Source organism: Magnolia sinica, chromosome 12 (genome assembly GCF_029962835.1).
Source record: "Magnolia sinica isolate HGM2019 chromosome 12, MsV1, whole genome shotgun sequence".
NCBI lineage: Eukaryota > Viridiplantae > Streptophyta > Magnoliopsida > Magnoliales > Magnoliaceae > Magnolia > Magnolia sinica.
Window position 1 is genome coordinate 69,644,551 of NC_080584.1, and position 72,089 is coordinate 69,716,639.

General features: G+C 39.7%; 2 protein-coding genes and 1 non-coding gene across 7 annotated transcripts; 1 reads left to right on the forward strand and 2 right to left on the reverse strand.

Moving 5' to 3' along the window:
- The first annotated feature begins 5,578 nt into the window (after positions 1-5,578).
- On the forward strand, positions 5,579-5,685 carry LOC131222129 (small nucleolar RNA R71). The gene has a single exon (XR_009159837.1). It is a non-coding gene; the product is annotated as a small nucleolar RNA R71 (small nucleolar RNA).
- A 13,128-nt stretch (positions 5,686-18,813) lies between these two features.
- Positions 18,814-31,883, reverse strand: LOC131221610 (cysteine-rich receptor-like protein kinase 34). 5 transcript variants are annotated; one of them, XM_058216894.1, is made up of 7 exons: positions 30,825-31,879; positions 22,946-23,068; positions 22,577-22,698; positions 21,593-21,803; positions 20,140-20,377; positions 19,611-19,761; positions 18,814-19,364 (listed from the first exon to the last, which is right to left on the reverse strand). In XM_058216894.1, the coding sequence occupies exons 1-7, from the start codon at positions 31,630-31,632 to the stop codon at positions 19,014-19,016; spliced, it is 2,004 nt and encodes a 667-aa protein (XP_058072877.1). In that variant the 5' UTR covers positions 31,633-31,879; the 3' UTR covers positions 18,814-19,013. The 5 variants fall into 5 exon arrangements, with proteins under 5 accessions (XP_058072877.1, XP_058072881.1, XP_058072878.1 ...); XM_058216898.1 differs by lacking the exon at positions 30,825-31,879 and adding an exon at positions 30,608-30,695; XM_058216895.1 differs by lacking the exon at positions 20,140-20,377 and having other exon boundaries at positions 21,631-21,803; positions 30,825-31,882.
- Positions 31,884-44,150: 12,267 nt separating this feature from the next.
- LOC131221612 (putative F-box/LRR-repeat protein At1g56400) lies at positions 44,151-56,492 on the reverse strand. Its single transcript, XM_058216899.1, has 3 exons — positions 55,338-56,492; positions 45,460-45,636; positions 44,151-44,536 (listed from the first exon to the last, which is right to left on the reverse strand). The coding sequence occupies exons 1-3, from the start codon at positions 56,223-56,225 to the stop codon at positions 44,234-44,236; spliced, it is 1,368 nt and encodes a 455-aa protein (XP_058072882.1). The 5' UTR covers positions 56,226-56,492; the 3' UTR covers positions 44,151-44,233.
- Between the last annotated feature and the right edge of the window lie 15,597 nt (positions 56,493-72,089).

A 72,089-nucleotide genomic window follows, 5' to 3' on the forward strand; every position in this document is an offset into this window, starting at 1 on the left:
TGGGCAGTAGGAATCTCTGGTGGCGGAGCAGGGGTCGTAGGTGGTAATGCGGGAGCCGCAGGTGGTGGAGCTGAAGTATCTGGTGGTGGTGCGGGAGTCGATCGGGCCACTCTCCTTCGTGCCATGTCCTACAGGAAAGAGTGAAGGTGCCTATCAACTTAAAGGCTCGCGAAGGCACACACGTTAAGGGTCTGTAATGAAAGATCGCTAGGCTATCCGAACTTAGGACTTAAATCATTCATAGCAGACATGTAATGTTGTTCTTGGTTATTCCCGAGTTATGCTCTGATACCAACTTCTGTCACGCCCCGAACTTGGAAACCCGGCTCACAAAATTCCCGATCGCCGAATCCGGCGCCGACAGCCTCCGTAGAACCCCATTTTCGGATCCCGGCACCCATTCACCAGGTTCCGATCCTGGGATACTACAAGGAGGATTTCAAGTCATCAGTCTGATTCATAATGAGCATAACAAAAGCATAACCCACAAACAATAACCACAAGAACACCACCACAAAATCCACTATGATCAAAAACTTTTGAGTACAATGCGGCAAAAGGGGAAATACAATGCAACAAAAGAAACAAAACTCCAGAAGCTCTGCTGCACGCTCCAACTACAGCGAGACTAGGGCTGCGACTGCGTCCTGGCGTCACCTGCACGCATCAATCGTGCATAAGCTTATGGAAAGCTTAGAGGGTGGTGTAAGTGTGTGCGTAATATAAACGTGCTCAAAATGCAAGGTCAGAGTGATGCGGAATCATGGTGATGAGCACAAGAATGCAATCAGCCGTACCAAGGCTATGCGGTGCAAGATATGAATGCTATCGGCCATAACACGGCCATGCGATGCAAGATGCAACTCAAGCATGCCAATCCTCATCATGTATCAGTACAGTTCTCATTCTGGATAATCACCGGGGTTCAATACACTCCAAATGGCACTGTCGCTCTCCTAGCCGCACAGTCCAAGTGAGCGTAACAAACCTCACTATCCGCCTGACCAATAGTCTGCCAATACCTATCCGGCACGTCGATAGCGGACCCATTCGCGAGCTGGTCAAACTCAGCCTAGTATTGCCCCTTACCCTCGGGCGAGTAAGGCCACACTCCTTTCCAACTGACCACGACACAGTGGGAGACGCGGCCTCCTGGTATTCGGCCCTCGTGCGCTCATATATCCACTCGGTCTCGACATTGGAGTCATCCTCTGGTACCATCGGGTTTAGGGATTTTCACCCAGGGACGTCTATGGCGCCCGTATGCTAGAACCAAATATTTTCGGTTTCCAATCCTGCCATCCACGATGTGTCTGTGGAGGCTATGACCCTGATGTGGCTAGGGCATACAGTAACTACAATCACACAAATGCAAGTGCATGAATCACACTATCAGTCATGCAACAGCTCTGTTTATACCATGCACTTTATGAGGCAACTCCGCCTATCAGGGAGCCCATAAAACAGTCTATCCAAGGGTATATGCTATGATCAGTCACTCCTCACATCAGGCATACATATGGTGCGAATGATCATGAATCATGGATCTATACTAAACATGTATAAAGAGATGGGCTCTAGGTATAATGGAGATGGGCCTAGACGGCCTACTTACCACAAGTTTGGGCCTAACAGTGGGCCTTAGGGAGAGCTATAATGTGGACATTTAACCAACATTATTAATGTGGATGTCAAACCAGCATTGCTCCCAAGGCGTGGCCCGTTATAAGTGTCAATACATATGCTATGGTGGAGTCACACTATAAGGGACATTATGTTCATCCTATTGGGCCTTGACCCATGGGCCTCCAATACATCAAATGGGCCTCATAATACGGGCCTAATACAAATCAAGGTGGGCCTCAACAAGGACCCCTTAATACATGAAGATGGGCCTCCACAATGGGCCTTAATTATCTCCAACACAGTTGGACAATTGGATGAAACACATACATCATGATGGAGCCCTACTCTAATGGAGGGTATGGTGTATAATACATACATAAGTGGGGCCCACCATAATGCTTATTTTCCACCCAGCCTAAGGCCCAATTTCCACCTAACTGTTAAGCTACCTGAACCAAGGTAGGGCCCACTGGAATGTTTATTTTCCACCCAAACTATTCATAAGGTCACTCGGACCGTGGGTGGGGCCCACCGTTTATTTTTGCATCCCTCAGTACACAGTCAGGGAGCCCACCGTGTTGATTTTATTTTATTTTATTTTATTTTATTTTATTTAACGTGGATAGGGAGCCCACCGTGATGTGGTCCACAAATCCAGCCCACTCATTATGTGTGTCCCACTTGGCTGAGGGTACAGTCCAAGTTTCAGCCGCATCCAGATTTCAGGTAGGCCCCACCAAGTGCTTTTTTTTTGTTTAATATGTCTTCACACGATTTTAGATGGTGTGGCCCACCTGAGTTCCGTTTATGGTTGATTTTTGGAGTGGACGGCCGGTCCGTGGGGACCCAGCAAATGCACGGTGTTGATGGTCGAAACGGCTCAAAGTGGGGCCCACAGTGGGTGACCCCGACTGCCCGTCAGCCGTCGGCAAGTCGGCCCAGAGTGCGCTGCTCCTTCGCGCGCTGCTACTGCTGCTTCGCTCCTTCTTCTTCTTCTTCTTTTTTAAATCTTTTTTTACTGTTTTCCACAGGTGGGGTCCACATCGAGTAAATTTGTTCCGTTCATTGCACTCCCCCGCTCGATACAGTCAAACAGAGTCCAATATATGGCCTGTTTCTGGCGAATAAAAAGATCCAGGTGATTTTCAAGGGTGATACTGCTTTTTCCTATGGTATGGCCCGCTTGAGAACTGGATTGGTTCCAGAATTTGGTTCAACATCTAAAATAATCCAAGGAAGAGGATAGACGGATTGGATCAAATACTTGAATCAAGGTGGGGCCTATATGAAGGGTCCACCTTAAAAGTAACTTCTTTCCCCCTTTTTTTTTTGCTAGTACACCTCCACGTCAGTGCACACACTTCACTTTCCAACGTCCAGCGTCCCCTGGACGCTGGACGACACTCCTAAATACATTACTATGGTGGGTCCCACGTAGATGTGGCCCACCATCATATATGTATATAATATATATTATATTATATATATGATTATATTATATATATTATATAAAATATAACATATATGTATATATAAGTATATATATACAAAAAAAAATGCATTGGGCCCATCCAAACAGTGGATGGTGTGGATCATCACCTGTAATAGAGTGGACCACACCGTCTGAAGTAGATGGACGGGGTAGATGTAACACATTTGTGGGATCCACACCATTACAAAGAAAGAAAGGGAGAGAGATAGAGAGAAAGATATACGGTGAGGTAGAGGAACCCCGCCACTATGGGCCCTCTAGATTAAATCACATACATCCAAATGGGTCCCACCAACAAGTGGGCCCTAAAATTTAAAATAATGACAAAGCACCCACCTTATCTTCCTTTTCCTTGCTCCCTTGGACTCCTTAGCTCCTTACCTTCACTTTTAATGGAGGTTGATGAAAGATGAATGGTTGAGATTGGAGATGAGAGGGTATAGATGGAAGATGGAAGGTGGACCACACTTGAGAGGGAGAGAAAGCTTGGACGTGTGGGGGGTTGAGTTGCTTGGGAGAGATATGAGAAATGAGAGAGAGAAAGAAGATATGGATGGGTGAGGTGAGGTGATGGAGTGATGGGTTGGGTTGAAAAATTGTAAAGGTGTATGGTTGTTGTTGAAATTTGGAAAAGAGGAGTGGTGAGGTGGAAAGAATGGTGGACTTTTGGAAAAAGAGGGAATAGGTGTAGTACTTGATGTATGGGATGCATTTAATGGTTGGTTGATGGGACTAATTGTAGAGATTCCCTCGAAATCCGCAACGCGCGGTGTTTCTTCGGGATAAACGCAGATCGACATCTTCTTGCCTGGGTATCGGTTCGGTGCGCAAGTCACGGCGTTGGAACCGCGGCGATGACGCGATCGCCAAGACATAAGTTTCAGCTCGAGCCGACGTCGGTGTGCGGAACCTGGCTTCGGATTGCGCGTAAATGTCGGATATGGTGCGAAGGTTACCAGAATTTGACCGGAAGGACCGTGGAAGCCAACGGAATGGTACGGACTAGGACACGGGTCTTACAATGGGCGACCAAGAATGATGGAAATCTGAGTGCTAATGTTATTGATGGGTTCGGTGTCTAGGATGATAAAATCTACAGGGCAGTAAAATCTATCAACTTGGACCAACACATCCTCAATTATCTCTCTTGGTACACGAACAGAGCAATCAGCAAGTTGTAGTGTGGTTAAGGTGGGTTTTAATTCACCCAAACCTAACTGTTTGTATACCGAGTAGGGAATCAGATTGACGCTTGCTCCTAAGTCAAGCAGTGCGTAATCAATTTGATGGTCCCCGATTACACATGATATGGTTGGGCTACTGGGATCTTTGAATTTTTGTGGCACGTCTTGCTTTAGGATGACACTCACTTTCTCGGTCAAGGAGATCTTCTTTTGAATACTCTGCCTCGTTTGGTCGTGCATAAGTCTTTTAGGAATTTAGCATATGAATGTATCTATTTTACGATATTAAGTAGAGGAATGCTGACTTTCACTTGTTTCAACACCTCTAGGATATCTTGAGAGTTAGAGAGAGGTTTTGGTGTGACCAACCGTTGGGGAAATAGAGCAACTGGCTTTTCTAGAAGTTCTGGTTCTAATTTTTATGAGGCGTCACTAGATCCATCATTGTTGTCCTCTTCTGGTTCTTGAGGCTTTTTAGGCCTAACAGGAGGGGTTTTATCAATGATCTTCCCACTCCTAAGAGTGGTGATGGATTTAGCGTGCTCCATTTGATTTGAAGAGCTGGGATTACTTATCTCGTATTACGGTTTAGGATTAAGGAGCGGTTGTGCAGGAAGCATCCCCTTTTCTATAACCGTCATACGTGAATCCATCTTTTGCATAAAATCTCGCATTGCCTGGGTCAACTCTTGCATGGAATTTTTGAATCGGTTCTTCTTGAGGTTTCCCTTGATTTGGATTTTGATTGAAGAAACTTTGACGAGTAGCAGTTTGTCCATTTCTCCAACTAAAGTTTGGATGATTTTTCCAACCAGAATTGTACGTATTAGAGGTCGGTCCATTGAAAGGTCTTTGATAATTATTTATGGCATTGGATTGTTCATTCAACACTTCTCGAAAGACGGGTATCGTAGGACAATTTTCAGTTGTATAAATGTTGCAATCACAGATGCTCCAAATACTTTCCTTAGCCTTATCCTTCTTTCCTTCCATGGCCTCAACTTTTCTTATGAACGTAGTCACTTTATACTTGAGATCATCCTCTTCTTTCAAGAGATACAATCCACTTTTCTCCTTAGATTGAGTCGGTGTAGAGATGGTGTTCGATTTTGGGTAATAATCCCATGTTTGTGTTTTTTCAGCAAGACTATCGAGGTAATCTCATACCTCGTCGATATTTTTATTAATAAATTCTCTATTACACATTGTCTCGACCATTTGGCATATGGAAGATGTCAGTCTATCGTTGAAAAAATTTGTGATGCGCCACGTTTCAAAGCCGTGTTGTGGGCATGAACTGACCAAATCCTTGAACCTTTCCCAACATTGGTAAAATGTCTCATCCTCCTTTTAGGTGAAGTTCATGATTGCTTTTCTAAGGGTAATCGTGTTATGATGTGGAAAAAATTTCTTTATAAATTCCCTTTGCATATCATTCTATGTGCCAATGGATCTAGGACGCAGTGAATGTAACCACGTCTTAGCTTTCTCCTTTAAGGCAAAAGGAAAGAGTCTCAGCCTGACTGTGTCCTCAGATACATTTTGAAAATATAAAGTGGCTATGATCTCATCAAACTCTTTCAAACGTAGATATGGTTCTTCAGATTCAAGCCCATGGAACTTAGGAAGGAGTTGGATAACCCCTAGCTTGATATCCATATGTCCTGTATTTTTAGGAAAAATCATGCATGAGGGCGTACTCACCCCTGCTGGTTGTAAATAATCTCGTAAAGTACGAAGTGGGGGTGCTTGATGCACCTCATTCTCATCCTGAATGTCTTCCACCCTAGGTTGGGGTAGAAGAGGTTGGTTTTCAACCATCACTTCAATTAACTCAGGGGATTTCCAGTGGTGTCTAGTTCTGCAATGGATAGTTAACCCTTCAACCAATCCTCCTTCAGTTAAGAGACGTCGAGTGTTGTCACGGGCCCACTTGGGCATGAAACACTCGTAGCCCTCAATCAAATTCGAAACCTAATCCTAAGAAAGGAAAGGAAAATCTAAAAAGAAAGAGAGGGTTGGAAAGAAGTTACCAAATTGGAGTCTCTAAGTTAAAAACCTGCAAAAGAAAACAAGTCAGTTTCTAAAGAGAAGGTCTAGAATTAGAAAATCCTTTAAAAAAAAGTCTACAAGTAGAAAATTTCTAAAAATAAAATTAGGAAACAAAGTTAGATTCTAAAAGAGTTAGAATTAGAAAGTTACTAAAAATAAAAAATAGAAAGTTAGTTTCTAAAATTAGATAGAATTTCTAAAAAGGGAAATAACTAACCTAGTTTCTAAAAATAAAAAAAAAAGGAAAGTTTAAACTATTTCCTAAAAATAGAAAACTGCCAGAATTAGAAAATTTCTAAAACTCAAGCCCTAATTCTAAAAATAGAAAAGTTAGAGGAATTAGAAAAGGATTACCAATTTAGAAGTTTTAAGTCAGGATCCAACAAAATAGGAAATAAGTTAGTTCCAAAAATTAAATAGAAATAAAAATCTAAAAGTAAAGTTAGTAAAATCGTAATCTCAAACTAATTCTAAAACTAATTAATTTCAAAGAATCATAACCGTCAATCCCCGGCAACGGCGCCAAAAACTTGTTCACTCCCCAAGTATAGGGTTGTGATGTAGTAATAAACTCGGTGAGACCGAGGTCGAATCCCAAGGGACTGAAACCTGTACGTTATTTGAAACTAAGTAAAACTAGAACTAGACTAAAATGTAATCTAAATTAAATAGAATTGAAGGGATAATAGTGAAATATTAATTTAAAACTTAAGAAATTCAGGAAAAGGAAACTAGGGATTCAGAGGATCCACTTGTAGAGATTAAGGAGATCTTATGCTTGTTTCAAGAACTCAACTGAACTTAGAGTCCATCTTCATCCAATTGAAGGGTGTAACTATGAAAATTAACTGAACTTCCTTTGATATAGTTTTCAAAAGATGAAAGGTATATGAATTAGAATGGATTCCATCACCAAACCATGCCCAAGAGACAAAGTAAATAATAGAATTAAACTAATTACCAACCAATCAATAATGTATAAAGGTTAGGAAGGGTACCGTTATCCGACCATGCCCAGGAGACGATGGTGAACAATAGGGCTTCCTGACGTCATAAACATAAAAGGAAAGGAACATGCTCAAAGATATCGAAGACCCATTGTAATTTTAGTAACAACAGACCATTAAAAACTAAAAACATTCCCATTATAACTAAAATTCACATCAGTTCAGCATAAACAAAAAGGCACAAGCACAGAGTCTCCCATCATGCTACAAGCTTCACTTTGTAGCCCTAGCTAAGAGGTTTAGCCTGACATGATGAGGCTAGAACACATGAGAAAAAATTAAAAAAAAAACAAAATTAAAAAAAAAACTCTAAAAGAACCACTCTCCCTGTCTCTGACTTCTAGCTCTGGCTCTCGTTCCCCTCTTCCACGTCTCAAAACCTCCTCTTATAGCTACAAGAAGGCTGGAGACGATGGCAGAGTCGCAGCAAGAAACGGAGTGCAACTTTTTGCAACAAACTTCGGTGCCTCAAAACTCGCCACTTCCCTTGTTCAATTACCAAAGAAACACCGTCCCTTAGAACTTTTTTGAGTTCTCTACATGATGGACGGTTCAGATCTGCCATATGATGAAATATGGTGGGCCACAACCGCCTGGAAATTCGATTTTCGCGGACATGCATAAGCTTTTGCACGTTGAACGCTGGGTAGCTCGGTGGGCCCTACAGAGGTATTTTTCGGGAAATCCACCTCGTCCATTGGATTCAGGACGAACTTTTAGTTAAGAATGGATAGTTTTGAACGTCTATTGACGCGGCCCAGAGGAGAAATCACAATAAAATCACTTTTGAATGTTACAGGATAGTCCTTTTATCGCCCCTGTATCGCACACGTGTGCACGTATGGGTGTGAAATTTCAGCAATATTTTGAAGTGTTTGAGACACTCTACACGATGTACGGATCGGATTCGTCGTACAGGTGATGTGTGGGTCCCACAGTCATCTGCAAAAACGGCCAGCGGCCGTTCGTTGCGCAGCTGAAAACGGAAACTTCCGTTTCTGTGAAGGTTGCCGCTGGCACTGGCGGGCTCTGGTCCGGTGCGGCTCGCGTACATGTACACACCTAACATACGGGCCCCACTGTGATATGTTTCAAAAATCTGATCCATCCATTCATTATCTCATCTTATTTAAACCGTCGAGACCAAAGTTGAGACAGTTCCAGATATCAGGTGGGCCCCAAATTAAAGATTAATGGGATGATCTGTCTGTTAGGCTACTTTCTGAGATCTTCAATGGTTGAAATTTAATATGTACGGTTAATTTATGGCCCCCGTCACATGTATGAAGTTTCGTGTCAATCGGATGGCGAGAACCCTGTGATCTTGCATTCTGGACCATTTTCGGACCTTTTTAATGTGAACGACTTAATTTCCTCGAATCCCTAGCATGTAAATCAGTTGATCTCAGTCCTCTAGAGTCTGTTCCTTGCTCTGGTGACTTCGGAGCGTTAAATCCATGCTTTTAATACTCTTTTTCAATCAAAGCTCCTTATTACATCTTGCAACAAAAACACGATTAAATTATAATATTAGGCATTATCGTGTACATAAAATCAGGCAGTAATCAGGGTCTGATATGCAATATTTGACCCTTAACATCATTTTTTACCTATTGTTCATGCCTGGATTATGTGAACTGTGTGATCTTTTGAAATGTAGGCCAGCAATTGTAATACCATGGCACCCACCGAACAGACCTGATTTTGTACAAGGCTCCAATATGTGAGGCTTTTGTATTTAGGTAAATAACTATTTCTGTGATGGACTCATGGACATGATGTTTTCCCTCTTAGAATTGGAAGTTCTCATCAGAAGCATTTTACAGTGGATTCATGGCAAGATTCCAATTGTTCATCATCAGGCGGATTTGCTCATCAATGCGCCACATCTATGAAGAAAATGGATGCTTATAAATACTTGATCACTGGTCCACATTTGATGTGCCGCCACATGTTGATCTACTAATTAGCCTTAGTCATCCCATGAATAATTGCTAACTAATCCCATTTCAAATCAATCATAAAACTAAAAACTATTAGCAATATTTCTATCAATCTGATGTGTACATGCTTTTGTTATTTATGTTGTTAGAAATATTGACTGTTGAGTTAATTACAGATCCGTCTTTTACAGTTTGACCACCAGTCTTCAGGTAGCTTAGATTTGCAGCATGGGAGTTCTGAAAGTTCAAATATGAGATATGTTAGACAAGGTTCAAGCTCAGGTTCAAAAGTCACTAGGAGAGTATGTGTAGCATGTACTTCCATAATTTTGTTCATTTGTTTCTGTGGTGATATTCTTTAGCCCTCAATGTAGGCAAATTGCTGTGTAGCTAAATTTTCATATCAAATCCAAGGATCGTCAGTATTTTCTTTACTTTTAGTTGACCCTTTATTTCATTTGTTTGATGTAAATGTGAAAGGCTATTTCTAAGTCGATATCTCCAAGTCTATACTCTACTCATGTTAGTTCTGCAGATTTTTTTGGGCATTTGAAGCAGGAAATAGTCACAAAATCCGCCACTCAGAGTGTGCAAGAACAACATGGAAAGTGAGTTTCCTTGCTTCAATTTTTGTGGCTATTCTCAGCAGCTGTCATTGCATGTTCTTCTATTTCATTCTGATTATTTTGTGAAAGAAGTTGCCTACATTGAATGGAAAATGTAATCTTCTGTGACTTTGTATCTCTTTTTTGGAATTCCCTTTTGCTACTTAAAAGTAAACAGATTCATCCATAGCCGTCAATGTACAGTCTTCTATGCTGGTTTTTCTACCCGTCTACTCCCTTTAATGTTGACGAACCCTTTACTTTGGGTAAGGTTTGGGCACGAATTCTTGGTCCATTTTGTAAATGGGTCAGCCTTGTGCTAACCCCTACCCAGTCTAAACCCCACCCATTGCCACCCCTACTTAAAACCATTGGGATCATAATACACCACCACACTCCTTAGCCGATGTCCATGGCGGCTCACCATGACAAAAGTCACTCTAGATTATTTTCAGGTAGCCCTTCCACCTTGTTGTGGCTCTCGCTTTTCCAAAGCATTAATTATCATGGACCTAAGGGTTTCCTTGCTTGCATTCCTTTATTTTGGTTCATTAGTATTATGCAATTTTTTACTAACGGGTAAGTTCCAGGTTTTTATACAAGACATGATATTGAGCTGAAAACAAATAGAGTGGCAGGAACTAAAAAATAGCCATTTTCTTTTTAGTTATAGTATATCTTATTTATTAGTCTTCATTGTTCAGCTACTAGTGCTATTATTCCCTACATGCTGCATATATTATTAATGGGAAAAGTATAAACGGCTGTTTGGATGTACCCTAGAATTTGGATGGAGGGATTTTCCTGGGGGTGGCAATGGGTCGAGTTTGAGTCAGGTCAAGGGCCATACAAAGCTCAATCCATTTAGTAAATTGGCCCAAAATCCAGACCTGAGCTTGACCTGTAGCCCCCAAATGTCACAGACAGGCACATCTCAACCCAAATTGCTCATTGGGGGCGATCCAAACTGGCCTAGCTACCACACTTGCAAAAACTAGCTTTCAATCTCATAGGTACTGGCCCTTTTCTAGATTAAAAGAAAGACATTTGGTGGATGCCTTGCCTGAAGTCTAGCCATGGCCAGATTCCATTTAGATGGGCACAAAGGACAGAACTTTGTTGTACTAAACAAGTAACTGATTGCATTTTCAAGACTATCCTTTTAATCTCTATGGGCCATTTTGAGAAATTTCGTTTTCATTGTTGGACCAACTGAGAGATTGCATTAGGATGGGCACTACTTAGGATAAGATGGAAGGAAATGTACTTGAAGAACCTGGCAAGTCCTAGTGGATGATTGGATTGGTGGAAAATGGGATTCAATGGAGGAAAGGACTGATTTCCTCTTATTTGACAGCTCCCCTTTTTTGGGAAAGCCAAGAGTGAGGAAATTGGTTTTCATTTTGAAATGGCCTAGCTATACGTCCTAGAGGGGGGGGGGGGTGAATAGGACAATGTCAAAATATAACTTTAACAGCGGAATAAAGAAAGATATATAGCCAAATAAACTAAATTAAATCACAATGTTGAAATAAAAGCAACCTCACTAAACAAGAATTGAGAGGTTGATACGAATTCAGTTCTAAGGACAACCTCACACCATAAAAACCAAGGGTTTATGGCAGGACAACCTTATTTCTAGAACGTCCTTTGTATCAATAACTCAAACCGGAGAGGAATAAATAAATAGAGTGGCATTGAAATAAATTGCAGGAATTTAAAACTAAATTATTACAACATTTCCACTGTGCTTGAAATGTAAATATTACAACATTCTCATTCACACATACATTACACAAATTTGAATGAAAAGAGATATAAAACTTAAGCAAGCATTTAAATCACAAGACAAAGAGTTATAGTGGTTTGCCTGTGTGTACACCAACTATTCAACAACAGCCACACAGCGCTACTCCACTCCTAATATCCTCACACAGGGGATATCAGCATTCACTATCAAAGATAGGTTTTCTAGATTCACCCAAAACCTTCACAATTGTATTTTTCTCTGTGGGCTTACACAATTAAAAAAAACCCATCTTCTGAGTTTTCCTGGCTCTCCTTAGATAACCAATACAATGAAATTTTTCTGGTAAATCCCAAAAGAAAACCAAATGAAAGTAAATTACACAAACATAAAATACTTTACTTTCTCCTTCATTGTAGCAGCCCAGAAGAACCAAGTTGGAGTAGAGAATTGAATATCAAAATTCAATGTCCAATACTCACTTTATAATGGTTCTAGATTCTAATAAATTTTAAATTAAACCAAATTGGGCGTAGTTTTATTTGATTTTGATTCCAAGAAGACGGAATACAATAATTCCTCCTTTTAAATAAGCTTAGAATATAGAAATAAAATCAAATAAGAAAAGCTAAAGAAAGAGAATATTAAATATGCACACTTAGCTTAAAATGGAGTATAGACTTATCTCTCAGAAGGCCGAATTAAATTAGCTTGAAATTCATTGTTTAATTCTGATATTCGTGCTCTATTTATAGGTGAAGAAATCACATCTTCGACTGGTCTAAAGACCTCTACGACTGGTCGTAGAACCAACAGATATTTGAAAATTCGGGCGAGATAAGATCTGGCGGTTTCACGACTGGTTGTAGGTGGTTTACGACTGGTCGTAAGTCTCCTTCGACTGGTCATAGGTTGCACACGACTAGTCGAAGCTAGCCGAATTTCAACGCTGTACATTGAGTCGTAGGTCTACGACTGATCGAAGCAACAGTCGACACTGTTCATATGACTAGTCAAACAGTCCCTAAGACTAGTCGAAGCCTAACAGAAAATTTTTAAATTTTACAACGAACTTACGACTGATCTAGGAATTTCTTAGACAAGTCGAAGTAGTGCTAGGACTAGTCGAACAAGGTCCAGGACTAGTCTTAGAACAGCCTAAACTCACTTATATAAAACATATGAATTATGTATCCAGAATGACCTACTCTAAAGGTCAACCTAAGATCAGTCATACCTCAATAGTGAAGTAAGGACATTGAACATAGGAGACAAGTGACCTTTGAAAGTAATAAAGCTTGAAGTCTTAATGTAGCTCAACCTTGAAAGCTTCTTGAGATCTTGCATTATCCTTTTCTTGAATTAAGTCGAACAATCTCACTTTCTCGAGTCTTGACTTGTGAACAGTGCTTGTTAATCAAAGCTGAGCTTAAGTAGAGCATTGTTCTTCACATATGCACGCTTCATAACGGTGTCTTTGGCACCACAAATTTGACAACAAAAAGGGGCGATAAACTATAACACTTACACGTTTCCTCATAAAAGTAAATAATTTTTGTAATTGTTTCTCTTGTAGATATTCATTGCAGCAATCTGCTACTGGTGCAATTCCATATGTTCTTAGCCTTCTTAGGCCATTTTAATGTTTTGGACACGTCTGTCCGCCCCCAAAAATAGGTAAAAATCCCAAACAAGCAGGAACACTGAAATATCCTTCTAAAGATCCATTACAGGATGTCTCTTACAAATCTTTAAAATAGGACTTATTTTAGAAGGATGAATGATGGGGTACTTTTGCATGTTTCAAACAGGTCTGGCTCGGGGGAACGCCTAACCAAACCTCACTAGAAAAATGTTTCATGAATAAGGTGAATATTAATGATCTAGAAAAGGTTTTAGAGCCATTGTTCTACAATTGGAGGTGCAAACACCAACAGGGAGAATTTTTCAGCGATTTCACGACCCGCGTGGTGAGTACCCAAGTTTGTATTTGGGTCATGTTATTTACAACATCTGAATTTCTTCTAGCCATGCATACTTGCAACTTAAATTATTTCATGGGTTTTGGGATCTGAAATTTAGCAAATGTCTAATCATTTTTAAAAGAACACTACCACAGGTTTTACCCCATTTTCATCTACATAGAAAATCCGAACGGTTCTATACCGACAAAGTAAGCATGCATTAAGTTTCTTTCTATCCTATGCAGGGCTTTGACAAACTGAAAGAGACAGTCGAGAAGTGGGAGGGCTTATAGCAAAGGCACCGACACGATTTAATCTAAAGCTTTTTGCTGACAAAGACACATATGAAGCCATGGATGAACTTGCAAAGCTGCAGAATAAGACTGCTCACTAATTGGCGATGGAAGTCATCCGTAACTTTGTTGCCGCCCAGCAAAATGGCAAAAATGAATGATCAGCCCCTTTTTTCAGCAGTTGCTATTTATTGAATAAATACCAGTTCAGATGAACTTATCTTTTTTGTTTTTTCTAAATCATGAATGAGTGAGACTTAGTTGAAAAGAACTTGAGATATATAACCATCTACCAGGCTGTTGTATCGTTTTCCCCTGTACAAACAGTTCTGATTTTGATTTTTTTCATAGGTATCCCCAACACCAGAATCTTGCATTTCCTTTTCTAGAATCTTTCGAGTCAAATCCATCAAATGAGACCATGTGATTGTAATTGAATGAATAAATGATTGTAATTGAATGAATTAATGATTATGCAGGTGGTAATTGAATGAATGAATTATGATTATAATTTTTTTTTAATGTAGGAAATAGCTACGGATATTAACTGTAGCTGTTATAAAATTCGGCATATTGCTACAGATCCAACATTACTTTTAACTGCCAATAATATCCGTAGATGTAGGTGCTTTTGACTACAGAAATATTTGCTATGAATTATATCCGTAGCTATTTTAAGTTATGGCTACGGATTAAATCCGTAGCTATAGGTTTTAGACTGTTGACACCGCACCTACGACTACGGTCGTACTACGAATTTAATTCGTAGCCATATGTCTATGGCTACGGATTAAATCCGTAGCCTTTGCCCTCTTTCTGGTAGTGATAGAGAATGACAAAAATAACTAAGTAACAGATCTGATTCTTATACCTACAAGCATCACAAGTCCAAAACCCGCACATGCAAACACATGCATGTTCTTAAAACAAAAATAATTAGCAAAAAGTTTCTTTCATTTTGTTTTCATTTCATAGAAGTTAGACAGTTTAGAGGTACAAAATTCAAAATACAAGAGCTACAAAACGATACATGCCTTAAAAAACAAAAACTCAATAAAATGCACAAAAATATCAAGTTCTTTGGCTCTTGTTTGCAATAACAAAGTACACTGAAGGTAAGCTTTTCTCCCTCTATTCTGATCATTTGTCCACTCTCCTGCCAAGGCACTTTCTCTCCTCTTGTCAGTACCGGAGCTTGACCCTCGATGGAGACACCTCTCGAAGTTGCTACTTTAAAGCTGTGATATGCCCTGCCTGACACCTGGGACAATAGATAGCCATCTGTCAATATAAAAACTTAGGATCAATGTACCAACTCCACTTTCATTCAACACTTTTTCCAGTAGTGTGTTCCACTTGAGATTGAGATATACCTCATTTTTAGTCTATTATCATAGAATGATCTAGAAAAATAGATGGATGGCATGGATGAAACACATACATCGTGGTAGGCCCACAAAGCACCGACCGTTAGCCATTGGCTGATGGCAGGGGAGTAGCCAACCCGTATCCCCGAAGAAGCACCAAAGTCAGGACGCTGCGAAAGCCTTTCGCAGGAAGTTCCCGCGCTGGGAACTTAGGTGGGGCCTGAGGTGATGTTTTTGAGAAATCCATTCCATTCATCCGTTTTTTGAGCTCATTTTAAGAAATAAGAACAAAAAAGATCCGCATCCAATACTCAGGTGGGCCAAAAATGTAATTAAACGTTAACAATTAAAATATTCGTGTGGCCACGGAAGCCTTGATTTAGGATAATATTTGTGTTTTCATTTATCCCAATATAAATGACGTTATAAACGGTATAGATGGCATATAAACATCACTGTCGACTCCAAAAACGTTTCAACAGCAGGAATTTCCCAACACACATTTTTCTTTAGCGCGGCCCACTTGAGTCCTGGATTCTGCTCAAAATTAGTCCCAAGTCCTAAAATGAGCTCCCAAAACAGATAGACGGGGTGGATTTTCACAAACATCACCGTAGGCCCACCTAAGTTTCCACCGCAAGAACTTCGCAGGAAATCCGCGTCCCCAAAGTCACTGTTATATGTGCTATCATCTCAAATGGGAAGCGGATTGGCAGGCGTACCACACACCAGCGATAGAGCTGATGTGAGCACGTGTCGTGCGAAGACGAGCGCTGACGCTCTCGAGCTCGACTTGTACGAAGGAAGCGGATTGGATGGTGTATATAGGGACGCGGATTGCGTCCTAAAGTCTCTGTGGGGCCCACCGTGATGTAATTTCTTTATCCACGCCGTTCATCATTTTTCTCAAATCATTTTAAGGAACAAAACAAAAGCCGAGGCAGGTATAGGGCTTAACTGGACTATAAAGTGGGGATTTAACGTCCAACATTAAAAACCTCTTGGGAGCTTGAGAAGTTTCTGATCAAGCTCATATTTGTGTTTTCACTTCATCCACATCTACATGACCTTATAAATAGGTTGGATGGTAAAAATAAATCATCGGTGGCCTTTAGAAACGTCTCAACTGTGGGTGACATTATCACTGCAGCTTCCTTTGGTGCGGTCCATTGGAGCAGTAGACCTGCTTCATTTTTAGAATCATAACTTAAAATGACACGAGAAAATTGATGAACAGTGTAGATAAAACACTTACATTACGGTGGGCCCCACAGAGCCCTACCTGAACGGATTAGTAGAATGCAATCCCCGTCCCTACATAGCATGTCGAGATCATTTTCACAATGTCCATTCATTTTTCGAGATCATTTTACACCGTGGACCCAAAAAATGAATTATATCTAAAGCTCAACTGGACCACACCAAAAATAGCATTGAGGAGACTGATTTTCACTATTAAAACATTCGTAGGCTAACCATAACGTTTATTTACCATCCAATTTGTTCATAAGGTCACAAAGACTAGGATGAAGAGAAATATATAAATCCAAAACTTCTGTGACCGTTAAAAGGGTTTCAATGGTAGACGTTCAATCCCCCACTGCTTTTTGCAATGTGGTCCACTTGATCTTTAGATCTATATTATTTTTGGGCTCAAGCCTTGTGACTATCTAACCAAATGTATGGAAGGTTCCTATATAACACATACCTCTTGATGGGAGCCACAGAACTCGCTGATGTCAATACATCAGCTATATAGCCGGTGTGTGGTACACCAGCCAATCCGCTTCCCTCAGTTGCCATCCTAGAAGCTTGGCATAGGGGCCCGAGCAGCAACCCAGTAATGATACACCTCTGTCATCGAAAGCGTCCCTGTCACCTCTAACCCTACTATCATGTGCACCCTCACTCGAAATCCATGAGTACGCTGGGGAAGTCCATAACTGACCGTGCACCAAACATATCTCAATATTCGATGAACCACTTTGTCATGGGGCTTCCTCGGATTCTACATAAACTGGCTCTCAACACCCACTGCGAATAAGATGCCTGGCCTAGTAATGGTGAGGTCTATCAGTCTACTCACCAACTGACGATACCTACACATATGCCCTTATTCGGCATCCCAAACTTGCTTAACAAGTCCCAACTATATCTTATTTGACACAAGAAGATCCTTTTTACATTTTTTCACTTCCAAGCCAAGGAAGTGCTTGAGCTCATTGATCTCCTTCATCTCGAATTGAACATAGAAATGTTCATGAATTCTTTGCATCTCCTCTAAATCATTTCCCATGATAAAGAGGTCATCCCCGTACAATGGAATGACCGATAATTTCTCATTAATCTGTTTAACAAACATACTAGAATCAGCTGCACATACACTACAGCCACAAAACATCGCTCCACTCCGCTCACTCCCTTTTGCTCCACTATAACTTGCTTGCCTTGCGAAGCGTTGCACTTGGTCTTCTCTCTCCAAGAAGCCCTATGCTCCGCTTTCCTAGTTTTTCATCTGTCCAACTAAAGTCGGTAGCGTCACACATGCATTCATACGTGCATGCGTCTTTTAGATCGTTCCTTTTAAAATTCAAAGGTGCATTTCAAGTCCTATCTTAATTTTTCAATCGGGCGAAGTCTAAAGCATCATCTTAGATTATATGGTCGGAGCCCCTCCGGGCTAAGGGCTACTGCCTGCTCTAATTCACCTCTGGGGACAGTAGAGCATTTATTTTTAATATGCATTTGCAAGTTGCTTGAATTTCCTTTGGTTTCATACCTTGGTTTCATACTCTTACAAGGAGTCTTAGTCTGCAAGCATGAAGGTAATTAGGGAGTTTTTGTCTTTATAGGTCCATCAGACCTTTGGGGTTTCTTGCCTTTAGGGCTCAGGCCCCTGACTCCATAACCCCTTTGGGGGTTTCTTACAAACAGTTCTTCATGTTTAATTGTTGATTTTTTTTTTTTCAAGATTATGTCCATCCCGTTGAAGTCCCGTCCTTGGCTTCAGGGCCTGTCCCTAAGTGTGGTCAGTACTCCATACTGTCAAGACACAAATGTATCTCCCCATGAATTTCAATTGCATGTATACTCATCACCGTAAGAATTGAATTCATCAAGCTTTCCCCAGCCCTTTCATCAATGGATTCCTGATGTATATGAAAGGAAAAATTCTTACATCTGCACCTGAGAATGCAAAGGACAAGACAACCTATTGATACCCATAATGTCCAAGGAGCCGGATGGGATAATATGGAAAGTACTCCTAGAGGTCGACCATGAGAAGACTAGTGCAATCCAAAGCATAGATCACGGGTATCCTTTGGAGAACCAAAACGCCTCCACTGCCTCCACCATCAGTCCAAGAAAACTAATGAGCAGGTGCATAATGTCGATCCATGAAAATATGGCCATGCAAAAACGAGTTTAATAAACTATATATACGCTTTTTATGAAAAAAATAAAAATAAAAATAAAAAATAAAATAAAATAAAATTTAAAAATAACAGAAATAACTTCCAAAAAATCTCCACTGAGTAACCACATGCCGAATCATTATTTTTATAAATCCTAATTCTCCACCCATGTGTGTCTGTTCGACTATCTTTATACCATGCATCCGATCCAACAACGGCCCAAAAGTGACTCTACCACACATACAAGTGTACGAATAACTACTACAATTACTAATACATACCTCAGGACTGGTTTTGAGTTATGCTAAGCGATTCCTTTACCTAGCTTCAAGCTCAGAAAGAGTCACCTCATTTATAGAGCAATGTGGGCACTCGATGGTTGATCGATCTGATTCACTACCATGGGCATCCAGCCCTTTTGCGGGAAAATCTAATCCGCCATAGCTCTTCCCACCTAAGAAAGCCGGTGGCGCCGGAGTGTAGAGAGTCGTGGAGTAGCTATTGAGCATGAGAACAATTGCCGACATGGTGGGACGATCTGCTGCATTTTCTTGAACACATAGTAATCCAATATGAATGCATCTTAACATATCACTTCTCGTGCATGATTCACCCAATGATGGATCCATCAGTGCTACTGCATTGCCTTCTCTCCAGAGTCTCCATGTCTACACAAAGTCATAACCCAGTCATAGGTTAATGTAAGGAGAAATGATCATCTCCCTATATGAAAATGAGGCTGATCCACTCAGTAGGTATGCCATATTTTGACAGTTATCGTCCATTTATGTTGACAATGCCTCCCACTGGATAGGTGGGCCAGCCTGGTTTTTGCCTCAGGTGATCATCAATTTCAATCACCGATGATGGAATTTACTTGTATGGATCGAAGATCCGAGGGTTTTCTTACTCACGTAGCCAAGAAGATCTTGAGCAGAGTCCAATTGATAAAACGAACTGTTCCTTCGACCACTCACAATTTCTAATAACAGAACACCAAAACTAAAGACATCAGATTTAACAGAGAAGTGCCCGCGCATCGCATACTCTGGCGACATATATCCGCTGAAAATTACAAGCAAATGTTAGTTTGATATGGGTTTGTTTGGATGCTTTATTAAATCAAAATGCAATTCCTTCTATTCAGTTTAGAGGAAATGACCAATGTGGGTGGCACCATTTTAATTCCTAAGGAGGGGGATTCCTAACTGCAATACCATGAATTGCAATTTGGATTTGAAATAATAGTAAATGCAATTTGCAGGCTATTTCCTAGCTACGAATTAAGTGCAGGTAGCTCCACTTTGGTCATTTATACTTTCGTCTATCTGATTTATTACAATTCAGTTCAAGTGAGCACCCAAATGAACGTTTAGTATCCATATGTATGTGTTTCGTATATGTAATAAGATCAGTTAGAATTCATTAGCACATTTTACTTACTATGTTCCTACGATTTTTCTAGTTTTGCCTCGAGTTTGGTCCACTCCGAAAAGCCGTGCCATGCCGAAGTCTGAGATTTTAGGGCTCATCTCCCTGTCTAATAAGATATTGCTAGCTTTTATGTCACGGTGGATGATTCGGAACCGCGAATCCTCGTGAAGATAGAGAATTCCTCGTGCAATTCCTGAAATTATCTTGCGACGGGTCTCCCAAACTAGTTGTGCACGTTTGGTTGGATCTGTGTCCAAGTCAAATCACATGTATTAATATCTCAAGAAATGGTACAGAAATTAGTGGTGTTTTAAGCTACTCAATTATGGGTGTCCCTATCGAACTGAATTGCGATTTTCACTCTGATAAATTGGAAAACCTAGCATTCATGTAGTGCACTTGGACCCAAAGTCGCAATTACCTTACGTACAAAGTTGACTTGAAAAGATTTGAGGGCCACCTCCACATTTTGATTACTTGTTAACTGAACTTTTGCAGGGTCCTTACTCTTGCTCGGGTGGTAGACTCTCAGGAGTTTCAATACCCGGTCAAGGGTTCGAGTACCCATAGGTGGTGAAATTCCACCAGCGTGAGTGTGTAGGGATGTTAAAAATTTAAATAAATTTTTTTTAAAAAAAAAACCCTAAACTTTTGCATTTGGGTCCTTACTCTTGCTCCGGTGGTAGACTCTTAGGAGTTTCAACACCTGGTCAAGGGTTTGAGTACCCATAGGTGGTGAAATTCCACTACGGGGTGAGTGTGTGGGGGTATGTGTGTGTGTAAAATAAAAAAATAAAAAATAAAAACTGAACTTTTGCAATTCATTTCACTTGTGCATCCAAACATTGTGCATCCAAACATTACTTACAGAAGACATGACCAAAGTGGGGCGGGCACCATTTTTTGGCAACATCTGAATGCATAATGTCAATTCTCGCCATTTTAAGGTGGACTTGGCAGAATAGCAATTGCAATCTGGTAAATTACTGTATATTGCAATGGAGGACGGATCCAGTACAAACGTTTCTAGGATAAGTTTAACATACAAATCGACATGTGGGGCCGCCATGATGTTTTAATGAAATCTATTCCGCTCAGGTCTGACCCTCATATTTTCCTTGGATCACAAAATCAGGCCGATCCAATACCTATATATGGGCGCAACCATTTGGAATCATGTCTAAAAACACAATCACGTGTTGCCATCCCAACTGTATGCTGTGGTGTGGATCAGCTAAGCCTGAATCAGCCAGATTTTTGTGCTTAGAAGATAACACTAGCAAACACACTTGATGGATGGATTGGATGTCAGTAAAACATCAAGGTGGGCCCCACACATTGATTTGTATGTTAAGCTTATCCTAGAAAACGTTTGCATTGGATCCGGCCTCATTGCGATTTCATTCAATTGAACATCCAAACGCAACCTCCTACTGAATCATATTAGTGTAATTGGACTCACCAAACAGAAATGTGTCAAGGCTCCTGTTAGGAACATACTCATACACTAGCAGCTTCTCGTCTCCTTCCAAGCAGCAACCCACGAGCCTAACAAGATTCCTGTGTTGAAGTTTGGCAATCAGTACAATCTCATTCTTCAACTCATCCATTCCTTGTCCTGAATTCCTCGAAAGCCTTTTCACCGCTATTTCTCGCCCATCCAGCAGTTCACCCTACAAGCACATCAAGAACAATTACTAAAATCATGAAAGTTCCATGGGGCTTGATCCGGGCCCTGAGCCATTTATCTACCAGTGATTCAGGTAACCAGTTCAGTTCCAATTAAGAAGTAGGCCTGGACTAGCCCAAGTATAAAAGATTTTAACCTGATTCATGGACCAAGCTCAGGCCCACTTCTAATTATTATGACTATTAGTGGTATGAGTCAGGTTAGATCAGCGCAAGCATGACCTGTTTACTAAATGGGCTGAGAATTACATTTAGTTGTAATCAGGTCTTGATGGAACGAACCAACCCAACCATGAAATGAGCAGCCCGAATGTCTGTTGTCCCCGCCCCGCCCCCCCGTGTTACTGGAAAAAAAAAAAAAAACCAACCAACCCAACCAGACCCATTTTACAGTAATCGGGCCTGGCTCACCAGAACTGACCCAATCTAGCATTGCCATGCTTGGGTTTAAGAATGGAATATGGAGGTAAAGGTATGCCAGCCCAAGCCCAACTCATTACCCATTAGCTTGGACCAAACCCACCTCAGAAATGGATCAGGTCAGTTGACCCATAGGATGATCAAACACCCTACAGAGGAAGCAGGAAATTTCTTCCCTACCCACAAACTGATAGGACCTGGCCTGACCTTCAGGCCAAATGAATAAATGGACCAAATGTGGTATTGCTAGAACCAGGCTAGTTACCTTTCCTAACAAGGTGCAGCTAGCGAGGATACAAGATAAACAGTATTAGGACATAAAGAAAGCAAGTCTTACCTTGTAAACAGGACCAAATCCACCTTCCCCAAGCTTATTTGCATTAGAGAAGTTACCAGTTGCGGCCTTAACCGTATCCAAGTCAAATAATAGCGATTCAACATTGCTAATCTCCTCTTGAACTACATAAATGAAGAGCGTGATTTAATAATAATAATAATAATAATAATAATATGGCGAATTAATTTCTAACAATCAGCATATTTGTGAATGATTAATGAAAGGACCTTAATTTAAAGGTTTTTTTTTTTTTTTTGTGTGTGTGTGGGGCCAACCTGATACATGGCTCTGATGTCCTGCAGACATGCCAGCTTAGAACGTTTTAGATGCCCATGCTATTTATTCATGCCTATGCTGTTTGTTTCTTACCTTCTGGCGTTTCCTTTGTCTTTCTCTTTAAAAGATAAGCACAAAGAGCAAAGAAGATCACTAAAGAAACAGATATGGGGATGGCAATTGCAAGAGCTTTTTCCAACGATTTCTTCCTTTTCCCTGCTCCATCAACATAGAATAAATGCTCATATTAGCCTTCTCAATTAGCTAAGAATCTATATTGACGTAGACAAATTATAATTAAAGTGGTGATTAGCGACACACTTTCTAGTGTGGCACATATGGGGGATCCATCTCTGAATGTTCTCTGATGCCTCACCTACTCATCAGGTGGGCCACACGTGGTTTAGAAAAATGGAGGGTTAAGAGTAAAACCACCAACATTTTGAACTTAAAGGTACGCTTCTGGCTAATTCTCGTCAGGCAAGAAATTCATGGTAGACCACACTAAATGAACCTGGCCTTGGGGTGGCAAGGGGTCCAGTTGGCCCATGGATCAGCTGGCCTGGCCTGCTTCTGGTGGGTTCGAGTCTAGCTAAGTGGGTAGTGGGTTGGGCATGAGATGGTAATGTGGTCCATTTACGGAAAATGAGTTGTACTTGGGTTGAACCCCGTCTGACTCGACCAATCCATAAAGGTATTAATGGGCTTGGGGAGATGACCTCACCATACACGACCCATCCACTATGTGTAAGGACTCTGATCTTTGTAACTCATTTGAGACCTTGATTAAATAAATTAACAATTTGGTAGTTCTTTTATTAACAAAATCAAGCACTTAGCCCAATTAGAAGGAGCATTTTTGGTAGAGGGATAAGTTAGTGGATTGATTCGTCACACCACAATTATTATATTTTTAGCAAAATTCACAAAACTCGAGAAGTCTCTATCGGCAATTTTCAATCAAATTCTTTATTTTACTTCTTAAATTTTATCTAAACAATGAACGAAACAGATCAATCTTATGATCATTGTTTCGATCTGTGAGTAAGTTTTGATGATAGCGATCGATTTTTGAATGAGATTCTGCAATAAGGATTATCAACAGTGAGAAATCCATTGCCTTAGTCTAAGGAAATTTGAATCTATGGATCTTAAGGCTGAATCGTATTAAGGCTTCAAATTTTATGTTGATCTGACGAATAGATTTTCCGTAGTGATATGCAAATCATATGGTTATTTCAAACTATCAATTTTAGATTCCAGATATTTCAAATTTGAATTCAACTATGAAAAAAAAATCATTGGATGGATTCTACCCAACTCTATGATTAATGGGAATCATTAAAACTAAGGAAGAAGAAGAAATACCCATAATTTTTAGAAAAATCAGATTGTGTAACCGACATAATCCATTCGACTTTGATCGATCAATCAAAGAGGACACTTTTTGTCCATATACCAAAAAACCTTAATTCATAACCCAAAGATTGATCGAATTCGAGGTTCGATTGATTGAGGTGATCCTTGAGCTGTCTCAATTAATCGAACTCATTGACTGAAGATGACCAGATTCGTCCAGCAAGCAAGTTGATTTTAATCAGACCAAGTTCGATCGATCGACGAGTAGGGTTCAATCGATCGAAGGTGACCGAAAAATGTCCAAAGACCTTAGATGTTTTATTTGAATTTCGTCAATCGATTGGAAGATTGATGTGGGGCCCTTGAGTTGGCTCGATCAATCGACATCATAGATTACCAATTTCCTGTTTTAGCTTTCAATCTTTAAAGAATTTATGTTGGGTCACCTAACTTTGATAAAAGGTGGACCTCACTTGGTGAGATAGTTTAATTAAATCTTGAATCATTCTTTTAGGAATTCAGATTCTAGATTTAAAAGCGTATTACTATATATTCAAACGGATTTAACCACGAATAGGTAAGTGAATCCCAACGTATCTTATACTTCTACAGTTATGATAGGAGATATGTTTGTAATGATTGTTATGATTGATTTCTTATTGTATTGGTACAATAACATGCCAAGATGATTCTTCTGTATTAGTTCATGATCTTCATGATCTATGACTATAAATGTAAATTGAATAAATGAATATGTAAACCATTATAATTATTAAACAATTGATTCCTCTTGAAATAAGACATATATATATCAACTAATTATGTCGATTCATAGACATTGAGTATACATTAAATGCATCAATTATGAATGCATGCACACCTGGTACCTGGGTTTTTGGGAGATTTTCCTGGATGGTTACGCCTAATAGATTCGTTACTAAATGTTTACAATAGTGTAAGCCTACTCAAGGAATATATGTATGATTACTCATGCCTACGTAGGTGGATGTCTGACGGGTACTGATTACCCATACCTACCTACGATGGATGTTTAGATTATAGTTTACAGGTTGACGAATATCCAACCTAAGAAAGTAGACGATCATCTCACTTGACATGCATCTTATTACATAGATACATCGATGCCCATATTGCATACACACTATTTCAGTTGATTGTGCTAGCATATGTTTTGTTACTATGAACCATGCTGGGTTCACTCATTAGCTTGACCAACTAACATCGTGGATTAACAACCGTGTAGAGACAAGCGATGCGAAATGATATAATCTGGTACCGAAAAATGAGGCCAGGTTGATAGATGAAACTCAATAGCAATGGCCGTATTTGGCAGAAGATGAGCTCCTAGCATTAGATGACTGAGTTGATTATGACATTGCTTATAGGAGATTTAGTTTCCGCTCATTTCAATTATTACAGATTTGATTAAATTTGAAACATGTTTATAGCCATGACCTCGTTACAGGAAGATTGATTATTTTGGTTGAATAAAGTCTCAGATGGGTGGACTTAGACTAGTTTTAATAATTATTTTATAAATGAAGAATGTTATGGATTGAGTGTTAATAAATGTAATGTAAACGGTTAGATATATGAATGTTAATGTGGTGATGATCTAGAATACATGTAAATTGTGTCTCTTAATAATTATATGATGGTTGAATTTACATACACTTAGTGTACAAGTCATATACCATATCTAAAGTTTAAGGGTGCATACTCTTTATCTGAAGTGAGGGGTGTGATAAATTGAATCTTGAATTTTGATGAGACTCAAGAATACGAATTATTTGGTTGGTTATGATCGGGGTAGGCTCTGCGAATCAAAAGTGGCTTCTATCCAACCAAACAGTTCTTAGCCTTCTTAACGAATGGATTGAACTTGGACCTTGACCTGACCTATTGCCACCCTTATCCGGACGTGGATTGGCTAGTGACCTGCCACTAGCCAATGGTTAGTGGTCGGTGATCTATGGGCCCAAACCATGATGTATGTATTTCATCCACACCATGCATCCATTTTTCCTGATCATTTTATGCCATGAACCGAAAAATGAGGCCAATCAAAATGTCAAGTGGACCACATAACAGGAAACAATGTTCATTGAACAACAATATAAAAAAGTTCTTGGGTCCACGAAAGTTTTGAATCAACTTGATATTTGTTTTTTTCCTTTCATCCAGGTCTGCATGATCTAATCAATGGGTTGGATGTCAAGTAAACATTACAGTGGAGCCTAGGAGATTTTTAATGATGAACATTCAATCAGAACTGTTTTCTTATAGCGTGGTCCACCTGAGATTTATATCTATCTCATTTTTGGGCTCAAGCAATAAAATGATTTGGAAAAATGGATAGATGATGTGGATAGAACACATACATCTTGGTGAGGCCCACAGAACACCGACCACTAGCCACCTGGCTAGTGGCAGCGTCACTCACCAAACCCGTCCCCCTTATGCATGCCTAGGGCTGCTAATCGGTAGGGTCCTATAGTTCACAGACCTGAACCGAACAGGTTCTCCCTTTTCAGGCCTTGGACTCGGATCCAATCAGTTTGGGTACCTGCTGTCTGGCTATCCATTAAGGTCTTTCAACCTTGGTTTCGAGTCAGGGTTTGGGTTGGACCTTTAGGACATCAAACAAGAGCATTTACATGGTCAAGCTTGCCTAAATAGACGGTGATGAGTGTCGAATGTTGCATCTCAGACCCCAGTAATTGCCTGATTTTACGTACATGATAAGGTTTAATGCCATATTTTAATCGTGTTTTTATTACAGGATGAAATCAGGAGTGTGTACTGAAAGATAATGTTAAGAACATGGATTTGGCACTCCAAAATTACCAGAGTACGGGATGGACTCTAGAAAACCAATAGTGAAGATTTTACACGCCTGGGATTGAGGAAAGCAAGGCAAAGGGGCTCGAAAAGGGTCCAGAACGCAAGATCACATGTTTCCCGCCATCCGATCAACTCGAAACTTCATACACGTGATGGGGACCATAAATTAACCGTACATATTAAATTTCAGCCATTGACGATCTCGGGAAGTGGTCTAACGGCCAGATCAGCCCCTTAATTCATTAAGTGGGGCCCGCTGGATATCTGGATATACATCAATTTTGGTCCTGACGGTGGAAATAATATGAGAAAAAGGATGGACGGTGCAGATTTCTCAAAAACATTACAGTGGGCCCTGTGTATGCAGAGTGTGCATCGTGCACACTTGCACCAGCTGTGCACCGTACCCGTATCTCGGTCAGCGCCAGTGCTGACTCGCAGTTTCTTCGTCGAAAACGGCAGAGCCGTCCAGCGTCTCCGCAAGCCGACCGAGGTCGTCGGTTGTGGGGCCCACCTAGTGTCCAAATGGACAATCCAAACCGTCCATCCGCTTCCTGGGGCAGTTATAACCATCGCCTAGATGTCCGTTTGGTTCCATGCATGTGTATGGATGTTGATCGCTGAAAAACGCAAAACGGACGGTGAGTTCAAAACTCTGTGGGCCACCGCAACTCTAACTCGAAATTGGGCATTCCTAGCCATTTTTTCATCCTCCATGCAATGGACGGAGTGGATTATTGAAATAATTATCAAAATGGGTCCCACCATTGCCACAGAAGTTGTTTTCGCGTCCGCGTAAAGGACGACCGCTGGCCGTTTTTGCGAAGGATTGTGGGCCCCGTACGTCACCTGTACGGAAGATCTGAGCCGTTCATCGTGTAGAGGGCCATGAATACTACAAAATCATGCTGATATTTCACTCCCATGCGTACACACGTGCGCGGTACAGTGGCCACAAATGGACTGCTCTGTAATGTTTAAAACTGATCTTTTCGTGATTTCTTCTGTGGGCCGCGTCAATGGACGTTCAAAACCACCCATTTTTTACTGAAATTTCGTCCTGAATCCAATGGACGGGATAGATTTTTCAGAAAATGCCTCTGTGGGGCCCACCGATCACAGCTGCGAAAATTTGTACTCCGAGTCCTTCTACGACTCGGCCACCGATCCCAGCCATCCAGCAGCTATAAAAGGGGAGTTTTGGACGTGAGAAAGGCATTCAGAACCAGGGGATCCCAGATCTGGACCAAGGGAGAGAAGAAAGAGAAGAAAGAGAAGAAAGAAGAGAGAGAGAGAGAGAGATTGTTTGGTTTGACGTTTTTTTATGAATTTTATTTAATATTTTTTTATGGATTTTATGGGTCACTAATCTCTCACCTAGGGCTGAGATGAAGTCCCTAATTTGATTAGCTCTTGTATTGGTTGATTTACTTTGAATTTCAATTAATTTGTTTCTTTCTTTAAATGGGCTTTATGGGTTTAAATTCTATACTTCTCCATCTATGCACTTGACCAAAGTATATATATGGATGTTGTTTGGATGCTTATTATAGGTGCTTGTGTCTGATCAAGAACAGGTTTCCTATAGAGGAAGAAACAGGATGCTTTAATGAATTGTACATCCCTTATGCCCGACCAAGGATATGGGATATGTCATTCATGGCATTGCTTAAAGGAATTAGACAGTCTGTATGCCCGATTAAGGACACAGATTGTGCTTTCTCTATTTAAGTGGTATCAATCTAGATCAAGGTGAATCAACAGACAAAACAAGGGTTAGGATAATTAGGGGTGGATTCGAAAGTTCTAGTGCTCTCTTTCTGATTGAATTTTCTTCCCTATTCTTAATTTATTTTTTTTTCCCTAAAATTGTGCTTAGTAGTTCATTCCATTATCTGTTGGATTAGTTAAGGAGAGTCATAGATTTGAATTGTGACAACCAGTCCTCGTGGGAACGATCTCGTAATACGTACCATATCTGCATCTGATTCGTATACTTGCGAGTTTAAATATCATTTAAATCGTGTTGGTTTAAATAAAACATCAGACGGATTAGAGACGAGCCAAGTGAAAACTCATTAAAGACTCATCTGAGTCTTCGAGTCCACCTGACTGGGGGTCCTTACACTTAATCCGGTGGTAGACTCTTAAGAGTTTCAACACCTGGTTGAGGGTTCGAGTACCCATAGGTGGTGAAATCCCACCATGGCGTGAGTGTGTGGTGGTGTGGGTGCGTGTGTAACAAAAATAAAAAAAATAATAATAATAATAATAAGAAAGAGTCCACCTGACTGGCTCGACATTGAGTCAAGCCCTGTGTGAAACCCATGTGTGAAATGAATTCCCCATAGGCATTAGAAACCCTAGATCAGACCATATGGCCTTGAAAGAAAGCAAAGTCAGACTCCATCTTGCCGAAAATAGAAGTTTGTTAAAAAGATAGAATGAAATGACAAAAAATGGGACGACGGTAGCATTTATTTTGGGTTACATCCCAAATGTCTTTATTGACTTACACAAAATTCACTTTTCTTAGTGTAGGTAAGGTGTATATGAGAGCTGCCTGCTCTCCCTTGAATGGGCACAACCCAAATATCACACTTATCTAACAATCCTAACCATTCAATTGGAAGATCCTCACAAAGATTCTTAAAATTATACTTATCAAAATGAAGGGTTATGATTGTAGAATCAGTGTACATTTTTTTACTATGGCCGATCCATGGTAGGACCCAAATAAATGAATGGTTGGGATTTGTACACACCTGCTTCATGTACGAGAACCAAGTCTCTAAATTTTCATTGACTTCAAGTAAATAAGCAAACAAGAAAGTCCATGTATTGTAAATTCAAGGAGTTGCAGCTGGACTCAGCTGGCGGTAGGCTGGCCCAACACAACTAGAGCTGATTGAGTCGAGCCGGACCGAGTTAGGGCAGACCCAACTCGATCCGGTTTTGAAATAGAACTAACCCAAACTCCACCTGACTCGGTAACGAGTCCAGCATGCCTGACCCGATCCGAGTCCAGGTATTGCCCGGACTAATCTGGACTAAGTCCGAGTCGGTCACAAGTACCAAGTCGGCTCCAGTCGGCACCAAGTCAGGTTGGGTACAGCAGATATCCACGGGGTTAATATCACAACTCAAAACCCATGTGCGCGTGTCATAATTGCAGCCTCTTCATGAAACATTAAATATGAGTGTGTGTGTGTGTGTGTGTGTGTGTGTGTGTGTGTGTGTAGAGTTTCGAATCGAGTCGAGTCAGTATCCAGTGGGATTTTGAGTCAAGTTACTGGGTAACCCAAAGTTGACTCAGTTTGAGTTCGGACTGGATGAAGTCTACTCGATTTGGATCGACTCACCAACTAAGTTCGGATCAAGTCGGGTGTGAATGAGTCGGACAAGTTATGTTTGATGTCCCGTGCCCAGCTCTAGGCCCAATCCATGAGATAAGCACATGACCATGTTCACTAGCTCCTAGCTTATGCTCATACCCCAACCACCCCACCCTGGGTCAGACCGAGCATTTACATGATGTGGACTCAAAGAAATCTGGGCCTCGGCCTGGCACTGACTTGTGACTCGGTGACTCAGACCTACTCATTCAGTCCTGAATTGAGTAGAGATTTGGCCTAGTCGGGGGCGACTCAACAGACTCAGGCCGAGTCACCTTCTATTCTCAATCCCAACTCCGTCTAGTCATCTATCCTTAGGGTCCTGGGCCTTTGCCTATGCTACTGATACGAACCTTTGGTTGAAGCTGTAGATGTAGAATTCACCAAGCCATCCACAGGTGGTGGAGATGTTGCAGCCGTGGAAGAAGCTCCATGGAAGAAGGGATATATCTCATACCTCAATATACAATTGAATCCAAGAACCCGCCCACCTTGCTTCCCACTACAGCATGATGGAATGTCCCCAACAGCACTTTGTAGACATGCATCACAATCCTCTCTAGAAATGTCCTTCGTGCACTGCACTAGCCCATATATATTTTGGTAGCTCGTCAATCTCTCCTCACCCGTCACAAACATTCGGTCATCGAACGCAGCCCGCTTCGATAGATTATTCATCATCTTCCCCAATAACACATTAAAACGATCTGGGTCTGTCACATTCATTGTATTCCACAAGTGAACCTTCTTATCCAGTGTTAGCGACGAAAAGAAGTACACATTCGAATACCGTAACAAGCACTCATCGTACCATATGATGCCTTGTTTCTTCCCCACACAACGTTGCTCAATATCATCGCTGGCGGTGTTGATGCAGCTGCGGCACTCGGCGTGTGTGGTGTCACCTCTGCAGAGAACGAGACCGTAGACTTTGTTTGGGGTACCGCCGGCGGTCGTGTTGTAGAAGCCGGTAATTGGGCCATTTGTGGTTAATGAAGGGAGGAGATAATTGAGGTTGTTGTGGTATGTGCTGTTTTTGGGGTAGTTAGATGAGTTTGAACATATGTGGTATATGTAGTCGGCTGTGATGGGAGTGTATAGAGAGAGTAAGGAAGAGAAGAGAAGAAGAAAATCAAAGGTTTTTGAGGAGGGAACCTTCATGTTTGTAGCTAACAGTGGAGAGCAGTAGATGGGAGACTTTAAAAAGAGTAACCATTTCTTTTTCTAAAGCCGGATCCGCTGCAAAGTTTTGTATATTAAGCTTAATCTACAACATGGTGTGTGGGGCCCACTGTGATGTATGCATGACATCCAATCCGTCGATCATGTACCTCCCCTTATGTTCTATTAATGTCCCAAAATCACACGGATTCAAAATTCAGGTGGGTCACTCCATGAAAAATATTACTTAAAAAAAATAAAATTGTGTGGTGCAGCTCTGTGAGCTTTGGAATGTTATGGTTTTGGGGTGTCCATTCATTATGTTGGGGCACATCTTCTGAATGGATTAGATGGAATATATAAGACACCATGGATCCCACACACCATCTGCAAGACTTTTAAAAGGGGGTGTTCCAATGAGACTTTTTTCCTGTTGTGACGTCCACCTGAATTTTAAATCAACCTACTTTTGGGAACTAAGGAGAAGATGTGGGGCACACATGTTGGACGGATTGGATATCATGCAATCGTCATGATGCTTGTGATTCAAGGAAAAGCTTAGGAACTATCTTCCTTTTATTGCACATGTTGCATGTAATTATGTCAATCTAAGCCGTTGTTTTAAAACCTGGACCGTACCTGATTCGAATCCTTTGGTGGGGTTCGAACCAAACAGTCCAACTGGATTTTATGCTGACAGCTTCTTTAGAGCGTACCACATCCAATTCCTGCAAAAGGTCGTCCCCACTGTTTTGATTGGAAAGGATCAGGCCTATACACTTATTATGTGTGTACCTATATGATTAATGGACCGTCCTGATTTTTGTGCCTGATTGTTCTTCATGGTGGACCAACCTTTTGGACGGGTTAGATGTCATGTATGGTACCTCAAACGAAACAAAAACTCTATACTGATGTCCGGGTCGGTTAGGGTCTGAACCCAGGGACCGTCCTTTTGATCACCATCTATTGGATTTATAGAATCATACGATCAGCATGCTTTAAGAGATCGAATATATCCATGATGTGGCCCGCAATTTGGATGATCTGGATTGGCTCACGTGTCACCAGCTTAGAAATGATGAAAAAACGCACTAGTTTTTGAGCCTCTAATGGAAAGTTGTGACAGTCCAAGATAATAAATATTCCTGATCGTATCCAGACAACAGATGAGGCGGCCCGCATGGAGTAATTGTTTCAACTCCCAAGCGGACCTTTGTGTTGTCTCAAACGCAATTAATTGGAGATGAAAATACGTGTAACTAACTGCGTGTGGATTCAACTGTGGTGTATGTATGACATCTAAACCTTCCAATTGGATCGGCCTGATTCAACTGTGGTGTATGTATGACATCTAAACCGTCAAATCGGATCGCCCCCTTGTGAAAATAAGATAGTCCCAAAATTATGACAACACCAATGATTATGTACGCCACATGATAGAAAACAATCTGCAACCACCCAAAAATCTTAAAATTCATGTAGTGGCATACTTAATGGTTGGATCAAAAAGATTTTTTGTGCATTACATTTTTATTATGGTAAATACTGTTAGGCCCTTTGGATGCTATAAATAGAACAAGGCAGGCCCCACACCTCAATTGGTTGTATTTACAGCTTCTAACAACTGTCTAATTTTTATTTTTATTTTTAAATAGCTTTTCACACAAGTACACTAGAAATATCACCACCTTTTATATATTATTTTTTTACACCTAAAGCATGGCTACCTTCTTTCTTAAATTAAAATGTTTCTAGATACTTTTTTCAATTTCCTATGCATCCTTAAACTTTCTTTTATCATTAGTCTTTGGCAACCTCTTCCTCTGTACCACTACACTCGGCGATCTTTAGTACTTTTCGACTACTCTTTGGTAGAAACGCCTACCTTGGAAAAATATGTTCTTCTTCTTCCCTCTACCTATTATGTTGAATTCGGTTGGTTTGGAAAAAAAAAAAAAAAACCTTTGATGAAATTTGATTAAAATATTATAAATATTCCACTTTAACATATAAGTTTTTCTTTCTTTAAAAATTCGGCTTCGTTATGTCTTTTGTTAAGAAATTAATATAAGGAAAGAAAAGAGATACAAAACTCAACTTTTAGAAGATGAGTTCTTCTTTTTTATAAAGCTTATGCTTAAATGGGTAGAGGAGAGAAATATGAAATGCCATGTTTCGAAAATTGATTCTTCTTCTTTCTACAAAAGATTAGGGTTAGATTAGGCTTTTGCCAAGAGTTGGACTTTGGGCCCGCTTTTGAAAGGCTAAATGGTGTTTAAATGAAATGATTCTAATGTCATTTGAAATTTTGTTAAATTATCTTTCGAACAAGCACAAGATCGCCCCAATCCAACCTATAATAAAATAGTTATCACTAGTTTTTGAGAATCATGTGATGTTGAAAATGAGAGCAAAACCTAATAGGACCTTAGATCTAACTTTAAATAGTTAAATAATATCCAAATGAAATAATTCTAAAGTCATCTAAAAGTTCGTTAAATTATATTTCCAATAAGTGTAAGATTGCCTAGTTCGAATCTGTAATAAGAAACGTATGACCGTTTTCATTGTTGCAACACATGCATGATGTATTATCTAAATAGTGATCGTTATTTAAGGCCCATTTTTTGAAGCTCAAACAATTTTAACATGAGAAGATTCTAAATCCATTTGTGGGGTCCTGATGCAAGGAGGGATGTGATGAGGTCGATTCCCGTCTCCCTCGGTCAATAATTAACTTGAATCCACAAGCCGTTCTTGAATATACACGAAGTTTTTCAAATTCACGAGACAAAATAAGAAATTTATAAGAAGTTTATTAATTGAATTATCCTCATAAAAATGAGTTTAATCCTTTGAAATAACCTTAAACAAATCCTAAAAACATAATTCAAGAGTTCTAAATAAACTAGGAAGCAAATTTAAAAAATCAACCTATCATCGATAGGTTGAAATAGAAAAAAAGTGTCCCCATAGATTTAAATAAGAAATTATGTTATTTTCAACTTGTCGACCCAATCTGTCAACACGATCTGTCAACCTATCTAAACTAGCAGAAATCCGCCAGCAGTGATATGGAATTTTAATCAAAATTTCAACCTATCAAATAGACTTGTCAACCAATTAAACTATGCTAAGTGTGTTCGATCCTTCTTGGCTTCTTTTCTTCGGTCCATCTTAGCCATGAACGAGTTTGCAACCCATTCTACATCAGTCCCCTCCACTTCAAAAGAACTCATCCTCGAGTTATTTGTCAGATTCGATTTATGATACTCGTACACGTTCGCCGCATTGAAAGTGCATGAAATCTCCATATCTTCAGGAAGATCAACAACATAATCATTGTCATTGATATTTCGGAGGATCGATACTGGTCCAATTTTTCTTCACTTATTGGCTTGCTCTTTGTACTTGTTGTTCAAAGCTTGCAACTTGGCTTGCATATCTAAATGAATACTCACGATCCGGTCTGTCATATATTCTGTTATAATTCTCATGCCATGGAGCTTGTGCAAAGGGAATAAGTTTAATGTGTAGCGGGGCACTTGACCATAAACAATTTGGAACGGGACTTCCCTGTCAAGCGGTTCACCATATTATTGAATGAAAACTTCACTTGAGACGAGACCAAATCCTACTACTTCGGCTTAGAACATAAAATACACTGAATGAGGTTTCCTAATGTGCGATTCACAACTTCGGTTTGTCCATCAGTTTACGGGTGGTAAGCACTACTGAACTTAAGTCACGTACCATACCGATTCCACAAAGTCTTTCAAAAGTGGCTAATGAACTTCATATCATGGTCAGAAGTAATAGTCTTCAGAACCCTATGTAGGTTTATGACCTATTTGAATAATAGATTCAGTTCTTATGTTGCATCAATGGTCTTCTTACATGGGATAAAGTACTTCATCTTTGATAAACGATCTACTACCATGAACAATAAATCCAGGTCATGCTGAGACCAAGTACAAAGTTCATAGATAAGTCATTCTAAGGACCGTTAGGCATAGGTAACGGGGTGTAGAGGCCCGTATCCTAAAACTGCCCCTTGGATGTCTGACAAACGTGACAATGTTACACACCACTTTACCCACGTCTCATATCAATTGCAGCCAATAATATTGTTCATCAATAAGATCCCACGTCTTGTCTCGCCCAATGTATCCACCAAGGTCACCTCCATGTAGCTCTTGGATAATCTGCTCCCTTAGAAAATATTGGGGAATGCAAAATTGATTCCCTTTGAAAAGGAAATCTTCTTACACATGTGGTCATTGGGATGACCCTCTTAGCACATCATCTATGCGTCCTTGAAGTTTTCATCCTCGGTATACATCTTCTTGAGATAATCGAAGCCAACTAACACATTGCTCATCGTAACCAATAGTAATGCATGATATCTAAGTGCATCAGCCACCTTATCTTGCTACCTTAACTTGTGTTTCAGAACGAACATGAATTTCTGCAAAAAATGTCACCCATCTGGCATACACACGGTTCAAGTTACGCTAACTATTAATAAACTGTAAGGCTTGATGTTCAGTGTAAAGAACAAACTCTCTCTGAATTAGATAATATCACTAAGGTCGCAGCGCTTGAACCACCGTGTATATCTCAAGCTCATATGTCGACCATTTATTTCGGGCTTCACTGAACTTCACATTGTAGAAGGTTACCGAACTACCTTCCTCTGATAAGACTCATCCAATCTCGACATATGAGGTATCACACTCAACCTCAAACAGCTTATCGAAACTAAGAAGAACCAATATGGGTATTGTGGAAAATCGATACTTGATTTCATCAAAACTCTTATCAGACTCATCGGTCCATTGAAACTGTCACTTTTCATGCAATCTGAAATAGGTGCGACTACAGTGTTGAAATTTCACACGAATCGACGATAGAATGTCGCCAACCCATAAAAACTCCTTACTTCATGAATGTTTGTTGGAATCGACCATTCACTGATAGCTCGCACATTTTCACCGTCCACACAGATGCCCGTTGATGTCACAACAAATCCTAAAAACAACCAGCTATCCGTTAAAAAACTGCACTTCTTCAAGTTGAGGTACAACTTGTTAACTACCAGAACCGTAGTACTTGCCTAAGATGTTCCGTGTGCTCTGTCTCACCCTGACTATATATCAGGATATCATCAAAATATACTACCATAAATCTCCTAATAAACGACTTCAGCACTTGATTCATTAGACGCATAAAAGTGCTCGACAAGTTCGATAAACCGAATGGCATGACCAACCACCGACACAACCATTCCTTGATGTTGAATATCATTTTCCACTCATCACCAAGTTAAATATGAATCTGATGGTACCCGCACCCCAGATCTAGTTTAAAGAATACCTTGGCACCTTCTAAAATATCAAGCGTGTCATCCAACCACAGTATCAGGAAGCTATATTTAATGGTGATCTTGTTAATTGTCCGGCTGTTGTGACATGTATATGCACCAATTCCCATCATTCTTCGGCGTTAATAAACCTGGCATCGTGCATGGGCTCATACTCTCTCTTAAAAGACCCTCAGAGATCAATTTCTCCACTTGCCCCTTAAGTACTATGTGATGTTAGATATCCCGTATGGGGGCAATCCATCAGGTAACTCTTCAAGCTAAATTTCTTTGAATTCGTTCAACAACAACCTTAAACTTAGAGGAATATTTAAGGGCTCTCGATTTCTCACCATTTACCAGCACGGCGTACACATCATCGATTTTCTTGGATTCTTCCATGAAATTTTGAATGGTTATGAGGAAGCTCCCCTCTACTTTAAAAGCTTTGGGGTGGTTCTCTAATGCCATGTGAGAAAGGATTATCTTGCGACCGTCCTTGACGAAGACGTTGCCATTGTCTCACCCTCTGTGGGTCATATCACGGTCCGATTGCCATGGTCAACCGAACAACCTATGTCATTCTTTCATGTTAGCTACACTACAAGGTATTTAATCTTTATAATTTCCACCCATTGAAAATTAGATAGTACATTGTTCAGTTACCTTGGTGTCATTCACCTTTTTTATCTAGTCAATCGAGAAGGGGATGGATGCTTTATTGTGGGTATCTTCAACTTGTCCACCATCACCTTCGAGACGATGTTCTCCTTATTGGCACTGTCCATGATTACATCACAAAACTTGTCATTGATGGTACACCACGTACAGAATATATTATGCCAATATTGGTGCACCTCCTTCCTTAGAGTGTAGAATAACTACCTCTTGACCAAGGATTCGTCATGACCCTTGGCCCAACCATTCTTCGTCACTTGCTCTTTCTTCAGCGGCTTATTCATTCTTATCAAATCCAGGACCTTCTTCCGTTACCTCACCTCCAGTACTCCCTTCGTTAATGGCTAAGTGGGCTGTGAAGCATTGAGGATAGGTGTTTGATGTTCACACCCCAAGTATAGGGTTGTGATGTAGTAATAAACTCGGTAAGACCGAGGTCGAATCCACAGGGACCGAAACCTGTACGTAATCTGAAATTAAGTAGAACTAGAACTAGACTAAGATGAAATCTAAACTGAATGAAATTGAGGGAATAATTGTGAATAGATTAATTAAAAACTAATAAAAATAAAGGTGGGAGCTAGGGTGCCAAGGATCCACTTGTAGCAATTGGGAAGCTACCTTGCATTAATTCAAGGACACAACTGGAATCAGAGTCCTATCTTATCCAATTGGTAAGAAGAGATTTGTCAGATCTCTGAACTTCTCATAAATCTAATCATCAATAGATACGATTGTGTAAATTTGGAAGTGATTCCGTCACCTAACCATGCCCAAGAGGCTATGGTAAACAACAGTAATTTACCAAACTCACAGCCAATCATGAGAGAATTGTGAAAGTTAGGAAGGGTTTCGTCACCCAACCATGCCTAGGAGACAATGGTGAACAATAGGGTTCCTAAGTTCACAATCTCAATACATAAAAGGAGAATATCTCAAGCTATTGTAATTTGAGTCACAACAAACCATTAAAAACTAAAAATATTTCTTATAATCAAACTATAATCCAGACAAAGTTCACTAAACATGAATCAAAGCAAAATAATCATCCTAATCACACTACAAGCTTCACCTTTTAGCCCTAGCTAAGAGGCTTAGCCGATCATAGACATGAGTGACTAAAATCTCTTAATAAAATAACTAAATAAAAGGAAAGAAGAAAAACTCGTTTCACCGGCCCATGCTCCACGCGTCGCCTCCACGGCTGCCCACTGATCTCCCGATGCCCCGCTGTCTATCTCTTCTCTTCTTTTATAAGCTGATGAAGGTCGGCTACAAGCATAGTCGGTGGAACAGCTGCTGCGAAATCTGTTTACGTGGCCAAGAAGCATGCAAGTCACGCCATGCGTAAGAAAAGGACCCATCTTGCGTTGATGCTTGGTGGGGCCCAGCTTTTATGGTTACTGAAGAATCAGGTCTGTTCACTAGTTTCTTGGTATTAATTTAGGCTACTCTTCCAAGATTGAAGTGAATTCGAGCTTTGGGTGGACCACACCATTGCTCAACGTGGCAGCTTGTTCCTTGCTCCGCGTTTTTGAATGACTGAACGGGTGCATGAAAATGACTGGGTTTTGGTTGAAGCCCTCCTCTGAACATGATGGACGTCTCGGATCATTCATTTGGTGATCGTGGTGGGCCACCTCAACTCCCAGCGGACGGACAACGTTCAGTCTACGCAAATTGCTTACGCTGGTTCTTGGTGGGGTCCACTTCATTTGTCCTTTACAAAATCCATGCCGTCCACCGGATTCTTCTCGAAATCCCATTTGAGAAGGGACAGTTTTGGATCCAAAATGTAGTGGCCCATGAGATCTTTGCTTCCACCATTCATTCTGCGTTTAATCACTTCCTTCTTGTGTGTGCATGCATGGTCGCAGATAATCACCATGGCCACGGTAAAACTTCTTCTCTGGACGCAATGGGCGGTCAGGATCAAGCTTTTGGAGCATAATGGTGCCCCACCGAATCTCGTCCGCAGTCTCTATATCACACCAGAAGCAGAGTTTCTGGTTTGAAGAGGAGACGGTCAAGAGATGGGTTGACCATCTCTGTGTTGTCGTGCTCGGCTAGTGCACTCATGCACTATGCACACCCAACTCAGGTGGGGTCCATGATGATGGCTACGAGAAATCTGCTCCATCCATCCTCTCTGGTACTTCATTTAACATGTTGCGACAACAATTGAAGCATATCCAGATATCAGGCGGGCCCCAATTCACAGATCTATGCACTAATCTGTCCGTTGGGCCACTTTCAGAAAGATCCAATGGATAAAATTTGTTGTGTACGGTTAACTTATGGTCTTCAGGCCATATATGAAGTCTCAAGGCAAACAGATGATGGGAACCCTGCAATCTTGCATTCTGGATGTCTTTCAGGCCCGTTTAACGTGAATGGCGTGATTTTCTCGGATCTCTAATGTGTAAATTCTTCAATCTTGGTCCCCTGGGGTCCGTCCCTTACCTTGGTGCCTTCAGAGTGTTAAATCTATGCTTGTAGCACCCTTTTGCAGTCCGAGCTCCTAAATACATCTTGCACAAAAACACGAATACAGCAGGGCGTTAAACAGTACCATGTTCGTAAATCTAGGCAATAACTAGGGTCTAATATGCAATATTTAACCCTCAACATTTGATAAGTGATCTGATTGGCCATAACAGAAATAATGGTCCAACCTTGGCCTTTGCTGTTGTAGGAGGTTAAGGACGCCCTCCTACTAGCTCCTTTCCTTTGGCCAATGCCAAATCTTATGTGGGACCCATCATGAGGGGCCGAGTCAAAGGATAAGGTCGAGTAGGTACTCTTGCAAACTGTGTTTCTACTCTACCCACCATCTGAATCGCTTCATCCACGTTGTCAACTGGTTACATCTGAACTCGATCCTGAATTATCGGTCGTAAACCACCTATAAACCACACTACCTTCTGAATTCAATCTCTAACAATTATCATTCCGTATTGCCAACCACTGGAATTGTTTGGTATAATTTATGATAGTCTGATTCCATCGTCGGCAATTTTAAAATTGCTAGAACAACACCTGTTCGTAATCACTGGAGAAGAATCATGATCAAAGAAGGCGTCTCATCTTCTACCATGATCAGATAAGTGCCTTGTTATATCGGGCACGTGAGAGTTGCAATTTCTCTCACCATACAGAAGCGCCGAATTTTAATTTTAATGTAACCAACTTCACTTTCGTTTCTTTTGACACATCCATGTAATTAAAATACCGTTCTATTTCAGCTAATCAATTGATGAAGTCTTCTATATGTTATAAGCCATTAAAACTTGGAAGTTCCACCTTACCGCGATAACCTCTTTCAGCATAGTCTAATAGATCATCTCTATGGACAAGACATCAAGTAACGACGCCACCGACATCCTCGTCGCTGCAACTCGACTCATCTAGGATAGCCCTGTGATTTGCCTCCGAAAGCACTCTACGGAAGACCCGGTCGTTTCATATAATGATCACAAGCGGATGAGCGCCACCTTGGGCTCAAGATGGAATCAGCACATCCGCAATATAGTCGAGGGTTGCATGCAGCCCTTGTATGTTCAACTGACTCTCCCGATGGAAAGCTTCCATTCTTTCCAATAGATAAGGAATCCCTGAAGCACCATCCATAGGATTTTCTTTAGTCTATTCCGTCATTAGTTACCATCGGCTTGAGGGGAGTCCTCGATTTGATACCAATTGATGCGGGAAGGGACATGATGGGTTCATCACCGTCTTCCTCGATCGAAAATTATCTTGAATTCACAAGGCGCTCTTGAATCCACAAGAGGTTTCTCAAATCTACGAGAGAAAAATTTTAAAAAAAAAAAAAAAATTCTAAGAAGTTTATTGATTGAATGATCCTCATAAAAACGAGTTTAACCCCTTTAAATAACCCTAAAAAAAAAAATCCTAAAACTGTAATCAAATGGTTCTAATAAAAAAATGAAACAAATTTAGAACATTGCACAAATTTCCCGCATCCGTTGACCTGTCGTCAATTGGTCGAGTCAACAGGTTGAAACAGCAAAAAAGTGTCCAAAGATGTAACCAGGAATTTTGTGATTTTTGACCTATCAACCCCATCTGTTGACCTGTCGAACTGGATTTCGAACTGTTGACCTGTATAAACTGGTAGAAATAAGCTAGCACGTAATCTAAAATTTCAGGTGGAATTTTAACCTGTCAACTAGACCTATCGATCGGTCAAACTATGCTGAGTATGTTCGATCCTTCTTAACTTCTTTTCTTCGTTCCATCTTAGCTATGAATGAGTCCGCAACCCGTTCTACATCAGGTCCACTGTAATGTCATTCTGACATCAAATCCATGTATCAATTCTTCTAAAGCATTTTAGGATATGATCTCAAAAATTAGGCTAATAAAAAATTCAATGGACCATATCACAAGAAATAATGAGGATTAAACGCCCACCACTGACAGGAGCCCACAGAAATTTTGGAGTAGGCTTTATAGTTTTGTTTTCCCTTCAACCTGGTGAGATTCATCTCATTGATGATTTGCATTGGAAATAAAAAGGCCATGGCCCTGGGAAGGTGGGCATTTACCTTCCCACTGTTTAGACTGGTATGGCCCACTTGGGTGTCTTGGATCTACCTCACGTATAACCCTTTACAGGGTTGTATGATACCCAGGCTACATATGACACTTGATACCCAAGTACTCAGAAATTGCATATGTGGCATTTAATAAAATAAAATCGACAAGATTCTATATCAATTGTTCCCAATTCACTAGCCAAGATCAAACAATCCTAACCATCAGTTGTGGACACTTAGAAATAGGAACATAAGATTTATTCACTTCTAAGCATCAAATAAATATCCACCAATCCAACAGTGAGATAATCAAATTAGTTTCATTTCTTTATGATAAATCCACACTAGTTACAATAATTTCGATGGTTTAATTTGGCTACTTATATGCCACGCGAAATTTCTTAGTAATACGTAGGTTCTTATGTGAATTTATTTTTATTTTTGAAAAAGCAATGGTATAAAGTGTTCATAAATTTAAATTTATTTAACTAAACCTAATGAATCCTCATTTGATCATCTTAACCATCTAAACCACAAAAACCCCATCAATAGATAGGATTTACCTGATTGAAAACAAGCAAGATGTGATCTCGATCCTGTCCCTTTTATCTTTCAAAACTAGGAGAAGTCTCCCTAATCTATCCCAGTTGAACCCTGGCATAGGGTCAGGCCCAACGCATCGTTAACACGCAAGTGAATCCCACATATAGTATACATGTGATGAGAGATGGGAAGAAGAGATAGAAATATCTCTCTACTCTTTTATCTCTCTTTTCTTTTTCGTGATGATCAAAGGAGGTAGATCCAAGGCCCTTTGTGCTTTTAGGGCTCTCTCCTTTGTAGGATAGGATCTGTTTATAAGGAGGATATTAGGTTCCAGTGAAACTATAGTTTCACAAACCTTTAACCCCTCCCACCTGATATCCATGCTCTTAAAAATAAAAAACAAAAACGTGCCTAAAACATACACAGCCTCAAGAATCACCAAACCCACACTATTTCGAATTCTTCTCATTAAGTATGTTCCCATATAGTTTCTTTCCAAGATCAGGGCAACTCATTAGGCCCTGCCTATTATGCACTGTGGCTCAAAAATCAGGCTAGTTAACTCATGGGGTGGGCCCGACCTTTTGTGGAGCCCGCCTGAATTCCTGTACGGCATTTTGTTATATTAACAAAGCCACCCACCCGATGGTGTGCTCCCACCTTTCTCTAAAATCTAAAAACTAAAATATATAAATAAATAAAAACTCATTGGGTGGGCTAAACATGCACAACAAATGTGACTGTTAATCAATCTACCTAACGGCCTCTTAACTTTTAGAAAAGAGATGACTACTCTTGCTGATTGGACAGTCTGTGGTTGCTCTCGTGACATCTCAATCCATGTCATTTTTCTTCTAATGAAAAATCGGCACAAACATATATAACCTACCTTATGGGATTGTCTAGATCGATGATTGAACTGTCCCAGTTATCATTTATGAGATCTGGGCATAATGCTAACATGCCCATGAAGGTGGGCAAGTTCGAATTCCACCTTCTAAGTGAGAAACCAAAAGGGAAGCATTTTTCTTCTGTCCATAAAAATACATAATTTTCGAGAAAGCGCATCATATAAGGAGATATACCTTTCTAAGGATATTTGATGTAAATTAAATAGCACATTTCATATAATAACCATTGACCGAAATCAGGCAAGATTTCGTTCAGTTGCAACTTTGAACCAGTTTAACAGAAAAGAGGTTAGAAGCATGGGGTTATCCAGGTCGACCATCATGCTTACCAAATGGTGTGGCTTTCATTGATTCCATCTCTGATGGGTAGCAAATGTAAAATTGTATTTTGGACTTGCACCCAAAATTCTCCTAAATCCAAGAACATAATCAAAACTTCTTAACTACAAAGCTAAAGAGTTTCATTTCTTCAAAGATAAAATAAGTATTTAAGTAGTGCTAATATCATCGTCCACAACAGAAAATCATAAAGTGGTACAATTTTAACTGATGGAAAATTGAATAGTTGATGAAGCTGTCTTGCAAGATAGTTTTCGGAAAAATAATCCACGAGCCTCCAAATTCCATCCAGCCCAAGGTGTAAGCTTTGAAGTAGCAAATATCAAATTTTGCAAGTGCCTTGCTCTCTCCAGCAAAAACTTCACAAAATCCAATACATTATCACTCATTGTGAAGTTATCGATCCTGATTGTCTTTAAATACCCCTGGAAACAATGGAAAGGAAGCATCTGCGATGCCCAAAATCTCTGACTACTCATGACGGGTCCGTATGGATATTCGTAGTGCTTAAACATCAAACACAAATCACGAAACGTGTGTTAGACATTCCTAGTATACACAAATCTGTACTGCATTCTGAACTGATATCCATGTCATTTGCTTTTTGATAAACACACTTTTCTTTTCTACTTTCATTATTAGGTTTCACAACACTTCTAGCACTCGAACAAAGCTTTTTAAAAAATGGGGAATATTTATGAAAAGGTCGGGATTATTTATAATTCCCCAACATAAATTTCTCTAGGTTTGCTAATTTTACATGCGCATATAAAGCCCTGCCCATTGAAACACAGTCACACATGATAATATGGAAAATGCTAGTGAGATGCTTTCCATCAGCTTGGAAATAATGTTCAGATCTTCTGCCTAAAAAATCAGGCACTTCCACTCCTTAGGTGGGCCACAATATACAAAAGTAAACCGACATTTAGATGTGAAATGGCGTGATCTTTTTTATTTTTTTATTTTTCCAAAAAACAAGAGATGTGTTCAATAAAACTCGTGCGGAACTGTACAAACGGCATATAATTCGGGCTAGCCCTCCTAGACAAAAGGGAGGGGGCAGCCTATAATAAAGTATGAAATGGCCTGATTTTACGTAAACAGTGCAGCGATCCTGATGGAAAACTCAGATCTTGTACGTATATTCTATACTAGCCTGTGTGGGGTATATGATAGGCGAGGCCCAATTCCTTTTTTGTTGGGGCCCGCCTGAAGGAGTGTACTTCGTTTTTTTTTGGAATAAAATTTTGGTGGCTCCGTCCCACCTCTTTTGGAAAAAAACAAAAAAAAAATAAAAAATAAAAATACTAGCCTGTGTGGCCGCATGTGGACGACAGCACTCCCACTTGTACATGGAATTATTAAACCTCTTAACTATCTCCTAGTTGCAAAAACTCAACCATAGAAAATGTTTTTGGGCACTTACATTAAGGAATAATGTCGCTCCCATTTCTAATGTGAGTGTCTCCAAACACGGACAGCTCCTCAGCAAGCATGCTATACCTGGTAGTTCATACACATGCATGCCTGTCTTGAATATCAAATGCTTCATATTTACCAATGGATCTGGTATGTAAAACGGTTCCACTCCACTAGATAATATCTGAGCACAAAAAAAAAGTCAGAGAAGGAACTATAAACGAGGATTCTATATTTTCTCACAGGCCAGTGAAATGAGAATACGAGCATGGATAGGAAGATCAGTTGAATATTCATATGGTTTTAATAGGAACAATCGTTTTAAGATTTAAGTTTTTCACTGGGGTGCTCTTTTTCTTTTCTTTTTTTATGAAATTACCATCTGAGGAAAAAAAAAATTACTCAAGATTGACTATTTCTAGTGTCACGTTTTCCTCAAACTAGATTGGAAACCTTGAAGTGGAAATCTTTGTTACTTTCTTGAAATTACCAAAGCAATACCGTCATAGCTTTGAAGAACCACTCTTGAAGTTTTTGTAGGATTTCTTTAAAGGTGTATCTAGTTGAAAATTAAATTGTTTATTGTAGGGAAATGTTCCTTCACGTCTTTGATTGTTGGATAGTTCCCCTTGCATATGGCTAAAGCACAAATGTGATTGAAACAGTGAAGAATTATCTGATTGAGATGGTATGAAACATACGCTAGAGTAATTTTTAATGATCAAGTTGAAGTTGTGTTAGCCTTTGTTAGTGCAACTGGTACCATTCATGCCACTGATGCTGAATTCGAAATTGATTTCTGACTATTAAATCTGAGTTGGACTCTCTCTCTCTCTCTCTCTCTCTCTCTCTCTCTCTCTCTCTCTCTCTCTCTCTCTCTCTCTCATGTAGGAGCACACCACCTGTTATTGTATTGATGAAAGGAGGGTTACATTTACTTGAGGGGGAGACACATTCAGCATATCCCGAAGAAGAAACACTGTTGAAACCCAACAAGGCCCATCAACAGAAAAATACATATGTCATCACTCGATGCTCTCAAACTATCAAGATAGACCTTATTACCAAACAATGACTTCCTTCCGCTAGGATATTCTTTACTGAATTCATCCCATTTATACCAAATGTTCCAAAGGGGATGGGAATTCCTTAGGATGGTTACGAATACCTTTGAGTTGCTTTCACCCATCACATTAGAGATACCAATTTTCCCAGTTTTCATACAGATATTGTATGTAGATTGTCCTTGGGAATCTAAAGAAAGGGGCATAGACGAACTGTGGGAAGCAAGAGAGAAACCCCACCTTCCAACAGCCAAAAGCTCTGGAATGTCAATTTCATAGTTCAAAAATATACACATACATTTTCCAGCAATATTTCTCAAGTCTTTTATCTCATCTTTCTCTCCTCTTCCTTAACATATTTAGTGTTAGAGCCAAGTTCAAGATACATCTATGGCAGTAAGTTTCAGCAACACAATCTTCAATTATTCACAAAATATGATGCCCCATATTTGAAGGAGAAAGTTATGACTGTGAGAGTATTCAAATGACAACTCTTTATCTCACAAGATTTATGAGAGTTTGTGAAAGATGGCTATGAAGCAACATAAAAATGCAGTAGCATTAGCAATATGGACAGATGCAAGACAAGAAGCATTTAAGGAGAACAAAAAGAATCATGCCAAGGCGCTATTTTTCATCCAACAAGGGGTGAGCAAAAGTATCTTTCCTAGAGATTCCTGCATGCAACAACTTCAAAAGAAGCATGGGAGATTCTGAAGAAAGAATTTCAAATATTAGAAAAAGTGATCACTATCAAACTTCAATCTCTTTAGAGAGATTTTGATAATTTGCATATGAAGGTAGGTGACTCAATTCGAACTTCAGTATCATTAATCAAATTAGACGTTACAAAGATATATTCTAAGACAATAAAATTGTGGAAAAGATTTTAAGAACTCTCCCAGTTAAATTTGATCATATAGTAGCTACCATAGAAGAATCTAAAGACTCATCTAAGTTAAGTTTGTATGAGTTGTTGGGTTCTTTTCAAGCATATGAACAAAGAATGAGCAGGTTCATGGAGCAAAGCGTAGAACAATTTTGTCAGTTCAAACTAAATATATCAGAAAATAAGAACGTAAAAGAAAACAATAAAAGTCAAGAAGCACATCCAAATCAAAGATGGCAATCCAAAAGAGATCGCAGGAGGACAAGCTTTAACCGTTGTCGTGAAAGAGGCAGAGGAAGGTCTGATCTCAGGTACCAAAGAAATTCAAGAGGTAACAAGAAAATTGATTTTCAATGCTCTATTTGCAAACTCTAATAATGTCGATAAGGATTGTTGATACTACAAATGCAACATATGTAAATAAATAAATAAATAAAAATGGCTGCCAAGATAAAAATTGTTGGTATAAGATAAAGAGTGAAACATTTTTTCCTAAAGAAAAATCGAAAAAATTATTTTATTCATGTTTGAATACTCGAGAGAAATAAAATGATATTTGGTATTTAGATAAAGTTTGCAGTAACCACATGTTAGGAAATCAGAGTTTTTGTTGATTCGAATGAGTGTATTCTCAAGTAAAGCTTGGAGATGAAAAGCTTCAGAAGATTAAAAGAAAATGAGTCGCAGCCGTATAAATAAAGGGGGAGATAATTCTAAACTTGATCTTGGATAAGAATAATAATCAAATTGTGGCAAAAGTGAAAACAACATTAATTAACCAAGGTTTTTCCTCTTAACATGCCACTTAAAAAAAAAAATTTACACTAAATCTAAAGATGTTAATGAAACTTATCTTAGCATTTGAGATATGGCCAATTAAATTTAAGAGGCATAAAATTGTTGAAGCAAAGAATCTGGTGATTAGTCTACCTTTTATTAACAAAGAAAATAAAGTTTGTGAAGAGTAAAAGCTCCTCTTAAACTTATGTATGTTGATATTTGTAACCATACGCAAACACCATCTCTTAATTAGAAGAGATATATTTTCTATGGAAAATAGGTTGCATCTATGGAAAATTTCACAAGCTTCCGTTTGCAAGTTCATCAAGGAGAGCAAAAGCTCCTCTTAAACTTGTGCATATTGATATTTGTGGCCCTACGCAAACACCGTCTCTTAATAAGAATAGATATTTTCTACTCTTCATTAATAATTATAGAAGGATAATGTGGATATATTTTCTTGAATAAAAGTTAGAATCTTTCACTATTTTTTCTAGTTCAAAGAATTTTTAGAAAAACAAAGTAAAAAATTCTTAAAGGTTTTAAGGATAGATTGTGGTGGAGAATTCACATCAAAAGAGTTCTGAAATTTTTATAAGTCAAATGGCATCAAAAGAAAGTTAACAACCATATTCACTCCACAGAAAAATGGTGTGGGGAAAAGAAAGAACCAAGCAATCATAAAAATGGCTTAGAGAATTCTAAAAAGGCAAAGTACTTATAAGTGATCACTAAATGGAAGCAATTCACACGGTGATCTATATCCTCAATAGATCTCCAACATTTTATTTTTTTTACACACGCACACAACCCACACACTCACGCTAGTGGAATTTCACCACCTATGGGCACTCGAACCCTTGACCAGGAGTTGAAACTCATGAGAGTCTACCACCTGAGCAAGAGTAAGGACCATGACTCCATATAAAGCATGGCATCAAAAAAAGTCATCAGTAAAATATTTCGATGTCTGTAGATGTATTGTATATGCTTACATTCTATCACAAAAGGGAAAAAAAAAATCGATGAAAAATGAGAAAAATGCATATTCATTAGCTATAGTGAAGACTATAAAGCGTACTACCTTTATAATCCCACTTCTAGTAAATTGGTGATTTCTAAGATTCTAGTTCACGTACTTTTCCAACAAGCGCTACTGCAACAAATTCAAGCTCATCAAGTGACCCTTTCATCATATTTTGATTCACCTCCAAGAAAGATACTTTCTTTAAGAAAAATTTATGACGCATGCGATGTTACTTTCTTTGGGTGTGAGCCACATAAATTTGAAGAAGCAGCGAAACAAGAATTAAGGCGATGAATGAAGAAATTGCAGTTATTGAGAATAATCACATATGCTAGCTCATTGATCGGCCTAAAGGAAAAGATATCATTGGCTTGAAATGGATTTACAGGACTAAGAGTACAATGAAGATGACTCGATCTAACGGCACAATACTCGATTAGTGGTGAAAGGCTGTTTCCAATAGCAAGGTATAGATTTCAATGAAATTTTTTCTCATTTTGCTCGTATGGGAAACATAAAGATTGTTTTAGCGCTTGCAAGTCAATTAAAATTACCAGTCTTTTAATTTGATGTTAAATCGGCATTTCTCAATTGAGAATTATACAAGAAATATATGTTGAGCAACCACAAGGTTATATGATGAAAAGAAAAGGAAAAAAAAAAAAAAACATACTAACTCAAGAAGGCTTTATATGGGCTAAAACAAGTACCGAGAGCATATAATAGTAAGATTAATAAGTACTTTCATCAAAACGGCTTCAAATGGAGTCTAAGTGAGCCATCATTGTATGTGAAGAAAGAATGTATGCATGATTTTATTATTATGTTGATGACTTTTTTTGTTAAAGGATCACTTATATTCATTAATCTTAAAGTCAACTGTACAAACGACTTACATTTTGGGCTGGACCTCCAAGACATAAGGATGAGGAGGCAGCCTATCATATCCTATAATGAAACAGTGCAGAACCTTGCTACGAATTCCTAAGCATACCTAGGCCTGCTCGGTCGAGAAGGAGCTCCCCTTTAGTTAGGAGCGGAAGTACCAAAAGCTCCCCTCTATGTTGATGACTTGATCTATATACTAGTACCATTACAAAGATGATAGAATAATTTAAAATGGCGATGATGAAGGAATATGAGATGACTAATCTGGGCCTTACAAGATACTTTCTTAATATCCAAATAAGGTAAGGTCATGGAGAAATATTTCCAAAGATGATAGAAGAATTTAAAAGGGCGTTGATGAAGGAATATGAGATGACTAATCTCGGTCTTATAAGATACTACTTTCTTAGTATCCAAGTAAGGCAAAGTCATGGAGAAATAAAACTTTGTTGGTTTGTTAATCTATCGTTCAAATACGAGGCAAGACATTGCACATGCATTTAGCCTGATCTCAAGGTTCATGAGTGAGCTTAACAAAAATCATTTTGAAGCTATGAAAGGAATTTTAAGGTACATCAAAGTGACCAAAAGTTATGGGCATCAAATACTTAATGAAGATAACAGACTTATTGGATTCACATATAGCAATTGGGGATGATCAATTTATGATAGAAAAAGTACTTATATGTATTCTACATAGAATCAAATGTTTATCAAAGAAGTGTGTATATATATATATAGTTGCATTATCATCAGCTGAAAAAAAGCATATTTTAGCCACTGGAGAAGTCGTGCAAAGCTATATGAAATAAAAGGATTTTGGGTGATTTACAAAATGGACAAAAATTGCTAACTTCCATTTTATACGACAACAATATGTTAGCAATTGCTATGACATAGAATCTAGTTTCAACAGTCAATCAAAGCATGTTGAGTTATAGAAAAGTTCATCAAGTTTAGAAAAAATGATGGGAGTACAAGAATTAAGGGGGATTATCAAAAATATAATTTGAATATATATATATATATATTTGAGAATGTAAAAGAAGATATCTAGAAAGTGTCTCCTAGTCTAGTCTAGAAAGTGTCTTTTAGACTTCCTATGTCATTAATGCTCTCCATAGGAAATTGTTGTGCATTTACTATTGTATATAGATTGTTCGTGAGGGTATATAAAAAGAGAGATAGATGAACCATGGGAAGCAAGAGAGAAACCCCACCTTCCAGCAATATACACATACATTTTCTAGTAATATTTCTTAGTCTTTTATTCTCTTCCTCTCCTCTTCCCCAACATTTTAATTCCATCAATAAGGCCTGCCCTACCGCTCTGTACTCTTTGCCAAATATATAGTTAGAGGACCTGCCAGCATTAAGTTTCACTTTCGGCCTCTCCCATTTTGTGATGCTGGCCATCTGTACAGGTTCATTGGCAATGGAAACCCGAACCTAGACAACATGAGTTTCTCTTATTCTGAGTTGGCTTCTAATGATGGCAAAGTTCTTGTTAACTTCCTCAACCAACTGTTAATTTTACTACCAGACTCCACTAGCTAGCCGATAAATCTCTTGCTTCAAATATCATATCACTCCTACCTTTCCATGTTTTCCAGACTGATGTTCGGAACCAAACACCTCATCATTTCTAGCATCAATGTTTCCCATGTCAATTGGAACAACTGGTGCATTCTTCTTCTTCTTCTTCTTCTTCTTTTTTCTTTTTAAGGCAACCATAGTGCATTCATTAAAAAATGTACTAGCTTCCAACAAATAGAACATCCAAGTCCCTGCTACTTGATCTTAGTAATACAACGATTAGAAATGAAGTTAGAAAAGGAGTCTTATCTTCCATAACGGTGTGGTCATCCTATTTGAGGGCACTAACATGGGTCAGGATGCACAGTCTCCACCACCAGGGACTGACTTAGTGTCGACCTTACCCCGCATATGAGTGTGACTATGCTATGGATACAGGATCTTGTTGGACATTTGCCAACTGCAACATAGCGAGAAGAAACCTTTTCCATCATGATATCCAACATGATGTTCTGCCCTAAATTCATCAGGATACGTGTTTTGTCGATGGCTCCACTTCAAACCTCCTTGTTTAAAAGGAAAAGAAACGATCAGTTTCCACAAGTACCATAGCAAATGTAACTTAAAATTTTCCATTTCTCTTTGTTGGTAATCTAAACTAGCATAGCAAGTTCTAGACGTATCACTAACACCTTATAAAGATAATGGATTGCATCCAACATGATGTTAAAATGACAACTAATTATTTCTCTTGAGTACCATAAATTGTCTTTTTTAAAAAAATAAAAATAATAATAAATAATAATAATAATAATAATAATAATAATAAGATTAGGACCTATGAGAAATGTTAAAGACGGTTCCATGAAGAAGCATGCGAAGAGAATGATTGCGCTTAACCAAACTACTACTGGAGCAGAAAGGACTTTCTTGTTTTCTAATGTGGCAGCACAACACCTGAATTACTAGATAGAGAAAAACCTTGTGTGCCAATAAGAGAGGGGTGGACTCGCACCTCACTTGGGCTGTACAAAAAAAAAAAAAAAACGTCCGCCTGCCCAAAAGACCAACCTTGAAGAAACCTATAGGACGCTTCCTTTACCCCCACCCAGTCAATCTCAACTAATCCTCTTTAAGATGGAGTTCCAATGGGAAAATCAATAATTATTCTTTTTTTTCTTTTTTTTTTTTTCAGAAAGGTGGGGGAAGCACACCACCTGTAACTCGGTTGATAGAAAATAAAGAATGTACAAACAGGATCATTCGGGTGGGTTCCACAAAAACAAAGGGCCTCATCTATTGTACAACTCTGAATTAGCATTCCAAAAAGAAACAAAACCAACAAAAATTAAAACAGCTCCAAGCATGGAAAACTGAACCACCCCTCATATTACTCATTAGTTAACAAATTAAGGAATTTCTTTTAATAACAGTCTCTAGTGACCTTGAAAATGTCAAATTTCTTAACAAAGTGGGGCCCACCATACAATAACCTAAGATGATCATTTGATGTTCCATCTGTCGCTAAAGTTTTCAATTTGCAAAATGAGAGGGGAAAAAAAAAAAGAATACCAACAGCGACATAATCTTTGGTATTTTGAAGATAACAGTCATATTCTTCCAGTGTTTTTATTAGGAAAAAAAAATCAGTAGTATCACAATATTTCACAATATTTGACAATTTGCTACAGCTTGATAGTATCATTGTGCGCTATTGTGATCTTATCCCCATAACATACCTTTTGTAATTTCATTTAGAACAATCAAACGTACTTTTAAACCTCCGTTCTCATTATATCCCTTCAACATTTACCATTAGTTTTTATTATTCCTTTTACATTTTTAGTTATTTTCTGTGTCCCCGGATATGAACCTACACTTTTGAAGTATCTTCAAATTTTTATTTCGAAAGTTCTCCAAGAAGCAAGCCCACAAACATTATATTTTCTTCAATATTGTTGCTCAACTGCTTAGCTAATGGTGATGCCTATTCTACAATAATCTCACTCCCAAAAGATTGTAAGATATCAGATGTTTTGACATGAATCCATCAGCTTATTGAACTTCTAAACAGCATCTATCACGGAATTTGCTTGTCAACAACCCTCTTTTCTGTTGAACTGGTAAATATTAGAAAAACTGATCCTAGATTCTGACTATAGAGAATTATAGTCCATTGTATATTTTAATTCTTTTCTTTCTTTCTTCTAATACAGGCCAGGGCTAGTCAAACCCTAAGTTACTTGCAGAATGCAAGTCAGGTTACAACTTTGAATGATTAGTTGGCTTTTTCTAATTAGTTCTTCCTATCCCTTTTTTTTTTTTTTTTTTTTCTGGAAGGTGGGAGCACACCACCTGTAATTTCTCCCTCTATAATTTGTCAAAACTTGAAAATGATTAATTTTTTGTTGCGAGCGTCCACATGGAACATGTTGCTAGCATATTATATGAGTTATTTTGGCCGGTTTTGTCACTCAGTGCGACCAGGGTGTATCATCCCATCAGGGCCCACACGTAGAAAGATGATCCTGTTATTGGAACCATCCATGTTCTGGCAACTACCTTAGACTGGCCACGGAAAGAAACATATGCTAAACTGGTTATCATTCACCATCCATATGTACACTGAAAGTGTACAATTGGAAAGAAATATTGTTCAGTGACTCCCACTCAACTCCATAAATCAATGGTCAGATCGGTTCAACAAGATTATATCTTATCGACCAATGGTCATGTAGGTGTGCTCGTATATGATAGGTGGGGCTCCTTATCTTTTTGTGGGACCCCGCCCGAAGAGGTGTTTTGTCTGTATCTTGCTTCTTTTAATAAAATTAGGTGGCAAGCTTCCACCTTTTAAATTTTAAATTTTTTTTTTTTTTAAAAAAAAAAAAAAAAAAAAGAAGGTAGAAGGTCCCAATCATGGGACCATCTCTTGATGTTGGCACCATGGGTGACAAATGCCTATTTGAGTGTCTCACATGCGCTGGGCATGTGGAAGTTGTGTAATTTAATTGCGTATAAAATCATGTACTGTCAAGATAATTAAATTGTGTAATTATCTTTAATATATAAATAATTAAAACCCTAAGGTATGGGTACTGTTCATCCCTCAAATCGTGCTCTCCTTCTTGGTAGGGAAAACAAGCTCATGTTATGTACATTAAGAGAACTACTAAACCTTTTTAAAAGAAATTAATAACAATTGACTTCTATCTTTTGTATTTCATAAAAATTGGGAGCAATGTAATCCTTGCATTGGGACTAGTCTATCCAACAATCAGGCATCTTATTAGATAAACATCAAGTTAAGAGCAGTAAGATTAATAGAACCATTGTATTTGACAAAAGGAACTTAAATGAAAAAGAAAAAATAATAATAAAATAATTAAAAGAAAAGGAAATGCTATAAGAAAATATACCTGCTGTGTGTAGCTATGTACATTAAGAGAACTACTAAACCTTTTAAGAAGAAATTAATCACAATTAACTTCTATCTTTTGTATTTCATAAAAATTGGGAGCAATGTAATCCTTGCATTGGGGCTAGTCTATCCAACAATCAGGCATCTTATTAGATAAACATCAAGTTAAGAGCAGTAAGATTAATAGAACCATGGTATTTGACAAAAGGAACTTAAAGGAAAAAGAAAAAAAAATTAAAAAAATAATTAAAAGAAAAGGAAATGCAATAAGAAAATATACCTGCTGTGTGTAGCTACACACTCTTAGGGTATTCACATGGCAGAGCCCTCTGAGATTTTCACTAAGCGTATCACCTAGATTTCTATATTCCGTTTCCATTCCGAAATCAATATCAACGTCCACAGCGGATTGCATGTCAAGATGATCATACCGATCAATTGTCCCAAAGTACTTGTATGACCGGAGATCGGGAGTGTAAATCGAGAGCCCTCGAATAGGCCCACAATCCTCGAGAGTCAAGTATCGAAGTCGAAGATTCTGACCAAAAATGCGGATGAAATCTATGCCCTTACAACTCCTTAAACATAAACTTTCTAAGAAGTGACAGTTGTTGAGCAGATTTTCTAGAGCCCTTGTGCTTAATGTAGCCCGTTCAACATGAAGACATTCAATCGATCTAAATTTGATTAATTCTGCGGGATCGAATGTGCATGATGTAAAACTAACTACACGTAACGATGTGTGCTCAAAAAGTATGGATGGTAACTCAAATGACTGCTCTTGATGGGGATCAACCTCAGGAAAGTCCAGATAAATTTCCTCAACATCTCTGGAAACCGCGAATTTAATCCAGCCCTCCACATCAGATTGGTAGTCATTAGGGCTGGACATGCAAAGGCGGAATTTTACTACCTTTCGGCCTTGGTAATCATGTATAAACCTTCGAGCAAAATCTATGAAAGCCGACCTTGATAGTTGCTTCTCACCATCAACTTCTTCCGTGAAGTAGTTCTCAATAAGTTCAATGTTTGTGGTGGAAGTCCATAAATCTATCCATCTAGTGGACAGAATGCATGTTCTTGCAGCCTCTTTGAACGGCAGAAAAGAGAGAATGTGATGGAGAACCCCATCAGGCAGACAGTCAAAAGAATCACCTCTAGGATCCATGGTTTTTTAGGTGGAAAACGAAGAAGAGATTCAGGAGGTCTCTCTCTCTCTCTCTCTCTCTCTGTGTGTGTGTGTGTGTGTGTGTGTGTGTGTGTGTGTGAAGGCTGAGAAGAACTGGTTGTGAACGAGGAAGGAGTGATCTGAACAAGAAAGGAGTGAAAACAGTAGAAAATTTTGTAAGAGAGATGAAGGAAACCCTAGAAATGGTATGAGGGTCTCTCTCTCTCTATCTCTATCTCCGTGCGTAAGTGTGTGTGAGTGGACTGAGAGGAAACAGTGTGAGCGAGGAAGGAGTGATATGAGCGAGAAAGGAATAGAAAACCTAGAAATGGTGTGAGAAGAAGAAAGGAACGGAAACCCTAGATATGGTGTGAGAGAGAAAACGATCAGAAACCCTAGAAATAGTGTGTGAGAGAAAAGGTGCAGAAACCCTAGAAATAGTGTGAAAAAGGAGGGTAGCCGTTGCAATAACTTACCACTGCAAGAGGCTGACACAGGGCCCAAACTTTAGAAAAGGAAAAGCGTCGGTTTTCGATTCTAACAAGTGGAGCCCACCCTTCGTTAATCCAAACGATTAGCTTTTTAAGTTTCACCGCCGATGGTACATAAACCAAAACATCTTGCCCTTAGGTTAATCTTAACACTTAGGTTTGTGCACTAGGGTTAGACAGTTAACAAGAGAAATGCATTGATGGATCATATTCAATTGAAAATGATTCTAATATTGATCTGTAAGATCTTTCGATTTGGAAAAATTTTAGGGATATGGTCCATCTAACTCGAGTTACAGCAGACCAATGGACTGGATTTCCAAATTATAAGGCCACGTGTCTTAACTAGAAACCGTGTATACCCATTAAAGATGCGGACCACGTATCATGTAATTCCGGTCACAACGGTTGATGTCCAAATGGAACGTTGTATTGTCACAGTACGACACGTGGAATAATATTCCTTTGCATCCAGCGGTGTTAGGGTTAGGGTTTTCTATCGTAGGTTTGGGTAGATAATACAATTGTGGAAATAACCATCTTAACCAGATCATAATAACAGGATGATGTATCAATCACCGTTCATATGGTGGGGCCCACCATGGATGGCCTGATTGGGAAATAATTCACACCTATTCTACCATAGTCTCCATTTCTTTTCTTCACTTTCCCTCGCTGAATGGAAACCGTTAATAGCTTGCGTTTTAGACTGTCGTTCATCAGATGATTAGGATCATCATATCTATGTATTCTTTAAATCAATTTCCATCCACGGAAGGAAAAATTAGATGAACGGTCTGAGATGATCAATTATCCTGAGACGTGTACAATGTAAAAATGCCATTCTACGAGCTCTACCATACACCTTCCTGCCTTCTGGTGGCATTATCTGCGCCTGGGTTATGTGCATTGCATTTCGACTTTTCATTTATTTCCGTCTCCAGCCTCCACTGCATGATGGGAATGGATTGGCTACTCCCCCTGACACCAGCCCTGGGGCTGATGGTCGGTGCTCTGTGGGCCCCACTATGATGTATGTGTTTCATCCATCATGTTCATTCATTTTTAAAGATCACTTTAGCGCTTTATCCCAAAAAGAGAGGTATATAAAACTCAGGTGGACCACACCAGATGAAAACAATAGTGATTGGATATCCACCATTAAAATCATCCTAAGGCCCAATGTACTGTTTATTTGACATCTAATCTGTTGACTAGGTCATACAGGCCCAGATGAAGGTAAAAAACAAAAATCAGCTTGATCCAAAACTTTTATGGCCCCCAAAATATTTTTAATGGTCAACCCTCATTCAACATTGTCTCCTGTAATGTGGTCCAATTGAGATTGGAATATACCTCATTTTTGGTCTCGTATGGTAAACGGATCTGTAAAAATATATGGACGGAATGGATGAAAAACATACATCATGGTGTGCCCCACAGAGCACCGACCACCAGCCATTAGCTGGTGTCAGGGGGAGTAGCCAATCCGTTTCCCTGCATGATACGTCGTGTCGCATGAAATAAAGGAAGCGGGTTGCGTGGTGTGCCACTTACCACCGACCTCAGTGGTGTGTTGACGTCATCGAGTTCTATAAGCTAACCATGATGCATGTGTAATATCCGTACGGTTATTCAATTCTATCAAATCATTTCAAGGAATGATTCTAAAAATAAGACAGATGCAAAGCTCAAGACGACCGCACCACAGGAAGCATTGGGTCAATGATTCCCACCATTGAACCTTTCTTGAAGCACTACCATGGTGTTCTGTTTTTTTAATCTGATCCAAAACTCCTGTAACCCAAGGAAGTTTTTAATGATATACATTCCATCTCTACCATTTCGTGTGGTTTAGTCCATTTGATAATTAGATCTGGATCATTTTTAGGCTCAAGTCCTAAGAAGATCTCGCCAAATGGAATGAAGGTTTGGATATAACGTTTATATCACAGAAGCTGGTAACGTCAATACACCATCAAGGTCAGTGGTGCGTGGCACACCCCGCAATCCGCCTCCTAATCCTGTAAACATGAGGTGGCAATAACGGAGTGAAACCGCCCACGCGAATGAAAATAATAAGTAGGCTTTTACTGATCCAGACCAAGCAGTTTATGGGCCACCTTTCAAATGGATGTATGTTAAACTAATCAGGAGTTTGTTTAGATCGTTAATATAAAATGTTTGTAATATTCAAATGGGTGATAGAGAGTCATCTGTAATGAAACTTCAATCAGGAATTCCTTTTATCTGTGGTTCATCAAAGATGTTAGCCACCGATTCTACGGTCTGGATCCATGCAACTGCAGCAGCCGGGGTTCGTAGCATTTTTCTTAATTTGATAGGATTGAGATTGCGACTCCATCTGGACCGTATGTTCATTCGATCGAATTTTCAAGCTTAAAAATGGTGGTGATTTGCAGCCCCACGAGCAACCTTGGGATCAATATAGCATCCGTTTAGGCCATTCAAAGCATCTATCAGGTGGGCCCAAGCTTGTAGATCATGTGACCGAATGCGGACCTTTTTTCTTTTTTCTTTTTCCTTTTTGATAAGATACCTCAATTTCTCTGTAGTCTTTTTTTTTTTTTCAAAATTTGTGTATAGTAGATGAGAGGGAACTATACAGCATTGATACACATTTTGTATTCGGGCCACCCTTCGCAGACAGAAAAAGGGAGAAAGAGCGGACCCTTCAACCAACAGGTGGGCCACATGTATGGAAATAAATGGCGATCCTCCATTTATTTCCATACATTTATGGCCCACCTGCTAGTTGTGTTGGACAGGTTTTCGGTTTGAATTCAGACTGATTTTCAGCAGCTTACAATGGACTATGACACGCCTCTTATCAATTGAATTTTGCTTCAATTGCTCATGGTCTACAACATAGGTCGGCTTACTTGGAAGGAAAATTTCCCTTGAAAATTTTAACACAGCACAGGTCGGTTTTATCTTGGTTTTAGTTCAATGTTCCTCTGTGATACTCTTCTCTGATTTGCTTGTCTTGCATCCAGTGTAACTGCATTCATTCAATATGTAAGATTCATTCTTACTATTTGCTTGGTGTGATTTTTGTGTGGTAGCCTATGAATTGTATGCTAGACATAATAGACCGTTTGGGTTAATCTAGTAGAGTGGCCAATGTCTAAGGAACCTAAGAACACTATAACTTACAATGGTGTATTGAGGCTACTCTATGCGTATGTAGGAACTTTACCAGGGTCTTTGCCTAATATATGATGTGTGGCAGGTGGGCTGGTCAATCTAGGGTAGCCAGCTAGCATGTCTCCTGGGGTATATGATAGGTGAGGCATCACCATTTATGTGATGCTCGCCCGAAGTCTATGTAAATCCCTTTTGATCAACAGAGTTATAGGTAGAGTGCCAGAGTGCTCCTACCTTTCTTGAAAAAAAAAGATGCCAATATGGTCCAATTTAATGGAAACTGTTTTTGCCCTAATCTCCTTTTCCTTAATTTCGCTTTCTACAATATTTGTGCCTTCACATTGATGGGCCATCTAATCCATCTGATCTGCACTTTTGAAATTTAAATTGATGACCATTTTTTTTACCGTCCATTTAATGATGGATGGTTAAAAGAAAAATCATTTAGGTGGGTTTTCTGCCATAACAGGTTTCTCTCCTCTTTTGCAACACCCATTTTTATCTGATTCTTCATGTTAATGCTTGCTTTGGTTTTTTGTTTTTTTTTTTTTTTTAAAATTATGGTTTCATGAGCGTTGTGAAGTAGGCTATGTAAAAATGGGAGAAGAGGCTCAAGGTAGTGCTAGATGAAGAATATGATCCGAGCACCTTCGTTGTTGTTCTGCTATGTGCTATTTTCTGCGTGCATTTTAGTTTTTTAATCAGGCGGAGTTGCAGGTGAATTTTGTGCACTTGACTCTTCAAAGCAAGTAAGAATCTGCTAATTTCATTTTTCCTCTATTTAGGGTTAGCTTGCCGGCAATACAGGCTATGTGTTTGACTATCATTGTTTTGACTGGTTGCTGTTCTTGGCACTACGTATACATGCATTCAGCCGCTTCAAGGATTCGGGGACCTGCACAAATGGTTTTGTTTCAATACTGGTAAGTTGTATGTTACATGCTACTTAGTTTTTCTAACAGAAAAACATTTATTTGTTGTGGTTACATAAACAATATTAGTTATGCGCAAACTTGGATTATAATGCACTCACGATGTGCCTAATATATTGTGACAGGCTATCCTGATTCTCCATGCATGTTCCTGTGCGCTTCAGGAACTTTTCTCTTCGTGATTCTTTGGTAATCTTTTTTCAATGCTATGCATGTATATCTTGACCATCGTTCGGTCTGTTTTTTAGCATCACATTGTTTCTTTGACATTCCAGCTGGTGAATATGCTTTGTTCATTGCTTCAGTTAGGAACAACAAGGGTGTGGACCTCATTGCATCACTTTGTATCATTTATCATACGTCAAAAGATGAATTGAGGAGAATGACGGAGAAAGCTAACAATTTAATTGTGGATATTTTGAAAAAGAAACTTCTTTTGCCTTCAAAATATCAAAATGAGAACCTAGACAATTTTTTATTTTAAAGGGGCCACGAAATTTTCTTTTCTCTTGGAAATTTACAGCCATTCAGGAGGGTCCCAACAAAAAAGGAGCAGACCACTCCCATCATATAACTCTAACTACACATGAACCGCCCGAAAAAACCAAAGCAAAAAGCAGGAAAAGGAGCCCCTTCTACACTAGCCTAATGGCCCCAATGCCAACATTATCGATGACAAGGGTACCATGCACAAGTCTCGGGAGATCAGCACGAGATCCATACAACCTATTTGGGCATCCTTCACTAGCCATTCTAGCTAAGGCATCTGCAACCGAGTTCCCTTCTCAAAAAATGTGGCTGAAATTGAGGTTAAGGGACTGCCGATATTGCTAAATCACTCCCAGCTTGTACCAAATGTTCCAAGAGCTGGGGCAAAGAAGCTCTTCAACCAATTTAGCAATGGTCATCGAATCTGTTTCCACAATTATGTTGGAGAGGCCCAGGTTGGAGCATATCGTTATGCCATCTAACATGGCTTGAACCTCTGCAATAGTGTTTGTTGAATGGCCATAGTTTCTGTGAAAGGAAAAAATGAGCTTGCCATGGTGATCCCTGCAGACTCCTCCCCCTCCACTCGCTCCTGGGTTACCCCTCGAGCACCCATCAACATTCAGCTTCAACCAGCCCCGAGGGGATTTAGACCATTTAACTTTGATGTGTTTTCTAGCAGCGGGAAACTTAGCTTTATTGATCCTGAGGGCCTGAAGGGTGATGGAGTCCATCATAAAATTCCTATCCGGAGCCGAGATGGATGAGCCGAATTCATTCAACCAGCGAGATACCTTGAAAGAGATCTGATTCGCAGACATCACGTGACCTTCATATCGAGCCTAATTTCTGCTGATCCAAATCTCCCATATTATGATGCTTGGGGCAAGACCAATGAGATATGAGATTCTAGTTTTCTTACTTGCTTTGGAAGTCCAGAGTAGAATACACTAAAGAATTGTCTGATTAGGAGAAATGGCAATACCAAAGAGTCAGCTAAAGTGGCTTCAAATTTGTGTAGCAATCTCACCCTGACTAAAGAGGTAGTCCTGATTTTCCACTCCACCAGATCTAATAACAGGGGAGTCCTGCTGTCCCCTGATCGGCCAACTTTGTAACAAGTCTAATGGTAATTAGCCAATCTGCTAGCTTCTGATCGACAAACGGAGATGGGCATTTGAGTTCGAGATACATTGTTGTTGGTCGTTGATGGAGATCCTAGCCCCTAGTTGGTTCCTGATCCACTGAGTCCCCTGCTGGCTGGAAGTAGGAGTTAAGGACTTGTGCTGAGAATGGGCCAACTCTGTAGAAGGGTTCTGATGGCGAGTAGACGTCAACCTGCAACACTCACAATGAGATGCTAAAGCTATGCCACGATTCTGCACTACTTGGTCCACCGGGACGACTTCATCAAGGATTTTCCAGGCGAGGATGCTCATTTTTGGGAGAAGGATTTTGTTCCAGATCCACTTGATCTAATGAAGGGTTGGCAGATGATGCCTAAAACCATTCTAAGCCGATTTGACCATGAACTTACCGGAAGAGGAGAGGTCCCAAATGGGCTGATCAGTCCTGTCTGTTATTGCTATTGGGAGAGCTGTGACTGTCTGCATTGCTGTTGTGAATATAAAAGGTTGAATATCTGTCAGATTTTGGGAAGCAGGTTGAGCAAAGAAGTATCTAACCGAAGCTTCCTTGAGGTGAAGCGGGATGGTCCTGGCAGTCGTGCCAACAAGAAGACCACTACCCGTCCAATTCTAGGACCATATATTTATCTTCCCTTCCCCTATCAGCCATCTTGAATGGTGAATGGAGAATTTCAAAGATCTGAACATCTCTTTCCACGAGGATGAGCAGGCTGACCCATTTGTTCCTTTAGAGGCAATAATCTTCTGAAAATATTTGGCTGAAAAGAAGTTAGCCCATAGAGACTTGCCCTGAAGGAGCTGCCATCCCATCTTTTTCCTGAACGCCTAAGTGGTGTCTCCAAAGTTTCTGATGTCGAGTCTCCTTCTTGAAGGGGGGTGCACAGGGTCGACCATTTAACCCAATGCATCTTCTTACCTTTTTCTGATGAGCCCTAAAAGAAATTTGCTACTGCTCTTTCGAAAGTTTTCAAGACGGATTTGGGAATGCTAATGGCCGATAGCATGTGGATGGGAATGCTGGTCAGGACGTGTTTTATCAACACCAATTTAGCTATCCGGTTGAGAAGTTTGGCCTTCCAAACATCAATTTTGCTGAGAATCTTCTTGATTAGCTGATGCAAAAGAGGGGCTGGGCTTCTTCCTTTTAATAGGGGAACTCCTAGATACATTGAAGGGAGGGACGCTTGCCTGAACCCCGTCAAGTTACGTAGCTTCTAGGTCATGTTTCTGGTTGATTTCATCGGAGCTATGAAGGATGTCTTGGAAGAATTCACTTTTTGGCCTAATGCATTCTCATATTGGGTGATGAATTTGAGGAGAATTCATACATTGGATAACTTGCCATTAAGAAATAATATTGCATCATCAGCAAAAAAAAGGTGGGTGATCGTTAGGCAATTCTGGGGCAGTTTGTATGGTTGGTAACATCCTGAGGAGAATAGCTTGGATAGGCCCTTGTTGAAAACTTCAGCTGCTAGGATGAAAATGGATGGAGATAGCAGATCTCCTTGCCTCAATCCTCTAGTGGACCTGAAGAAACCAAAGCTTCTTCCATTGATAATTATGGAAAACCAAATGTCTTCCCAGTAACGTTGAACTCCCGATATCCATTGGTGATCAAACCTAAATTTTTTGAGAACCTGCGTGATGAAAACCCATTCTAGATGATCGTATGCCTGATCAAGTTGCCACCGAAAACCTTACGGTCTAGCTCATAGGCCATCTCTCTGGCAATAGAGATATTCTCAAGTATGGACCTCCCTTTGACGAAGGCACCCTGCTCTTCGGATATCAGGTCTGAGAGGATGTTGGCCAGCCTTGACGCCATGATTTTAGAGAAAATCTTCATGATACAGTTGCACATGCTGATGGGTCTGAAGTCTGTGATGAACTCTGGATTCTTTTTCTTGGGAATGAGGCATAATTGAGTGCATTGGAATGCTCTGGGAATCAGCCCTTCCTGAAAGAATTCCTTGGCTGCTTCGAATAGATCATTTCGTATAATGTCCCAGCAAGATGAATAAAAGGCTCCTCCAAATCCATCTAGACCCGGGGCACTGTCGATCGAAATGGATAGCATGGCTTCCTTGACCTCTTCAATCATAAGTGGCTTCTTAAGATCCGCATTCATCTGGCTCATCATGATATGGGGGATACAGTTGACGATATCACCAATCTGATTGGTGGCATTGGTGGAAAAAAGTTCCTTGAAGAATGAAACTGCTTCCTCCCCTATTTCCTCAGTCTTCTCTATTGGTTCTCCTAAGGCTCTTTTTAGCTTCTTAATTTTCAATCTCCTGCGTTTGTCTAACACTGAATCGTGGAAGAATCGAGTATTCATGTCTCCTTCTGATAGCCATTCGATCCTGTATTTTTGTTTCAAGAAAAATTCCTCTTGGAGATAGGCCCTTTTCATGTTGGCATGGGCCTAATTGAGCTTGAGGGTATCCTCTTCGGTTTGTGAATTGAGCAGGATCAACTCAGTCTTGAGAACTTCATTCTCTGCCTCCTGGACATTTTTATTGATGTCTCTGAAGACCTCTTTGTTCCAAGATTTCAGCACAGTCTTCAACTTCTTCATCTTGAGAAAGAACTTGAGCATAGGAGTTGCGGTAATATCATCATTCCAGGAAGCCTTAATTGTTGAGAAAAAATCCTCATGAGCTGTCCACATACACTAAAATCTGAATGGGCGGGGAAATGCTGCTGATTGAACTTGAAAGGTGAGAAGGATTGGGGAGTGATCAGAGTAATCTCTTGTTAGATGATCGACCTTGCAACTCAGAAAATTTCGCATCCATTCAGGATTGATCAGAATCCTATCAAGTCTTGCCCATCTCCGACTTCTCCCTGCTCTATTGTTACACCACGTGTAGGGAGTTCCTGAGAATCCCGCGTCCAATAGCCCTGAATCACTAATAGCCTCCTAGAAGTTTGTCATAGTTGTAGTCATCTGAAGCGGGCCGCCTAGCCTCTCGTTAGGGCTGGTAGTGGTGTTGAAGTCTCCACAGACTATCCATGTGCCCACCATGGAGCCTAAAGTGCTTCTCAGCTCATCCCACAAAGCCATTCAATGATCTTTGAAGTAACTAGCATACACAACCGTAATGAATAGAATGTGAGTGAGACTATCCTCAGAGACCCTGAGAGTAATGCATTGCCTAGTTGCCCAGATTGTTTGGATTTAAATGTGCCCCTTAGCTAGAACCCAGATTTTGTTGTCCACCACTTCTTCAGATATCTGATTGTCGAATCCCAGCTTGGCAGCCACAGCTGGAAGTTTTAATTCACTAATCATTGGTTCCTGTAAGAGTAATATCCCTATGTTGTGTTTCCTGGTCAACCATTTTAAAAATCTGGTAGTCTGCGCATTACCTACCCCCCGCACATTCCAAGAAAGGAGACTAATCATCTGTAACCCATCCTTTTTACCCAGCCCGTCGCTGCAAGCTCTTCGATCTCTGGCTTTTTCGCTTGTTGAAGTTCTTTTTCTACAAGTTTTTCCATTTCCTTTTCTCCTTGGCTTTGTTTGCTTCTTCTTCCTGGGAGCTATCTGAAGAATCTGAATTGCCTGTGTCATGAGCTATGGTCCCTCCTCCTATGTTCACCCATAAATTGATTGCCTCTTGAGCTGTCTTTTTTCCTCTGTTTTGCTGATCTAGAGGTTGTTGTTCAATTTCCTGGACTAGGTCCAGCGTCCTTACTGGATCTAGCCCAATTTCTGCTTCATCTGCTGTTTCACTTGTGATGACCTGAGATCCCCTTTCACTGAATCTTGCTATGTAAGGCATCAGAGTAACCTCACTCATGAGTTGTGATCCCCTGTTGTTTGAGCCTGCTGGAAGATTAGTTTGGTTTGCTGCATTGATGTTCCCAGCGAAAGGGGAATTGGTTACTGAGGTCCTGACAGGCACTGTAGCTGGTGTGTCTTTGAATCTTTCTTTCATGTCTGGAGTTTTCCTGAACAGTTCCTTAACGCCTGAAAGCCACCCTTCCCAGGCTATCAGCATGTCAGGCGATGGTCGTGTCCATTGAAGAGGTGTGGTTGGGAGACTAGGAATCCCATTGGACTGGTTCTGGGTGGACTAGAAGTCCTGGTTCTCATCTTTGGGTTATAGGCCAAGGCCTGATTGCTTTCATTGACAACCCAGGTCACAATCTGCTAGTGGTTGCTAGTGTGATCTGTCTTATTAACAGCTAGGTCTTCTATGGGGCTGTGCATCTGATTTCTGGATGCTTGATATTCGCCTGATTGATGTTGATAGATGTCCTGCAGACCAGTCGAGATCTGTTGCTCCCCTGCTCTTTGTCGCTGAGATTCTATCTGTGCTGGTGATTGGGACCGTGGCCACATGCCCAAGGTTTGGTAGTCCGTAAATGGTATAATGTTGTTGCTGGTTGGGCCATGCGAATCATTTGCAGATGACTTCCCACCAAAGGTTGTCTCTATGTCTTTTTGTCCTGCCTAAGAGACATTTTGTCGAATAGTTGAGGGGTTGTCTCTACTATTGCATCCCCTTTGGTTGTCCTCAGGTATGAGATCTCAGCCCTCTTCTGAATTGTCATTCAGGGGTTGCTGTTGTTGCCCAAATGACCTGACCACTCACTATTTAGTTCCTTCTTTGACGTAGTTGGTGGGACCGTGATTGGTCTCCAGGTCAGAATTTGGCTGATGGCTGATGTCTGGGAACACTAGGATATGGTGATTTCTCCCTTCCACTAGGAGATATAATGATCTAAATGTATCCTGGTTAGGGAGAATTTTGGCCCAAGCATACCAGCGGTTTGGACCCTCCAGGGAGTGCTTATCTATTTCAAGAACAGTACCTAGCTGTGCTGCTACTTGCCCTATCATATGTCTACACCAAGCACGGATGGGGATGCCCTCCACGCACACGCAGATTCCCCTACCCGGAATCATCATCGTTGGACCCCACATTCTGGTATTTTCTAATGCTAATCTCTGTTGAAGTAGTTTGTCCCTTGAGAAAGGAAGAGCCCCTTCCCTAGAATCAAAACAAATAGCATAACCTGAGGCTGAGATTTTGAAGATTTCTACCTGAGAGTTTCGAAATGGAGATGAGCGCAGCGATGTCCTCTGAGGCATCTCGTGAGCCTTTTACTTCACCTACCAATGCATTGGCTTGATTCGCCCTTTCTTCATTGGAAATCCATTTCGGAACAATGAGGGAATTCAGGATGGGTGGAGGGATAGGAGGGATGGGTCGGCTATGCAAGTTCAGCACATCAGAGTATGTCACTGGCCTGTTTCGGATCTGGATTTTTCGAGTCCCATCTCTCTGCTCATGGGTGTACTTGGGTATTATCTTAGCCTTGGATTGGGGGTTCCGGGCATCTACTTTGGGCCGAGCTGCTTCATGTCTTGGGTTGGAAGAGGTGGTGGTAGGTGGATTCTTGTGCTCTACTCTCTGAATAGCTTGGTGAATCTGCATTCTACGCCTGCCCATAAACCGCTCATGCAGCATATGTTTGGCTGTTAGGGCATCCTCTGGCAATGGAATCGGATGAAGGCAAAGCCCCCACCCCTGCCTAATGCTGCGAACTTCGGGATATAGATGTCTGTAATGGCCCCAAATTGGCTGAATCTCTTGTTCAGGTAATCTTCAGTAATGTGGAAAGGAAGGTTTCCGATTAATAAGCTGCTTTCTTCCTCCCTGCGTTTCTAATTCTGGACTTTCTGCCATTCCCCCTCTTTGGGGTTCTTGTCTCTACTCTGCCATTCTGGACTATCTGCCATTGCCTGTTGGAGATTTCAGATTCGGGCTTCAGACCGATTCTCCATCGAGAAGGAGGGAAGGGTAGCTGAATTATGAAATATCTTATTACTTGGCTAAATTATCAATGCTCTACCTCACGTCCTTCCCTGCGTCAAAAATTGAACCTAGACAATATTAACACTTGTCAATTTGACTCAATACAATATATCATCTCTCATAAGGTTGAAAAGAGAAACTCTTAAATGTAGTGTTATAAGTAGCACTGAATTATGTCCTTCAATTGTATTAAAGTTGGTATCATTTTGCTTGTACCAAGTTTGTTGCTATTAAGAATATGGTTATCCAAATGAATCTCATAACTAGAGTTCATGAGACTACCACCAATGTAAGGTTAACTTTTTTTTGTCAAACAATATATGATCATAATAAATTCTTGTGTTTGTAATTTTTTTTCAAGTGAAAGAAACTAGCAAGAAATTTACCGCCAATTTTTTTTTTTTAATGAAAGAAATTTATCAATGGATTAGGTTGTCGCTACCTTTTTTATAATTGAAATTTACAGATAGTTAAACACCATCTTTAATGGTGAACCGTCAGTAATTTGGAAATTAGGTGAAGGTTATGGACCATAGTTTGTTGTGACAGATAATAAAGTTCATCAAAATAAGACAGCCCTTGCAACGGTTTAGAACCATTGGGAATTGCTATTTGAGATTGTTTTGAACTATCATTTTTCACTTTTTTGATACATTATTTCCTTTCGAGTTTTAGTAAATCATTTTTTCTTTTCTTTTTTTGTTAGAGTTAGTTATGTTTAGCTAATCTCGTAACTAAGGATAAAGAGTGCACTTATAGTTAATTATAATATTTTAATTCATTCTTTGAATTTCATGATGATTATTTAATTAAATTAGATTTGAATATCGATTATTTATTTCCAAATTTGTTGTAGACTTTGGGTATATCAAATGCTTTAAAGTGTAATTGCTTGGCTTATTTAGATAAGAAATCAATCTATAAAATTCCTTAACCTATTAGTTACTCCGAGCACAAAAGATACTTTGAATTCCTTGTGATTGATGTTTGAGTGTTTAATGAGAGAATCATTCAATTGAAATCATACCTTATTGGACATTTTTGATTAATTTAACTATTTAATCTTCTGATTATAACGAATTAAAATTCAATTCTAGTTAAATTTTATGATTAATCAGTGAATTACACATTGCAATTGCTAGAAGTAGATCCTCAGATCCTTAATGCTTTTTAATTATTATTTTTACCCCACCTTAATCCGTTGGAGTTCTAAATCTTAGATTTTATTTAGTTGTCTTACCTAGTTATTACTACTTCGCAACCTTGCACTTGAGGTTGTTAACCCTTAGGTTTGATCAAGTTTTTAGTGTTGTTGCTAGGGAGTGGCGTGAATACAATAGGTTCTAAGTTTAGTTTTCTTTCTTTATGTTTAATTTCTTTTTTTTTTAGGTTAGGATTTTTTTTTTTCCTAAAGTTTACAACCTAGGCTTTTGTTTATTTTAGGGTTTTCAATTTCAGAATTCATTTCTAGGGTGTGTTTTAATTTCCTAACATTACACAACCAAAAAAAATGAGCAAAGGATATGGACTATATAGGTCTATGGCTACGGCTTTAATCTGTGGCTAATTAGCTACGGATTTAATCCGTAGCTAAAACTTGCTAAATCTGTAGCTAAAATATACCTCCCCATAGGACCTTATTAGAGACTGAAGATGCTTAAGGGGCTCCATGGGGCCCATTGCAATATATTTATTTTATCTAATCTTGCCATCAATTTTGAAATATTATTTTAGTGCATGAGCCCAATAATTAGAAAGATCAAAAGTCTAAGTGGACCACACCATGAGAAAGAATGAAAAAATAAATTTATATCGTTAATATGTGATGTGGTCCACCTAAATCTTAAATCTGACTCATTTTTTTGATAAATCCTAAAAATGAGCCGTTAAAATGAATAGACGGAGTGGATAATTAACATACACAACGGTGGGCCCCACAAGTCCTAAAATAAATCACCCCTAAAATCCCATCCACGCACCTCTCTCACGCACCTTTCCCGCGCACCCTATTTCACAAAAGCAAATCTCTCTCTCTCTCTCTCTCTCTCTCTCTCTCTCTCTCTCTCTCTCTCTCTCTCTCTCTCTCTCTCTCGCACTCAGCCCTCACCAGAAAAATGGGCAAAGGCTACGGATTTATGTTTACTCCCCAAGTGCAGGGTTGTGATGTAGTAATAAACTCGGTAAGACCAAGGTCGAATCCCAAGGGACTAAAACCTATACGTTATCTGAAACTAGGTAGAAATAGAACTAGCCTAAGATGAAATCTAAATCAAATATAAATTGATGAATAATGGTGAGATATTAATGTAAAACTTAAGAGAAATCAGAGATAAGAAACTAGGGATTCAGAGGATCCACTTGTAGAGATCAGGGAGATCTTATGCCTGCTTCAAAAATCATGAAAATTAAACCGAACTTCCTCTTATATAAATTTAAAGAGATGAAAGGTATATGAATTAGAATGGATTCTATCACCAAACCATGCCCAGAAGACAAAGCAAACAACAGAATTAAACTAATTACCAACCAATCAATATGCTATGAAGGTTAGGAAGGGTACCGTCATCTGACCATGCCCAGGAGACGATGGTGAACAACAGGGCTTCCTGGCATCATAAACATAAAAAGTAAAGGAACATGCTCAAGCATCGCAGACCCATTGTAATTTTAGTCACAACAGACCATTAAAAACTAAAAACATTCCCTTAATTAAACCAAAATCAACATCAGTTCAATCTAAACAAAAGGCACAAGCAAAGAGCCTCCCATCAAACTACAAGCTTCACCTCCTAGCCCTAGCTAAGAGATTTAGTTGAGCATAGACATGGCAAGGCTTAACATCTTAAAAACAATTAAAATTAAGAAAAGCAGGGACGAAAAGGAACCAGCCGGCCGAACTTTCTCTCTCCTTCTTGCTCTTCTTTCTGTGTGTCTACCCCCTGATGATCCTTGCACATCCCAGCTCTCTCCCTTTTATAGACAAAAGGCTTGGTTTGGGAGCTGCTGTGATAGAGTTAGAAAAGAAGTAGGCTGCGGAAGATTTCTTTATGCAGCAAGGTCGGTGCGTATATACCCCTTACGCAGTAAAAATTTGATCCTCATAATTCCACTCTTTCTTGTAGTTCCTCCTGAAGATCAACGTCTCTTGGGATGTTTTTGAGTGGCCTACACGATGGATGGATTAAATCAACTGTCTGATCATCACCGAGACCACACCACAGCCCGCAAAAGTCGGCTGCGGCCGGGCATAAAATAGGGATTTGCGCTGATTGCGCTGCGACGTTGGTGGGGCCCACTTCTTTGCTATTTTAATAAATCCAACCCATCCATTAGAGTCTACTCGAATTTTCAGTTGGAAATGACTGCTCTTGGATTGTGTTTGATGCGATCCACCTAATTTTCCTCACCGCCGTTCGTCCGACGTTTAAACGATCGAAACTGATCTCAAATTGTATTGTGAAATTTCTCCACCTAGGCCTTAGTGATAGGGGCCAAATGAATCTCATGGACTGTCCAAATCGGACCTTTTATGTATGGTGGTGGCCCACTTATGTTCAACCATAGGTTCGGTTTGAAACAGAGAACGGCAGCTACCGTTTTTGAGTTATAGTCGGGTTTCTTCATCCGGTGCACGTTGAGTGCACCTACACTTTCTATGCATGCAATGCTCATGGCCCACCATCATGATGGTCGTGAAAAATCTGTTCCGTCAATATCTTTTCTCATATCATCTTATGGATAGAGCCTAAGTTTGAAGCATATCCGAATATCAAGTGGGCCTCAGATCAGAAATTCATAGGCT

What these genes read in the sequence shown, in the direction of transcription:
- LOC131221612 (XM_058216899.1), bottom strand. Translation starts at nt 56,225, where the DNA reads ATGGATCCTAGAGGTGATTCTTTTGACTGTCTGCCTGATGGGGTTCTC. An exon ending in TGTGTAGCTACACACAGCAG is followed by an intron (nt 45,637 to 55,337) that starts GTATATTTTCTT and finishes TTTTGTGCTCAG; the next exon opens with ATATTATCTAGTGGAGTGGA. An exon ending in GAGCGACATTATTCCTTAAT is followed by an intron (nt 44,537 to 45,459) that starts GTAAGTGCCCAA and finishes TTGATGTTTAAG; the next exon opens with CACTACGAATATCCATACGG.
- LOC131221610 (XM_058216894.1), bottom strand. Translation starts at nt 31,632, where the DNA reads ATGAAGGTTCCCTCCTCAAAAACCTTTGATTTTCTTCTTCTCTTCTCT. An exon ending in ATCTACAGCTTCAACCAAAG is followed by an intron (nt 23,069 to 30,824) that starts GTTCGTATCAGT and finishes TTGATGGAGCAG; the next exon opens with GGAAAAGGAAGAAATCGTTG. An exon ending in GATTTGGTCCTGTTTACAAG is followed by an intron (nt 21,804 to 22,576) that starts GTAAGACTTGCT and finishes ATGTGCTTGTAG; the next exon opens with GGTGAACTGCTGGATGGGCG.